The sequence below is a fragment of the Olea europaea genome, chromosome 13 (genome assembly GCF_002742605.1).
Source record: "Olea europaea var. sylvestris chromosome 13, O_europaea_v1, whole genome shotgun sequence".
Classification (NCBI taxonomy): Eukaryota; Viridiplantae; Streptophyta; class Magnoliopsida; order Lamiales; family Oleaceae; genus Olea; species Olea europaea.
Window position 1 is genome coordinate 8,826,283 of NC_036249.1, and position 72,089 is coordinate 8,898,371.

The 72,089-nt window shown below is 35.4% G+C and overlaps 4 protein-coding genes and 1 pseudogene across 10 annotated transcripts; 2 read left to right on the forward strand and 3 right to left on the reverse strand.

The window, feature by feature from the left end:
* The first annotated feature begins 20,013 nt into the window (after nucleotides 1-20,013).
* LOC111407513 (subtilisin-like protease SBT1.2) lies at nucleotides 20,014-22,483 on the forward strand. The gene has a single exon (XM_023037042.1). The coding sequence runs from the start codon at nucleotides 20,083-20,085 to the stop codon at nucleotides 22,321-22,323; it is 2,241 nt and encodes a 746-aa protein (XP_022892810.1). The 5' UTR covers nucleotides 20,014-20,082; the 3' UTR covers nucleotides 22,324-22,483.
* Nucleotides 22,484-23,729: 1,246 nt separating this feature from the next.
* Nucleotides 23,730-37,210, reverse strand: LOC111407514. 2 transcript variants are annotated; one of them, XM_023037045.1, is made up of 4 exons: nucleotides 36,902-37,210; nucleotides 24,770-24,885; nucleotides 24,378-24,547; nucleotides 23,730-24,287 (listed from the first exon to the last, which is right to left on the reverse strand). In XM_023037045.1, the coding sequence occupies exons 1-4, from the start codon at nucleotides 37,022-37,024 to the stop codon at nucleotides 24,031-24,033; spliced, it is 666 nt and encodes a 221-aa protein (XP_022892813.1). In that variant the 5' UTR covers nucleotides 37,025-37,210; the 3' UTR covers nucleotides 23,730-24,030. The 2 variants fall into 2 exon arrangements, with proteins under 2 accessions (XP_022892813.1, XP_022892812.1); XM_023037044.1 differs by having other exon boundaries at nucleotides 23,730-24,547.
* Nucleotides 37,211-41,032: 3,822 nt separating this feature from the next.
* LOC111407515 (YTH domain-containing protein 1-like) lies at nucleotides 41,033-50,362 on the reverse strand. 5 transcript variants are annotated; one of them, XM_023037049.1, is made up of 11 exons: nucleotides 50,207-50,362; nucleotides 49,266-49,917; nucleotides 48,585-48,676; nucleotides 46,486-46,557; nucleotides 45,011-45,225; nucleotides 44,668-44,919; nucleotides 44,451-44,527; nucleotides 44,121-44,361; nucleotides 42,053-42,109; nucleotides 41,360-41,421; nucleotides 41,033-41,269 (listed from the first exon to the last, which is right to left on the reverse strand). In XM_023037049.1, the coding sequence occupies exons 4-11, from the start codon at nucleotides 46,511-46,513 to the stop codon at nucleotides 41,230-41,232; spliced, it is 972 nt and encodes a 323-aa protein (XP_022892817.1). In that variant the 5' UTR covers nucleotides 46,514-46,557; nucleotides 48,585-48,676; nucleotides 49,266-49,917; nucleotides 50,207-50,362; the 3' UTR covers nucleotides 41,033-41,229. The 5 variants fall into 5 exon arrangements, with proteins under 5 accessions (XP_022892817.1, XP_022892815.1, XP_022892816.1 ...); XM_023037047.1 differs by having other exon boundaries at nucleotides 46,486-46,644; XM_023037048.1 differs by having other exon boundaries at nucleotides 46,486-48,671.
* Nucleotides 50,363-63,664: 13,302 nt separating this feature from the next.
* On the reverse strand, nucleotides 63,665-65,335 carry LOC111408414 (annotated as a pseudogene).
* A 2,468-nt stretch (nucleotides 65,336-67,803) lies between these two features.
* On the forward strand, nucleotides 67,804-71,408 carry LOC111407517 (protein FIZZY-RELATED 2-like). 2 transcript variants are annotated; one of them, XM_023037051.1, is made up of 6 exons: nucleotides 67,804-68,417; nucleotides 68,919-69,041; nucleotides 69,197-69,301; nucleotides 70,428-70,607; nucleotides 70,753-70,815; nucleotides 71,163-71,408. In XM_023037051.1, the coding sequence occupies exons 1-6, from the start codon at nucleotides 67,812-67,814 to the stop codon at nucleotides 71,391-71,393; spliced, it is 1,308 nt and encodes a 435-aa protein (XP_022892819.1). In that variant the 5' UTR covers nucleotides 67,804-67,811; the 3' UTR covers nucleotides 71,394-71,408. The 2 variants fall into 2 exon arrangements, with proteins under 2 accessions (XP_022892819.1, XP_022892820.1); XM_023037052.1 differs by having other exon boundaries at nucleotides 71,137-71,354.
* Nucleotides 71,409-72,089: the final 681 nt, after the last annotated feature.

The following is a 72,089-nucleotide window of genomic DNA, read 5'->3' on the forward strand; positions in this document are numbered from 1 at the left end:
TGAAAACAATAATATGAAGTCAAAGGTCTACTATACTACTTGTTACGATATCATACACTAACGATAGAAATCGCAACAATTTGCAAATTTTTGAAAGTGAGATCTTTGTGGTAAGCTATCTAGCTAAATGAGTTTTTGTTTTCTTTTTGATAGGGTGTTAGAGTAGTTGATTGGATAGTTATGCATGGGACTAGCGGAAGTGTATGTTTGAAGTTATTCAATAAGTGTATTTTATACACTTATATATAATCCTAAAATGACATTTATTTTGAATTAATTGAGCAAATTTTCTACCCTTTTGCTAAAAGAAGGAAGTTTGAGTATAGAAAAGATCAAAAGAAGAAAAAAACAAGGAGCTTACGTGCGAGGCATGTGAGGAAATTAGAGCACAAAGTTTGATACAAAGATTTACGTCGAGCAATAATATACCATTCAAAAGATAATTGAATTTGAAATTTAATGCAAAAATCGTATTGTAATTGGACTTGGGGTAAAAAAGTTTATGCATATTTGAAGTTTGGTCATCAGGCAAATAAAAGCCCACAGTTATATGTTTAGGCTTCGTGACTGTGGCTCAAGGTTGCAAGGAATGCATGAGCAATGCTATTCATATTCAACGATTGCTTAGTCATCTTATGTAATAGTTTGTTATTTGAGGCAAAAGAATTAAAGAAAATTAATGCCTTAAATAGCAAACTAACCCATACGATAACTATTGTAGTGCTAACTATGAATAACATTGCTCCGGAGCACATTATCCCCCTACAAGTTGTGGCCAGTTGTAGTTATGGAACCTGCAACCTCGGCTAGTCCGTCCCAATCCGGGAAATTTTTATTTTTGACCTAAAATAAAGATGTTTTGCATATTTTAAGGCACACATGTCAAGGCTATAAATAGAGGCTGCTTATGTCAAGAAAACATGTACACAATACCACATCCTAGATATCAAAATCACAAACGCAAATTCATAATGTTGGGAGAAATCAAAGATAAGAAATTATTGAAAATCAAGACTCGATGATTTTCGGGTCTCTTGGGATTAAAAATAAAGATTGAAGAGATTCTTTCAATCTTCTTTTCATAGAATAAACAGATGACATCTATGTCAACTTTTTCTTCTTTCAAATTTTCACCACGCTTCCTGGCTAGACTCGTTTTAGGACTAATGATGTAATTAATTGACTTGAATTCATGTTTTAATTCATTATTTTGGATATTTCTATATTAAATTGCGTTGAATAGCTGCAATTGATTTATTTTCATGTTTGTTAATATTTGTCGTATCTAAAACTAGAGACTGCATGTTAGAACATCAAGCCGTACTTTTCATGAATTTGTCGTTAAATTGATAGATTTCTACATATTCACGCAGTTATTCTATATTCTTATGGACCACTTTCATCAAAACTACAAACCGGGATAAAAATGTTGGATAATTAGGGATAGATTAACTAGTATTCAATAGTTTCTCGTTAATATTTAATCTTGGATCCAGTGATCAATAATATAATAATTGAATCAAAATATGAATTGAACATGAGTAAGGTTAATAGTAAAATTGGGACTTCAAACAATTTCTTAGTTGTTAACTAAAAAATCGAAATCAAATTTCGATTATTAATTGTGTGTTCGTTAGGATTAATTTCAATTAAAGTAGATCAATAATCAATTCTCGTAAGATAATGCTCTACTTATCTATATTTCTTGTATATAGATACCTTTACTTATAGGATAAAATTCGCAACACTTTCCATGAGAATATTCATAACATTGTGTTTAGCTATTACCTATTTTAAGTTTTGCCTTGTGTATATATACGTTAAATTTTAATTCACCGGAAGTAATTGAAGGAAATACAATTTATTTTCCATTTACATTCTTCATATCTGTCAGAACATCTAGAAACACGTGTAGTTTTCCTTTCATGTTATTATTAATTTATTATTACTTGAAAACTCAATTAATTAATTACTTATTGCCAAACAATTCCAAATGGGCATCTTGCAAGAATACCCTTAAAATTATAGATTTTTTGAAAAATCATATGAAAAGTTTTTTTGAAAGTAAAAAATACTGTGTAAAATTAAAAAGTAACACAATGTGACTTTTTAAAAAAAGAAAAAAAAGAAAAAGTGACACAATATCACTTCTAAAAGTTTAGTATCATTTTTTTAAATTAAAAATTACATATAATGCCACGTTATTAAAAAGTGATGTTTTTCACTAAAAAAAAAGGGATATAAATTTAAAAAAACGATTGAAATAAGTGATAAATACTTAAAAAAGTGACAAAAATTCAAATAAAAAGTGACAATTACTAGAAAATGTGACAAAAATTCAAAAAAAATGACAAAAATTTAAAAAAAAGTGACGAATTTAAAAAAGTGACAGAATTCAAAAAAAGTGACACAAACTAAAAAGGTGACAAATGCACAAAAAGTAACGAAATTGAAAAAAGTGACTAACACTAAAAAAAGTGACAAACACTCGTTGAATAATTAGTATTTACTTTATTCTGTTAAGACTGTAGGTAGAAATTTAGAAATAACAACAGTTTTGCAGTCTATATGTTTAATTTAAGATCAGATAGCAGTAAAATTATTCAATTTCACACATTGATAACATTCATGTATTCAATATAGTAATGATCGATCTCATATGTAAATAATCACATGATATACACACACGCACGCGCACACACATACACTCAATACATAGACAAATTAGTCAGAAGCTTAATTCAATACGGAGTCATTAACACAATACAATTTAATCAAAAGCTGCAACAAGGGGTTCCAAAAGTGCAACCGCTTTAGCTATGAGAATTACTGAAACTGCACGCAAGGTCAGTCTTTGAGAGTCTAAAGAGAGGGACCAAATAAATAGTCTGTTGAAAATTTGTTCAAAATTAATGGAATGATAATGGACTTATTATTGGGCTCAATTGTGGAATCGGTATAATCAAAAGAAATTGAAAAATGCAAAATTTGATTTTTTTGCCTATGCGTAATTTTGTGCGTACGCGAGATGTGTTTTGGCAAAATCAGAATTAAATTTTGCTTTTACTATGCGTACGCACGGTTTATACTATGCATACGCATATTGTTAAAAAATAGCCGTTGGCTGATTTTTCAATTTGAAATTTGGGAGCCGTTTTGGACTAAAAGTTGCCACTTTTCATCTTGTTTTGGCACCATTTCGTGATGCATTGATTGAGACCTATAAATAGGTGATGAATGATCAATACAAATATTATTAGAATCATTGAAAATATCTTGAGATCCATATATCATTCCATATTGAATCAAACTATTGATTTACATTCATATTCAAGATTTTCCTTTGTGTTCTTAAAGTTTTGGAGGATTGCACTTGTGCTTTGGTGTTAAATCCTTTACAATGCTTGATATAATCCTACAAACTGTTTGCCAAAACCCTTAAGCATCTCATTCAATCCCGAGAGGAGGCAAATATAGTTTGAGAACAACGATCCCGTGTTCAAGCTTCAAATTCGTTCTTCATGTATTTCATGATTTCTATTCATTTTGTTTCTATAATTTTATTGTTGTTTCTTCTCAAATCCCTTATTTTTCAACAATCTCAAACTATATCCTGCGATGGAACTTTAACAAGTCCAAGAAGAAGACAAAAGGAGGTTGTTTTGTGTGTGGAAAATTTGGTCACTATGCCAAGGATTGTAGGCACCGAAAACAAAACAACTTCGAGGTCAAAGTGAATTCCATCCAAGATGACAAAATTGTGGCCACTATAAGTGAAGTAAACTTGCAATCAAAGGAAATGTTCCCGGGTGATGGTATAATACTTGTGCCACGGTACATGTATCATATGATAAATCTTTGTTCAAAACTTATCAAGAAGTGGATGGAGAACAAGAGATTCAAATGGGTAACAAGATGCAGTCCAAGGTGTTTGGAAAAGGAAGTGTAGACATTATCTTCACTTCCCGAAAAATTGTTACTCTAACTAATGTACTACATGTTCCGGATATGAATAAGAACCTAGTTAGTGGAAATCTCTTGGGAAAATCGGGCATCAAATGTGTTTATGAGTCCGGCAAACTTGTACTATCCTTTAATGAGAAATTTCTTGGAAAAGGCTATTCGTGTGAAGCAATGATCAAATTATGTACCATTGACAATGAAATGAATAAAAGTATTTTTGCTTATGTTATGAATTTATTTTCATTATGACATGCTAGATAAGTTCATGTTGGTAGAAATATAATGAAACGCATGAAAAAATATGACTTGATCTCATATGTTGAAAATGATGAACATAAATGCAAAATATGTGTAGAATCTAAAATGATTAAAAAACCATATCAAAGTATTAAAAGAACCTCTAGTATTTTAGAATTAATTCATACTGATATATGTGAACTTAATGGTATGTTAACTAGAGGTGGAAATAAATATTTCATAACTTTTATAGATGATTTTTCTAGATATACATATGTTTATTTGATAAAACATAAAAGTGACTTTTGACATGTTTAAGACATACAAGAATGAGGTTGAAAATTATTTAGGAAAGAAAATTAAAATTTTAAGGAGTGATAGAGGTGGTGAATACTTTTCCAATGATCTTAATTTGTTTTGTGAACAACATGGAATTATTCATCAATGTTTTGCACCTAGGACACCCGAACAAACGGCTTGACTGAAAGAAAAAATAGAACATTTGTAGAAATGATAAATGCCATGCTTATTCATGCTAAGTTGTCATTTAACTTGTGGGGTGAAGCTTTATTAAGTGCATGTAGAATACTTAATAGGATTCCTTCAAACTATACTAAGGTTTCTCCTTATGAATTGTGGAAAGGAAAAAAATCGAACATTGGATACTTCAAAGTGTGGAGGTGTCTTGCCTATTGCAAGAACACGAATCCTAATAGAACCAAATTGGGTCCAAGAGGCACTAAATGTACCTTTGTTGAATATGCAAACAATAGCGAATCTTATAGATTATTAAATTTGGAGTCCAATGTGATTATCGAATCCAACGATGTGGAGTTCTTTGAGGATTTGTTATATTCGGATAATGAATTGAGGGAAAATCTTGAAAATATCCCTAGCTCAAGTGGAACACATGATGAAATATCTTCTAAAGATGTTGATGAATCTAGTGAACCACAAAGAAGCAAGAGAATTCGAGTTGAGAAGTCTTTGAGATCGAATGAAATCGATTCTCAACTTATCTCCTTTTACTTAGTAGAGGGAAATGAGTTGAATGTTGTGAGAACAATTCCTTTTGTTCTACAAGTAGAAACCGACCCTAAGACTTATAAAGAAGCTATGACTTCTCGTGATAGCACCTTTTGGAAAGATGTAATTAAGGACGAAATGGATTCGATAATGTCCAATAATACTTGGGAACTTGTTGATTTACCACTGGGATCCAAGCCTATTGGATGCAAATGGGTATTTAGGAGAAAATGCAATGTTGATGGATCCTTAAATACCTTCAAGGCTAGATTAGTAGCCAAAGGATATCGACAAAAGGAAGGAATCGACTATTTTGATATTTATACACCGGTAGCTAGAATGACATCGATTAGGATATTATTCGCTTTGGTTTCAATATATAACTTGCATGTTCATCAAATGAATGTCAAGACGGCATTCCTAAATGGAGATCTCGACGAGGAGGTCTATATGGAACAACCTAAAGGGTTTGCCCTACTTGAAAATGAACATAAAGTGTGCAAGTTGGTGAAATCTTTATATGGTCTGAAGCAAGCACCAAAGAAATGGCATGAGAAGTTTGACTTAGCAATAATATCATTCGAGTTTAAACATAATAACGTTGATAAATGTTTATATTCTAAAATTTGTGATGATTATGTGACATTTATATGCTTGTATATTGACGACATGCTGATTATGAGTAATCACATGGACGGAATAGAAGAAACAAAGAGGATTCTTTCTTCCACATTCAAGATAAAGGATCTTGGACAAGTGATACCATTTTAGGTATCAGTCACAAAGACTAGTGGGGGTTACTATCTAAGTCAATCACATTATATTGAGAATGTGATAAATAAGTTCAAATATTTGAATATAAAGGAATGTAGTACCCCGATTGATCCAAGTTTAAACTAATAAAGAATTATGGAAGGGCGGTTGCTCAATTGGAATATGCAAGTGCTATAGTAACTCTTATGTATGTTGTTCAATGCATAAGACCGAATATAGCTTATGCAATAAATAAATTTAGTAGATTTACTAGCAATCCGAGTAATGATCATTGGAAGACTATTGTGAGAGTTCTTGGATACTTAAAGAAAACCAAGAACTTGGGCCTACAATATACTAAATTCCCAACGATATTGGAAGAATTTACCGATGCTAGTTGAATATCTAGCACGGGTGAAAATAAATCCACTTTGGGTTGGGTATTCACTCTTGGAGGAGGTGCTGTTTTTTGAAAATCAAAGAAACAAACATGTATAACACACTCGACCATGAAATCTAAATTTGTAGCTTTATCAGATACTGGAAAAGAGGCTGAGTGGCTTAAGGATCTCTTATATGAGATACCTTAGGAATTGAAGAATATCTCTTCAATACCTATCATGTATGATAGTCAAGCCACGTTAGCAAAAGCATATAACGAGGTATACAATGGAAAGTCTAGACATATGAGTCTGAGACATGACTACATAAGGAATTAATCAAAGATGGAAATTTTCCCTAAATTATGTAAGGTCAATTGAGAATTTAGCAGATCCTTTAACTAAAGCACTAAATAGAGATTTAGTGGTATCTACTTCGAGTAGGATGGGGTTGAAACTCCTTAATTAAAAAGGTCCACCAATGACGGTAACCCTACCTGTCATTATTCAAAAGGTGATCCACGGGTTTAAAGGGTAACAACAAGTCATTCGACATGTGGATAGTTGCAGCATTATTTAAATCCGCAATGACTCTATCCTAATTAAATAATGCTGGTTGTTACTGAAGTGAGAGTTGAGCATTAAAACTCTTAATGAAGTTCAGTACTAAAATACAAGTATCTCTAAAAGTAACAAAGATACTAGAAAAACTTCACCTAAATGAACTTCAAGGTGGTGCCGCCTCAATAGAGAGTTGGAGTTTCTCTCTTAAAAGTTCATTGAATAGGATGAGCGCAAGGCCATAAAAACGCTAAACGAGTTGAGGAACTTGAGAACACATGATACTTATGTGTGTGTTCTTACCGGTATTGTCATAAGGAATAATTGGTTCAAAGCTTCCATGCTACCTCTAATTCTGACTTTACTTTGTTTGAATTACACTATGGTTAGATTCAAATCGAAAGATATCTAATCCTTATACATAAGTATCGTCTTTTTTAATATGTAATCGTATTGATTTTGAACCAGTGGGAGATTGTTGAAAATTTGTTCAAAATCAATGGAATGATAATGAACTTATTGTTGGGCTCAATTGTGGAATTGGTAGAATCAAAAAAAATTGAAAAATGCAAAATTTGATTTTTTACCTATGCGTACGCACATGCTTAATTTTATGTGTACGCGAGATGTGTTTTGATAAAATCAGAATTAAATTTTGCTTCTATTATGCGTACGCACGGTTTACACTATGCGTATGCATAGTGTTAAAAAATAATAGCCCCATTTTTCCACCAAAATACATTCTTCAACAGTAATTTGACACCATTTCAACCACACATTTTTCAATAAAATAATATTATATGCAAATCAAAAACTTTTTCTTATTTTTTAACTGCACATTTCCCATCAATACACTATTCAAAAACTCATTTTCTCCTCTAAAATGGGGTTCAAACAAGGCCTAAAAGTTGTCACTTTTCATCTTGTTTTGGCACCATTTCATGATGTATTGATTGAGACCTATAATTAGGTGATGAATGATCAATACAAACATTATAGAATCGTTGAAAATATCTTGAGATCCATATATCATTCCATATTGAATCAAATCATTGATTTACATTCATATTCAAGATCTTCCTTTGTGTTCTTAAAGTTTTGGAGGATTGCACTTGTACTTTGGTGTTAAATCCTTTACAAGACTTGATATAATCCTACAAACCATTTGCCAAAACACTTAAGCATCTCATTCAATCCCGAGAGGGGGCAAATATAGTTTGAGAACAACGATTCTGTGTTCAAGCCTCAAATTCGTTCTTGACGTATTTCGTGATTTCTATTCATTTTTTTCTATAATTTTGTTATTGTTTCTTCTCCAATCCCTTATTTTTCAACATAGTCTGGTTACCTCGTGAGCCCAAGTGCTATGAATTTTGTCCTAAACCCTCCTCACAAGAACAGTAGTAAAACAAGCACATATTTATAGTTGTTTACAGTTAAGTCCCAGTTTAATTTGGTTAAAAATCAAAATTTTAATAAATTTGGATAAAAGTCTCGAAGGAAAAAGAGATTACAGAAAAGAATTGGGCAAATAAATAGGTTATTAGAAAGATGGTGGACAGCTCAAGACAGAAGGAATTCTTATGCATTTGGGGATGGCCCCTCATGGCCATTATGGATGACAAAGCGACTAGCAAATTCAAAACAGGCTGTTTTTGATAGCAAGGACGAATGTTTTGTTAAAATTGTTTGTTTACTTTGATTTAGATTTTGGACAACTTTTTTTTTAAAATCAAACTGGGGTTAAATTTTCACAATAATAGAGAATAAGAGCACAATTTTTCTCGCGTGACACACTCGAAATTGTCCCGCTGAAATCTTTTATATAGTCAGCTTGTTGAAAGGTAATTTGCAATTTTTAAGAGCCCTTGGAATTTATTCAAGAAATATTGCAGCACTAAAGATTGCTTTGGAATTAGAGTTGGCGTTTAAGATGGATCCTGAGTTCCGACAAGCAATTATGTCCAACTGAGAGCGCAAAGTGTTTGAGTTACTCCCGTTAATAATGTTGACATTTTAAGATTGAACTTCAAATCTTAATATATTATCAGAATTCTTTAAGTTTCAACGAACAATTCTGTCAGAATAAAACTTGAAAGAGCACACAGATACTAAGTTTAATGTTCTCAAACAAGCTTCATGCACAAAAAGAAGAAGCCGTATAAGATGAAAATCTCATGTATGATTTTAAAAGATAAACCAGAAATTAATTAAACATAAAAATATTAACCAACATATAAGGGATTGATTTTGACATTTTAACATGGAACCCTCAGTTTCTATAAATATGTATAGGATAACTTAACTTTCTCTTGGCGAAATGATTAACTAACTTATTTTTTAGTTTGATTAACAAATTTTTTTATTTATTTTAAAACTTACTTCTTTACCTATGAATTGCTGGAAATTTACTTAAATATGCACAGCGAAAATAAAAAGCAATTTCAATTCCCACTAGGATTCATCTTTGTATTTAGATAGGAACTATGATAAAAGTTATACATTTTCTTGAAGTTGCAAACTCTTTTGCATTATCTTTGTTCCAGCAACTTGGATCTGCCTCCCACAGCTGTCCAACTTGTCCAGCCTCCGATAAATTTCACACAGAAAACAGATTGCAGCCACCAGGGTTTTCTCCTCTTGTACTAGCAAGAATTATGAAAACTGTATGGATCTAAAATCCTAGCCATGTATTTATATAAGCCCAAACGAGCTCGGCCTAATCCGGTCCAATATTTAATTAATCCATTTAATTAAATTCGATCTGTGAATTAATTAATCAAATTAAATAATTCGGGGCTATAAATAACCAATCCAATTAATTAATTTATCCAAGATTGTTAAATTAATTAATTGGCAAATTGCAATCTTCCAATTCTCTTTTGTGTGCAATCCATCAAGTTCCCGACCACGATACCTAACGACGTGAAATATTATTTTGATCTAATCAAAACTGATAAATTAAAACACCCTTTTAATTTATTACAAATTTACACTCGCCGTCCCAGATTGATATCTAGCAATATATCAGGGCAATACATGTGACGGAAAATGTCACATGGTATAACAAAACCAAACCTGTTTGTTTACCATGAAACTATAATCCCTTCGTCAATATGATTCGATCAATTACGAGATATAGAAGTGTGTCAATCTCGATTATCGATCATATCTTTCATTCTACTATTAAGTCAATATGAGTCGAAAACTCCTTTTCGACTTATGTGTATACCTTGGCCAAGGATTTCTTTATTGACTTAACTAAACGAAATGCAGATCACAATCTCTTACTATCTAAGAGTGACGAATCCTCTATTGGTCATTCATAACCTTCATATGGTTCTTGACATACCCGAACGATGCCGTATTAGCGGCCCTTGGTAGAGCAACATCCAACACTGTCAAAGTAAGACCGTCCTCATACAAGGCACTATGATGACCTCAAGTCAAAGGACCAATTCCACTACCGAACGTTAGAGATTAACCACTGACACTCAGATAATTATCCATGTGGAATCTCTTAGCGGGTCTCCAATGTTTTGTTCTATAACAAAATATTCAAGTGTTCATTTAAGTGTCACTACACTTTAACTTGTGAGATCAACTACTTACTTCACAAGTAGGAAATGTCACATGTGATGGTCTATCTTTAATAACCATATCCGTATCTCATTATTACTTACGATCACGGATTATTCAAGATCCAATCATACGTAATTTGTATCTCACAATCACAACTCCTTGTGATTAACAAATCACTCAAACTTGAATTTTCGGACTCTATTTAATATTATTTATCAAAAAATTAATTTAAATAAATAATAGATCTTGCCAAAATTAAATATATTAAACATATTAAAAGTGTTTACAACCTAAATCGATTGGATCTAGGGCATAACACTTACAAACTCCCACTTGCACTAGATCCAATCACTCATGTATCTAATACCATAAGTGTCCACATAACGATCATGTTTCTTTTGTGACAATGGCTTTATCAATGGATTTGCAATTTTGTCATCTGGGGGAACTCGCTCTATCTTTACGTCATTTCTTTGTATAATCTCCCTGATGAGATGATATCGCCTTAGCACGTGTTTGGATCGTTGATGAGACCTCGGTTCCTTCGCTTGTGCGATGGCTCCATTGTTATCACAATACAAAGGTATGGGATCAACAATGCTCGGAACGACTCTCAATTCATTAATGAACTTCTTGATCCAGACAGCTTCCTTTGCTGCTTCAGAAGCAGCAATGTACTCCGGCTTCTGTTGTTGTATCAGCGGTTGTCTCCTGTTTGGAACTTTTCCAACTAACCGCTCCATTGTTAAAAGTAAACATATATCCCGATTGAGACTTGCTATCATCTTTGTCAGATTGAAAGCTGGCATCAGTGTACCCATGAATCTTTAGTTCATTTCCTCCATAGATCAAGAACACATCTTTAATCTTTTTCAAGCACTTAAAAATGTTCTTAACCGCTATCCAGTGTTTCTCACCAGGGTTTGCTTGAAACCTGCTCGTAACACTTAGAGCATATGAAACATCTGGTCTCGTACATAGCATCGCATACAAGATAGATCCTATCACGAAAGCATAAGGAATCTTATCCATGCGATTCCTTTCATCATGTGTTTTAGGACACATATCTTTTGAGAGGTAAATCCCATGTGACATGGGACATAAACCTCTCTTAGACTCTTCTATATTAAATCTTCTTAAGATTTTACTTATGTACGAAGATTGGGATAAGCCTAGTAATCTTTTAGATCTATCTCTATAGATCTTGATTCCCAAAATATACGCTGCTTCTCTCATATCTTTCATGGAGAAATTCTTTGACAACCATAATTTTACAGATTGAAGCATTGTGATGTCGTTTCCCATTAATAATATGTCATCGACATATAATATTAGGAATACGACTGCCCTCCCACTTGTCTTCTTGTAAACACACGGTTCATCTTCATTTTTGATAAAATCAAACCTTTTGATTGTCTCATCAAAATGAAGATTCCAACTCCTTGAGGCTTGCTTTAATCCATAAATAGATCGATTTAGTTTAGATAATTTGTTGGCTTCTTTGGATTCAAAACCTTCAGGATGTGTCATATACACCTTCTCTTGTAAGTTTCAATTAAGGAAAGCAATTTTGACATTCATTTGCCATATCTCATAATCATGGTACGTAACTATTGCAAGCAAAATCCGAATGGATTTTAGCATGGCTACAGGCGAAAAGGTTTCATCAAAGTCAACGCCTTGTCTTTGTGTGTAACCTTTCGCTACTAGCCTTGCTTTGTATGTATAGACGTTCCCATCCACATCGACCTTTTTCTTGTAAACCCATTTACAACCTATCGGTTTTATTCCACCTGGAAGGTCGACCAAGGTCCAAACCTTATTCTCATAGATTGAGTTCATTTTGGATTCCATGGCTTCTTACCATCTCTTCGAGCCAACGCTTGACTTCGCTTCTGCGTAATTTGTAGGTTCATCATCCTCGACTAATAATACTTGATTAGTAATCATGAATTCGTACCTTTTGGGAGGTCGGATGATCCTACTAGATCTACGTTGAGCTGGAGTGTCCTCAGGGTTTTCTACATCCTGATCAAGAGTCTGTCCGTCAACAGGTGTAGGATCAAATTCAGGTTCATCTAATTGGTCAATAGTATCTGTGGATTCTTGACCTTCTTCAAGTTCTATTTTGCTCACACTACCCTCTTCTAGAATAAAATCTTTCTCTAGGAATATGGCATGTCTTGAGATGAACATCTTATTCTCAACGAGATTATAAAACTGATATCTAATTGTCTCTTTTGGATATCCCACAAATACACATTTATCAGATTTAGTTTCAAGTTTATCTGATTCATTTCACTTTACATAAGCGTCACAGCCCCAAACTTTCATGTGAGATAAGTTTGGTCTTTTTCCTCTCCATAACTCGTATGGAGTTTTGTCAACCGATTTAGATGGGACATGATTAAGTGTGTAGCACGCAGCAATTAGTGCATGACCCCAAAATGATTTTGGGATGTTTGCATGGCTCATCATTGATCGCACCATGTCTAACAATGTGTGATTCCTCTGTTCAGATACACCATTATGTTGCGATGTATATGGCGGAGTCCACTGCGAGATAATCCCATTCTTTTTTAGATAATCTAAAAATTCTCTCTTTCAATATTCTCCACCTCGATTTGATCTTAGCGTGAGAATATTTTTACCGGTCTGTTTCTCTACTTCAAGTTTGAATTCCTTGACCTTTTCAAGTGCTTAATACTTGAATTTCATCAGATACACATAACCATATCTAGAATGATCATCAGTAAATGTGATGAAGTAAGAGAAACCATCTCTGACGGTGATTGACATGGGTCCACATACATCAGTATGTATTAGTCCCAGCAATTTTGTGGCTCTTTCTCCTTTTCCAATAAAAGGGAATTTGGTCATTTTTCCTAACAGGCTCAACTCCATTTGTCAAATGATTCAAAATCAATTGACCCCAAGTATCCATTTTTATGTAACTTGGAAATGCGTTTGTCGTTACTATGACACAGTCTGCAATGCTAGAGGTATGTATTATTTAGATTATCACTTTTATGCCTTTTAATTTCTATACTCATAATAGATAACTCAGTATCAAGAATATAAATTCCATTTTGCAACATACCACAACCATAAAAGATCTCATCTTTATAAAACGAACAACGATTGTTCTTAACATTAATTGAAAAATTATTCATGTCCAAACATGAAATAGAAATAATGTTTTTAGTAATTGCGGGAACAAAATAGTAATTTTCTAATTCAATACTAAGCCCGAAGGCAGTAGTAAGAAGTATGTCCCTACAGCTAATGCAGCAACTCTTGTTCCATTCCCCACGCGCAGGTCAACTTCTCTTTTCTGCAGTAGCCTGTTTTTCTTTAGTCCCTACATATTTATACAAATATGAAATCCACATCCTGTATCTAATACCCAAGAAGCTAATGAAGTAGACATATTAACCTCAATAACAAACATACCTGAAGTAGAAGCTTTTCTTTCCCTTCAAGCTAGCGAGGTAAGCCTTGCTGTTCCCCTTCCAATGACCTTTCACTCCACAGTGATAGCATGAGTCATCATATTTGATATTGTCCTTGTCTGCTTTGACTGCTTCTTTATTGCCCTTAGCTTTTTTAGATGTTTTCTTAAAACTTCCTTTGATTTTCCTCTTAGTGTCCTTAGAGGAATGAATAGCTTAGACATGCCCAGTGCTAGCTTTGATATTGGGCTCCACAGTTTTAAGCATATTAAGCAACTCAGGGAGTGTGCATTCGATCTTATTCATATTGAAGTTCATAATGAACTGTGAATAACTATCTGGCGGAGATTGCAGAACTAAATCAATACTTAGTTCATGATCCATGATAAAACCCAATTGACCCAGTTTCTCAATGAAACTAATCATCTTCAGTACATGAGCATTGACTGAAGATCCCTCTGCCATTTTGCACCGGTATAGTTGTTTGGAGGTCTCATACCTTTCTACACGAGATTGTTCATCGTACAACTCCTTGAGATGAAAAATCATAGTGTAAGCTTCCATACCCTCATGTTGCTTCTGCAACTCAGGTGACATAGCTGCAAGCATCACACATGCTGCAGTGTTATCGTCATCACTGTGTTTGTTGTAAGCAGTCACCTCTTCCTCAGTAGAATTTTCAGTAGGCACCTCAGTAGAATTTTCACTATGTTTGGAGACCCACTATGATGACCTCAAGTCAAAGGACCAATTCCACTACCTAATGTTAGAGATTAACCACTGACACTTAGATAGTTATCCATGTGAAATCTCTTAGCGGGTCTCCAATATTTTGTTCTATAACAAAACATCCATGTATTCATTTAAGTGTCACCACACTTTAACTTGTGAGATCAGTTACTTACTTCACAAGTAGGAAATGTCACACGTGATGGTCTATCTTTAATAACGATATCCGTATCTCGTTATTACTTACGACCACAGATTATTCAAGATCCAATCATACGTAATTTGTATCTCATAATCACAACTCCTTGTGATTAACAAATCACTCAAACTTGAATTTTCGGACTCTATTATTTAATATTATTTATCAAAAAATTAATTTAAATAAATAATAGATCTTGCCAAAATTAAATATATTAAACATATTAAAAGTGTTTACAACCTAAATTGATTGGATTCAGGGCATATCACTTACATGAATGATTTTCCTTATTTATGAATAAGCAAATTTACTTTTTGTGAACAACATCTTTGAATAACATTTTTCCTTTATTTTAATTCAAAAGTATTTTTTTTAAAGTAACTCGTGTATTACTGTTGAAATAAGTAACTTAATTTTCATTTTAGTGAACTTCGCAATATTACAAGAACTAATCGATTCCTTCATAAGTAGCAATGAATAAAGGGAAGGGAAGAGGAAACGGAAAATCAGTTTTTAATCTAAAATACGTAGAGTGGCTGAAGTACAAACAGTTTGTCTTATCTCACCTAAAGGCAAGGTTATCATGAGTACAAATGCACATGTTCTCTAGGAGTAGCTGCTTTGAACCAAATAAGCCGTGCCTAATGAACCTTGCGGAGTTTATTCCTAATAAATTCCCTGGCAGTTTTATTTTTATTTTTTTGGTGGAGAACTTTCCACAACAGATGGCAACCCAAATAATTCAGCCATAAAGTTCATCCCATATTTCTTGAAGAGTCTGCAACATAGAGAGAATAAAGTATACTTGTCACCCCTCTTGTCACTTAAAATTAAAGAAGAGATGCATGCTTTGGAATTCAAATTTTGGGGGACTGATGATGGAATCGAATAGCAAATGTAATTGATCGAGCAACCATCTCATTCCTTCAATTATGTCTTCGCTTCACTTCAGAATGCTATTTATCAATAAAAATAAGTAAAACTACCTTTACAAACTTATGTGCTTATAAGTAAACTTCTATATTTTAATTTAACTATTTTTATCTATTATGTGATATGGCCAACCAATAATCCGAGAGAAAGGATTTCATAAAGCATATTATTTTCACAAAAATCATATGTACAGAAATGCTATTACTAGAATTCGTACAAATTCTCACAAGGGGGTGGACCCCATGCGGAATTGTGGATAAATTATTGTCAAAAATAATCACCCACCCTACAACTGTGAGTGTTTTGTAGGATTTCTGCATGTGTTTTTTCTATACATTTAGTGTGTTTGTATTATTTTAGTGAGGGCGAATCCGAGGCGGGCAAATTAGTTTTTTATTTTTATTTTTTTGGTGGAGAACTTTCCACAACAGATGGCAACCCAAATAATTCAGCCATTAAGTTCATCCCATATTTCTTGAAGAGTCTGTGACATAGAGAGAATAACGTATACCTGTCACCCCTCTTGAAACTTAAAATTAAAGAAGAGATGCATACTTTGGAATTCAAATTTTGGGGGACCGATGATGGAATCGAATAGCAAATGTAATTGATCCAGCAACCATCTCATTCCTTCAATTATGTATTCGCTTCACTTCAGAATGCTATTTATCAATAAAAATAAGTAAAACTACCTTTACAAACTTATGTGCTTATAAGTAAACTTCTATATTTTAATTTAACTATTTTTATCTATTATGTGATATGGCCAACCAATAATCCGAGAGAAAGGATTTCATAAAGCATAATATTTTCACAAAAATCATATATACAGAAATGCTATTACTAGAATTCATACAAATTCTCACATGGGGGTGGACCTGGCACCCCCATGTGGATAAATTATTGCACAAAAAAAAAAAAAAAGGGAATAAACCACCCACCCTACAACTGTGAGTGTTCTGTAGGATTTCTGTATGTGTTTTTTCTATACATTTAGTGTTTGTATTATTTTAGTGAGGGCGAATTCGAGGCAGGCAAATTAGTTTTTTATTTTATTTTATGTAGATCGGTTACCTAAGGAAGGATAGGTTTAGTAGATTAATTTAGCTTGGGATTTATTTGCACCAAATACCGAATAAAATTAGTTTAATCTATATTTAATCTAACATGATATGTCAAACATGCCCATATGATAATTTATTACTATTATACACCGACCTCGATACAAAAGACTAAAACCAACAAAATTTCCTCGTAAGGCAATCCTACATATACAATCATAGGTAAAGTAAAATTCCACAATGCTTGATACAAGATAATAATCATATTAAAATATATATATTGACTTTGAACTCCTCTAAATAAAGTTCACATTTTAAGATGAAAATCATATCTAAAAGTGATATAAAAAAAAGTTCAAACAAATAATTCAATTCATTCTAGGCTCAAACGAGCTGTCCGTATCTAATATTAGGGCTTGATTGATTTGAGGAAATTTTCATGGAAAATGGGGGGGGGGGGGGGGGGGGGGAACTTTATTTTTTTTTATGTGGATTGGTTACCTAAGGAAGGGTAGGTTTAGTAGATTAATTTAGCTTGGGATTTATTTGCACCAAATACCGAATAAAATTAGTTTAATCTATATTTAATCTAGCATGATATGCCAAACATGCCCATATGATAATATATTACTACTATACACCTACCTCGATACAAAAGACTAAAACCAACAAAATTTCCTCGTAAGGCAATCCTACATATACAAACATACGTAAAGTAAAATTCCACAATGCTTGATACAAGATAATAATCATATTAAAATATATATTGACTTTGAACTCCTCTAAATAAAGTTCACATTTTAAGATGAAAATCATATTTAAAAGTGATATAAAAAAAAGTTCAAACAAATAATTCAATTCATTCTAAGCTCAAACGAGCTTTCCATATCTAATATTGGGGCTTGATTGATTTGAGGAAATTTTCATGGAAAATGGGGGGAAAAATAATAATTTTTTGACCTTTTTCCTAGTTTGATTACAAGTATTTTCTTGGCAATTGATTTTCCATCTCCCCATGTGATCCCTCTTTCCTTGGTTTTGTAGAATTTCAATTTCCATGGATTTGGTGGGAAATTAGTTTTCCATTAAAAAATTCAAAATTTCAACATTTTTCAAGTGAAAAATTATATCAATCAAATACATTTAAGGCCTGCTTGTAGGGGTGGGAATTCCATGGAAAATGGAATTTAAATTCCATTTCCCACTTTGCCATGTTTGATTCCTATTTTTTTTCTTTTTTTTTTTTTCCCATGGAATTGGTTTTCCACCCACCTATGCCCCATCAGCATTTTCCTTGTTTTCCTTAAATTTTAATTCCCACTGTCTAGGCTATTCGGCGATTTTATTTATTTATTTATTTATCTTTATTTTTTGTGTAATGGAAACAAATCTTATCTCTAATTATAAAAAAATATTTTTCTTTAATTGACAATTCTTAGTAAAACAAGTTCTAGACAATTCAATTCACTGAAATTCATTTTCTTTCTATCCAAATTTCATTGTTGCAATCAAACGGATCCTTAATATTGTTAAATGAATCACCTTGTTGTAGGATGTGTTAAGAATAAAGTTTTCTATCATTCAAATATAAAAAATAACAATCAATGAACTCCAAAATTCAATAGTCATCACATGCTATGTCTAAAATTTATACCAATTGTCACTCCATGACAGTGAAACCAAGTCAATCATTTTAGGAGTGTGGGGGTATATAACGGTGTCCCCCCTCACATGTGCCGGGTAATTTAAGTGGGCCCGACACATGTCAGGGGGAGACACCATTATGTACCACAAGGGTTTTTCATCATTTTAAATAGTCGTCTTCTAACGTCGATTCAATTTTGTTTTGTTTTTTGTTTTTTGTTTTTTTCGTTTTTGTTTTTGCTTCCTTTGGAAAATAAGAAATTTCTAAAGACAAAGTAGGAGACTTGATGAGTCAACAGTCTTCAACCCTCCTTTTTCTAAACGAAAGCTGTCTAATTTGGACCATCATCGGAGGAAATTTCTCCAAAAATTTAATCAGTTTGTAGTTGTAATTGGATGCTGACACAATTAATAACAATAATTTTTGATTTGGACTAATCTTAGCTTTGAACTGATTCAATTGCTCCTTTTAACTTTTCCTTCATTTTTTAGTTTTTATTTATTTATTTATTTTTTGGCACTCTGGTACATCATTGAAGTTTATTATTTAAAGTTCAAAGCCTATACATATCAATTATTATTTTTCATATTTAAACAATTGAGATTTTACTTTAAATAATGATAGTATCTCTTGGATGGCCTTAGAGTACACTTGTCGATGCAGTCTTTTGTACATCAAAAAAGCCACAAGGCCAGGGTCAAAATCAGGCAAAAAAACGGGGCGCCATGTCCATTGGCCAAAAAGCAGGGTTGTTTGTACATAGATGTGATTTATGATTCTACTTTCACTAAAAGTAAAAATCCTACACAAATGATCAAATCCTACAGTTTCATAACTTTTCATTCACGCACACTCAATAAGGGTTTTCTCCGGTTTTGAGTCCCATACTCCTCAGTCCTCCTCTTTCAAGCAGAAGCAATTGCGTGATAGTCGAAAATTCAATTATTATTGTAGGGGACGGCATTCGGGGTTGTAAATTGTTGTATACAATCGATTTACGCACTAATGAAAATATTTATATTGGAACTCTTTTTCTATTATTTCTTTATGCCATATAAATGGGTTACACCGACGGAGCTCTTGCCTTTTCATCTCATCCAATGCTCAAAGCCTTTGACCTCATCATCGTGAGTAGCTCAATGTGTAAGTTAAAAGCTGCCAATTTTGAGGCCTTCTTTAGGAAAGCGGGATAAGGTCGTACTAAGCCAAGACACCCGATACATATGCAAATCTTAATATCGTTAGATACCACGGGAATGCAATAGATACATGTGTTACACAAGACGATCTAAAATTGCTCGATTTAAAAAGTAACCAACCAACACGATAACGTCAAGTGCATATTGACAAAAAGGATTTAGAAAAATAAAAATATCATCCAATTTTTTGACAAAAGTCTTCTCAAAGGATGTACAGTATAGGCGTTCCCGCGTGGATGACCAAGTTTTCTTTCTAGATGAGAGAGACAGTAAATACAAAATAACGAAGGGAAATCACTTATAAATAGCTGTATTTTGAAACCCCCGTAAATATTCACAATAGTTCTTGCTGATTAGCAAATATGGATTTCAATTTCATGTTCATTCTCTGTTTCATTTTCATACTAAGTTTTCATCTTCTTGAAACATTTGCAAATAAAACCCCAGAAAAAAACAAATTAGAAACATACATTGTTCAAGTTGTGGCACCTGATACACAAATTTTCACTCAATCAGAAGATCTGAGAAGTTGGTACGATTCATTTTTGCCAACGACTACAGCATCTGTAAGGGAAAATCCGCGCATGATTTTTCCATATACCAATGTACTGAAAGGTTTTGCTGCAAGATTATCTGCTGATGAAGTAAAGGAGATGGAAAAAAAGGCGGGATTCGTGTCTGCTCAGCCCGATAAAGTGTTGCCTCTGCATACAACTCATTCTCCCAAATTCTTGGGGTTAAACCAAAACCCGGGTTTTTGGAAAGATTCAAACTATGGTAAAGGTGTGATCATTGGAGTTATAGATTCCGGAATAGTCCCGGATCATCCATCATTCAATGATGAGGGAGTGCCACCTCCACCGGCTAAATGGAAAGGCAAATGTCAATTCAACGTTTCGGCGTGTAACAACAAACTCATTGGAGCAAGGTTTTTCTTGAGAGGAGATGACACGCCACTAGACATGGATGGCCATGGGACCCACACGGCAAGCACGGCTGCTGGAAACTTCGTAAAAGGGGCGAATGTGTATGGCAATGCTAATGGCACTGCAGCTGGGATTGCCCCACTTGCTCATTTGGCTATTTACAAAGCATGTTCCTTATATTGTTCTGAGAGTGCCGTGTTGGCAGCAATGGATACGGCCATTGATGATGGTGTAGATGTTCTTTCCATTTCTCTCGGAAGACTTACCAACGATTTGTATTCGGACAACATTGTAGTTGGTGCATTTAGTGCAATGGAAAAGGGGATTTTTGTTAGCTGCTCAGCGGGAAACGGTGGCCCATATAATCTCTCTATAGCCCACGAGGCCCCATGGGTTCTCTCTGTCGGTGCTAGCACTATAGACCGAAAGATCAGGGCAACTGCGGTGCTCGGAAATAATAAATCGCACGACGGAGAATCAGCTTTTCAGCCTTTGGATTTTAAATCAGATTTCTTACCTCTTGTTTATGCCGGGATGTTGAATTTGAGTGATCAATATGCACCATATTGTCTCCCAGAAATTTTGAACAAAACCGATATCATCAGAGGGAAGATTGTGGTGTGTGAATTGAGTGAAATTGAAGCAATTGAAATAGGACAAGCGGTAAAGGATTCTGGTGGTGCTGCCATGATTCTCTTGAACAATGAGCGATATGGAAATACTACTATTGCTGAAGCTCATGTCCTTCCAGCGACACGAATCAGTTATGTCGATGGACTAAAAGTCAAAGCTTACATAAACTCGACGTCAAATCCTGTAGCTAAGATTTTGTTCAAAGGAACCTTGATTGGTGATGATCGTGCCCCGGTGGTGGCTGCATTTTCTTCCAGGGGGCCCAACTTCGCCAGCCCCGGAATTCTAAAGCCTGACATTTTAGGTCCAGGTGTAAACATCCTCGCAGCATGGCCCGTCTCTGTGGAAAACAATACCAACACAAAATCTACATTTAACATGTTATCAGGTACCTCAATGTCTTGTCCTCATCTCAGCGGTGTCGTGGCTTTGCTGAAAAGCTCGCACCCTAGTTGGTCTCCAGCCGCCATTAAGTCGGCAATCATGACTACTGCTGACATTGTAAACCTAGCTAGGCGGCCAATTGAAGACGAAAAATTCCTACCTGCCGACATTTTCACCACTGGTTCTGGCCATGTCAACCCGTCAAAGGCCAATGATCCGGGCCTTGTTTACGACATCCGAGCCGAAGAATACATACCATATTTGTGTGGTTTGAATTACACAAACAGACAAGTTGGGACCTTCCTGCAGCGTAGGGTGAATTGCTCGGACGTATCAAGTATACCAGATGGGCAATTAAACTATCCAGCATTTGTTATTATTTTTACAGTTCTATCGAATACTCAAAACTATAGTAGGACAGTAACAAATGTCGGTGAATCTAATTCCTCTTACACCGTCAAAATTTTTCGCCCACTTGGCGTTGATGTGCGCGTTGAGCCCACAACACTGAATTTCTCGGAGCTGAACCAGAAGATGGTATATCGAGTGACATTCAATCGATTGGCTTCTGCCGGAAACAATACTGTTGTTCAAGGTTCTCTGATATGGAATTCAGACAAGCATGCTGTGAGAAGTCCAATAGCAGTTATATTGTCCTAAGATATGTGTTGAGACTATAAATCTGGAATTCTTAATAGACGCCCTGGAATAAGTAAATGCAGTTTCTTTCTCAATTTGAAGTGCTTCCTTGAAATTTACTGTAATGAAGTGGATTTATCATTGCAATATAAGATGCAGATCTAAAAATCTCTAGTCAAAACTTCTGTTATATAACAATCCAATACTCTTGTTTTTTAATTATGAAATGCACATAAATTGTTAATCCAGCAATCCAATACTATTTGCAGTCACTCATTGTCGCAGTCGCCCTACGTGACATGCATGTGGCTGTTAGTGATTTGATATACGAGGTAAGAAAAAGCTATCACATTAATACATTAAATCACAAAACGCCATGTAGGATATCGCGTAGGACAACTATCGTAGTGAACGACTATGAATACCATTACTCTTTTTTTAATCTTATTTTCATTTAGTAAGGCCCAAATTTTCGAATATTACGAATATCCAACAAATGTGAATAGTTAATAGGCTTGTTTTCCAATGAAGATATTTAGAATAGTTGTTGTATGTTAGAAACTGAAATATTTATCCACTTGTGAAGTCAATATGCTCATTCATTCTTCCTTTTAGCGTACTGTAACTGGAGCAAGTGTCAGTATCTACACTATAACTAACAAAATTTTAGTTTCGTTTTCTTCTTTTATTAGGGTTTAGTATTATCTTCTAAACCACTTTTAAACACAATCTAACGTGCTCTTAGATTGTGGCCCATTGAGTTTCTAAACAAAACAAAGTTTTTGAACAATTTTTAGTAAGTGTTGTCGGGATAAGTGTTCCGATGATGCTATGACATGACTTCAATTTATAACGGAATACATGAGATCCAACAAATCCTCATTAGCTAATAACGACACAGCTAACCCATTGCCGACATATTGCTGTTTCTTATTAGCAAAAGTTAACATAAACTATTCTTTGCAAAATTTAAATAATGTCGTTGACAATACTAAAGAGATACAAAATTTAACAAGATACTGAATTTGTTATACCAATATTTCGTGAGGTACCGGTGGTAAAATTGCGACTCGACAACGATGATTAAACATTTATGCGTACTACTTGGGGGAAGTCGGGACCGACGAAGACACCTTAAGCAGTCCAATATAAAAACAGCAAGCTTTTCCTGAAATATACTTGCTTACCTGAATTCATTGCAGCAAATCACTTGGTAGTTAGTACAAGCATTGTATCTTTGCCTTGTGCATTCCAAGCCAATATATCCTAAGACATGACAAGAACAATGATTTTTCTATGGAACGAATCCATGGATGACATAATAAAATAAGACTTCTGTGACATGTACGGTAAGTAACATTGAACAACATTGTCCATGTTTGGTAGAAATTAAAATCAAGATTTTAATCTAAATCAAAGTCAAAAAATAATTTTAACCACGCATTTCATAGTATCCACAACTTTTCAATTATAATTTTATCAACTTTTATCAAAATCTACTAAAGAAATGCATCCAATTTTATACAGAATTTTGATGACAAGATGATTTCTCAGATTACATCATAAACTTATCCCCGAACCTTCCTTCATAGTTGATGCAAAAATCCCATTCCGACTTTTGGAATAAAAAATTGATCCGGCCTCATATCAGGAACGTTCACCCACATACCATCAGGTAGGCAATGGGCTTCTATTCAACTACGGAAACTGGAGCTGCATGTTGACTCCTCAACCAAATCCTGGAGGTACATCAGGATCTTCATCGTTAGGATAACCTGACTGCTTATGCTCCAGAATAGAAGAAAATCCAGGTGGAGGACCAGACTCCAAATTGCCGGGCTCCGATTTAGCCGGTGAGCAAGAGTTTCCTTCTTTTACTTCTTTTATTTCTTTTCCTTTATGAATCGTTGGAATCCCCAGCTTATCATTTGGTTTCTGCACATTGTCGATCTTCTTACTCTGATCTTGATCACTTAACGAAAACCCTGGTGGTTCATTTTGCTCACCATTGGTCACTGTAGCATCAATATCATTGATTGAAACAATAGCATGCACATTATTCTCAAGTGTCTTACCAACAGGCTGCAAATCAACGTGAGAAGATGTCTCCCAATGGTCATTTCCTCCTGGGTTTGATAATTTATTGTAAACTGATTGCACTGTTTCAACTATCTCTGTTTTCATGCCATGCCCAGATCTAATTATGTTCCAGACACCATCGGAAATTTGGCTCATGACTTTTTCCCTAGAATAGAGAAATACAATGAAATAAAACTCTACATATAACCGAATCCCTGCTAACTCGCATAATAAATCAGAAACTTCAATGTTACCATGCTCTTTCCAACAAAAAATACTCATGAAATTTTATAATTACTATAAAAACTTTTATCAGAAATCTAAAGGCTGAGTAGAGAAAAGATAGCTTATTTCCTTTTTAAGTCCATTAATTAGAGAACAACCTTACCCAATCTCTTTATGTATGGCATCAGAAAGTTGCCGTGGTTTCATATTTTCGGCACCTGGATGGTTAAGTGCCGCTGATTTCTTTACCATTGATATGATATTGTTTCGCAACTCTTCCTGGAAAAATCATGTTCAGAAAATCTGAATGGTAAGTACAGAATGAAGAATCAAACAAGAGAGAGAGGAAACCGGTAAAAGGAAAGAAGAAAAAAATTATAGCTCATCCTGCAAAATTCACCAAGTTCAGAGGGGGAAGAAGAATTGAAGAGAGAAGAAAAAGGGGGTTTTATATTATCAATATCAATATATCCATGCTCTAACATAATCAAATCGCATATCATAATTGAGTAAGAAGTAAGAACAAAGATGACCTAGAACATACAAATAAATCATTGAACATGCTCCAAAGGACAAAAGAAAGTATAAGCAAAACTGTCTAAAGCTGCCCTCTGAATTTCTTCTTGCTTGAGCAATAAATCATGAAAATCATAGTTTAAAACAAACAAACTCTATATTCCCAGTCATGCAAGACAATATACAGTCTACTCAAATACCTAAAATCAAGAACCTACGAAAATAAGATAGAAAAACCAGTGTAGTACAAAATTAAGTATTTTATAGTCCCAGAACAGGTCCCCAATAACGGGCTTTTGGTTCACAGTTATGGCTTCTCTTTTTTCCTATTCATTTTTACTCTTTAATGAATTCTTCAACAAAAAGACTGCAGAAGAAGTTTTTTCCAGTGGTATACAAAAGTTTCATTAAAAAAATAAAATAAAATAAAATAAATCATTAACCCTTCCCCAGCATTATAATTTACATTTATAACTTGGCCATAATTATTTGAATATAATATATATAACCATCTGGTAAAAATATGAAAGGTTCTCTCTCTCTATGGGAATATCGTTGTAATAGTTGTGCAATGACATGTAGTCAAATTATAGCTTCCAAATGTAACTAAAACCAGCTGTTAAAAAAATAACTCTGATTGGATAGTGATACACATTATTGTTATCAATATTATTGAAAAAGCAAAAATAAAAAATTGTTTAAGAGATGATTTTCATATACATGTGACCGATAACCATGCATGAAACTCCCAGATTGAATAGATGGGTATTGCTTTCAATGATAACGCCTTCGTTGCTATTAAAAAGGAAGAAACTTACAGTCCTTGACATGCACAGTCAACCTGCTGAAATTTGAGAATAAATATATACAAATCTTTTCATGTCTTTGAGGGGGGTAGAATCTTCAAGTTAAAAAGAATCTGGATGGCATAAATATATACAAATCTTTTCATGTCTTTGAGGGGGTAGAATCTTCAAGTTAAAAAGAATCTGGATGGCAGCCGTCACAAGCATAAGTCATTATAATGGCAAATATTTACAAAGTTTCCTGTATTACGTCTTATGCCAAAGAGGTTGACTTATATAGATAGTGAACTTATTTAATCAACCAAAGATGGTCATTTTCTGATTCATTTCCTTCCGATGGTGATTCCTTTTTTTTTTTTATTATTGTTATTGTTATTGTTATTGTTATTGTTATTGTTATTGTTATTGTTTTTTTCCCCTTTTCTAGTAGTTCCTCTCTGATTGGCTACACGATTGAATATTGACGCATGAAAAAGCAAATATTTGTATACATCAGAATCTAAAATTTCCCTATTGTCAGGAGAAAAATTCTGCAACTCAACAAAGCGATTCCTCCATTAGTAGTCACATTTTCATTGCTATCAATGCCATTAAAATACAAACAAAATGCAAATATCATTTAATTTTGTATAGAAGCCAGATATAGCAATATGGATAGCGAGTAGATTGGAACAAACAACAGCTATGAATTACCACTGAAGAATAGAATATCTTTTGAATGAAAAAATTCTCAGTGACAAAACACAAGCCGCCAAGTTTAAATCCAAGTGCATCTAGTCAAACATCTAGCTTTTAAAGCCTATTGAAGTCAAAATCCATCAAAAGGATAAGAGAAAAATGAAGAAAGGAAAGATTTTCGTTTCTTTATTCAACCCAAGGTCCCAAACAATACAAGAACAAACAAACCACAGTAATGAAATCTTAGGTAGTGTTTGATTGGAGGTGGAATTCCATGGAAAATGGAATTGGAATTCCACCTTCCAATTTAACCTTGTTTGGTAGCCATTTTTTCCCCTAGAATTGAATTTCCATCTTTGATGCCACATAAGTCAATTTCCATGAATTCAAGGACAAGTTCTCACCAAAATGGTGAGAATTGGAATTCCCGGTTTCTGTAGCATTTTTTATTTTTTTCGATTTTCTTTTTTAAATTTTTTTGGCAATGGAAACAAATTCTAAGAATTATTGTAAAAAAATATTTTCCTTTAATTGACAATTTCCATGTAAAATAAAGTCAAACGAATATCAAAAGATAGATTTTTTTTTTTTATTATTTTTTATTTTTTTTGGAAATGAGAACAAATTTCATCCCCAACACCAGTAAATTCTATCCCTTTAATTGACAAACACTTTTATTTCAACATTTTCCACGTGGAAAATTATACCATTCAAACACAATAATTTACAATTCTCAGGAAAATAATTTCTAGGCAATTCAATTCTCTAGAATTCGTTTTCTAAGTAATTCAATTCCATTTTTGCAATCAAACGGACCCTTAGAGAAAGCAATGTAGTTGATAACTACTAGCCATAGAATTCTTCCCACAGTTTCTACTCTCCTCTCCATCTGGGCTTTGCAGTCATATGTTGCAAAATGATGAGGCATACAAAAGAAAAGAGTAAAGGACCACATGATTTCATCCCTTCCCCATGTGCAAAGTCATTGTGTAACACTACAGTTAGGAGGATGAATTTGTGAGATAAGTCACATCTATTCCCCAAATATTCCTTGCTTCTGTCCACTGTTGTTATCCAACTCAACACTGTCGACAAGAAAAATAAAAATTCTGAAAATCTTTCCTAGAAGTAAAATCCATACCCATATTCTTTTTATGCCATAACTTATGGTATGGCAGAAGAGAGACGTGGGAGTGTTTTAGGAGTGAAGAGCAGATACAAAGGTCCAGCAAGCATTGCTTATTGCTATGTGAAATAAGATGCCATTATAGAGAGTCCCTGAGCATACAACCCTGACATACTTGCTAAGTGCTATCAGACATGAATGACAGCTTTAGCCTCAAAACAATTTTAGTAGTTTACAAGAACTACACGTGAAGTATAGCTGTTTCCTTCCTATGCAAGAAAGTAGAAACTATCAATGCCCTGTGAGATAAGATGCCAACCTTGTAAGTTGTAAGAGTCCCTAACGGTGCACCCGTACAAGTACTCCAAATTTTACAACACAGTATGAGAAAAGATAGCCTTAGCCTCAAAACAGTTATAGTAGCTTGTCACAATATCTATATGCATGTGCAGTATTTTTCTTCCTAAGCTGCACAATTTACATTAATCATGCTCACAAAATGTAGTCACTCTAACAAGGAAGACATTGATTCTTATTTTTTTTCCAAATTTCAAGTCATGGTTCATCTGCATTAGTAAGTCCATAATCTTTTCTACCACGTCAATGAACACAAATAATTATTTTGTGTGCCTGAAAAGGAAGGATCTTTTCTCCTTTAGATTGCAGAACAATTCCAGACCCTAACTAACACATTGGCAACTCACATTAGTTCCACTCATTAAGAATAAGCTGGAAAGTAACGACGAAATTGAACATAACAACCCTCAAAGCTTATCACCACCTTATCAAAGCCCATCACCAACTGATAGGAATCGATCACCTCAAAATTTAGCTTAGAATCTCTATTAACTTGTATTGTTATCTTTATCACTTTTTCCAGTTATCTTTATCGTTGTATAGTTATCCTCTCATTTCCAACTATAAATATGTACCATGAAACTGATAAGCCCCCGATCACATTCACCTACACTAGACGCAAGGAGAGAAACAATTGCACCAAGGAGTGACCTAAAATATCAAACGGGCACGAAATCTTCCAGAAGTTCATTTGGGCCCACTTATTCTGTTATAGTGAGTTGTTTCGAATTTGTTAGCAAATTAGTTAGATTAGTTACGGGAAGGGCTATATGTAAGGGTGGGGAAGAATGGTAGAGGAATCGAGAATTTACTAAGTTCTATAGTGGAGAATTTCCAGCTTCTCGAAGTGCTAGTTTATCACGTCTCATTTGTAATTTCCGGCTTACCTTTCATATTGAATAAATCAGAGAAAATCCCCAAATGACTTCTGTTCATCACCTTCTTTGCACAATCCCAATCACCCCTATCAAATTGGTATTAGAGCATCATGACTCTCACCGTTCGAGTTGTAGTGCTGGAACAAGTGGTGAACAATCATCTTGAAATTTAGACAAGAATGGCGACTATGAGGACTGAAATTCATCAGCTACGCTCCGAGTTGATGGAAAAACTTGATTTCGTGCTCCGGTCTTGGGACAGCCAGGAACGGGACAGGAAGGAAAAGGGGATTGCCACCAACCAACTGACCTTTTCACCATGTACTGGGGAGACTCAGGCAAGTTCGGAGAAAATTCAGAGCAGCGGGGGAGCGATCGAAACTGGGTGGCGTTGGGATCCGCGGGTACGTCGACTGGACATGCCTGTATTTGATGGTCAAGACCCAGATGGATGGGTCTTTTGTGTGGAACGCTACTTTGCCATTAACCGGATGACAGAGGAAGAGAAGAAAGAGGCAGCTACGGTTTGCCTGGAGGGAGAAGCTTTGGCCTGGTACCAATGGGAAGATTAACGCAGAATCGCTGAGAATTGGGAGGAGTTGAAACTCCAACTGCTACGACGGTTCCGTTCATCACAGGACGGGACCCTCTGCGCCCAATTTTTGGCCCTCTGACAAACCACTACTGGTCACACCACCGTTCAGGACTACCGTCGGCAATTTGAGCAGCTAGCATCGCCGTTACGAAGCGTCTCAGAGGAGGTCCTGGAGAGTGCTTTCATTAACGGGTTGAAGGTTGAAGTCCAGTTGCTTAATCCGGTGGGCCTGGAGTAGATTATGGAGGTGGCTTTCCAGGTTGAAGAGAGGAATAATGTGATTCGGTACGGCCCAACCAGTCTCGGCCCATTTAAATCCAAAACTACTCAACTGGGCTATAATCCCTATCCAGCCCAACCCCCAAACTCATATGTAAAGGCAGCAACACCAGTGAGCCCCAATTTTCATCGCTCCACTTCCGTTCCCAGGAACTCTCCATCCTGTCCCTTCAAACGGCTTACTGATGCAAAGATACAGTCCAAAAGGGAAAGGGGATTGTGCTACCGTTGTGATGAGAAATTCATTGTGGGTCATCGATGTAAGAACAAGGAGCTCCATGTGATGGTGATAAGGGAGCTTGAGGAAGAGCAACCAGCTGACACCGAAATTTCGACCGCACAGGAGGTGTTGGACGGCGACACACAGGAAGTGGTCGGGAAAGCGTGGGCCGAAGTGGGTAATGATGTGGAATTGTCCCTTAATTCAGTGGTGGGTCTCACTACTCCAGAAACTATGAAGTTAAAGGGCTCGATGGGAACAAAGGAAGTAGTGGTACTCATTGACTGTGGGGCCTCTCACAACTTTATTTCAGCAGAATTGGTCCAACAACTGGGTCTTCCACTGTCCAGAACCATGGGATATGGCGTCATCATGGGGACTGGGTTAACAGTTAAAGGAGAAGGCATATGCAAGGGGTACGACTGCAGATACAAAATTTCGCTGTAGAAGAGGATTTTCTCCCATTAGAGTTGGGAAGTTCAAATGTTATTCTGGGGATGCAATGGCTGCGATCAATGGGGGAAATGAGTGTAAACTAGAGAGAGCTGACTATGACGTTTAGTGTAGTTGGCATTAAGGTTACATTAATCGGGGACCCCAGTTTGAGCAAGACATTGGTCTCCCTTAAATCAATGCTGAAGGCATTCAGAGCACAAGGAGAGGGTGTGGTATTAGAACTGGGGAACATTTATGTCCAGGCTGAGATGACTCTTTCGGACCCCCCGGAAGTAATTAGCAAAGTATTGCGTGGTTTTGCTGAGGTGTTTGAATGTCCCAACCATCTTCCCCCTTCGAGAACCCGGGATCATGCCATTACTTTACACCCAGGATCTGCCTCAATCAACGTTCGACCATACCGTTATCCCCATTTCCAGAAAAACGAAATTGAAAAGCTTGTGCGGGAAATGTTGGCTGCAGGCCTTATCCAGCCAAGTATCAGTCCATCCTCAAGCCCGGTGTTATTGGTAAAGAAGAAAGACGAGAGATGGAGGTTTTGCGTCGACGAGTTGCTGGATGAGCTCGGAAGGGCGACTGTATTCTCCAAGATTGATCTAAAATCAGGGTACCACCAAATTCGGGTGAAGCTGGAGGATGTGCCGAAAACTGCTTTTCGGACCCACGAGGGGCACTATGAGTTCCTCGTTATGCCGTTCGGTCTAAAGAACGCCCTTGCCACATTCTAGTCTATCACGAATGACATTTTCAGAAACTACCTTGGGAAATTTGTTTTGGTATTCTTCGATGATATTCTAGTTTACAGTCGGACGATGGAGGAGCATGTAGTCCATTTGAAGGTAGTGTTGCAATTGCTTGTGGAAAATCAGCTCTATGCTAATAAGAAGAAATGCCTTTTCGGTAAGAAGGAATTGGATTACCTAGGTCACATCATTTCTGGAAATGGAGTAGCTGTTGATGAAGCCAAGGTGGAAGCCATGAGGGGATGGCCTAGGCCAAAGTCTACCAGGGAGTTAAGAGGATTTCTGGGGTTGACAGGTATTACCGTCGATTTGTCAAGGGATATGGAAGTATAGCGTGGCCTTTGACACAACAATTAAAAAAGGACAGTTTCGGGTGGAATGATGAAGCAGAGGTTGCCTTTGTCAAATTAAGACAATCAATGACAACGGTACCTCTATTGGGGATGCCAGACTTTTCACAGCCCTTTATCGTTGTAACTGATGCATCCGATTTTTGTTTAGGCGCTGTTCTTATGCAAAACAGGCGGCCAATTGTTTATTTCAGTCAGGTACTTCCACCACGGGTTCAAAGTAAGTCCATTTACGAACGGGAGCTCATGGCCATCGTGTTAGCTATGCAAAAATGGAGGCGTTATTTATTGGGGCGAAAATTTGTAGTTCGAACGGATCAGCGCAGCCTCAAATTTCTGTTGGAGCAACGGGAAGTGAATATGGAATATCAGAAGTGGCTGACCAAGCTCTTGGGATTCGACTTTAACATTGAATACAAATCGGGGCTGGAAAATAAGGCGGCTGATGCTCTCTCCCAAATGGATGCTGCCACTCTAATTTGCTATGAGTGTTTCCAGTGCAATTCATCTTCACGAGGTACTAAAGGCAGTCGAAGAGGATGCTGAATTGAGGACAATTGTGACCACCTTGCGTAGTGGTCACTCGGGCCCCCCAGACTACACCTTGGTCCAAGGAAACTTGCTTTACAATAACAGGTTAGTGCTGCCCAAAGATTATTCCTCGGTTAAGATAGCATTACATGAAGGCCATGATACGAAAACAGCAGGGCATGGCGGGTTTTTAAAAACATTCCGACGAATAGCTGAGAGTGTGTATTGGCAGGGGATGAAGGACATTAGGGCGTATGTGGCAGCTTCTGCGGTCTGTCAACAAACAAATATTCCACCCTGGCCCCAACTAGGTTGCTTCAACCCTTGCTGGTGCCTGATAAAGTATGGGAAGATATATCAATGGATTTCATAGAAGGATTGCAAAGATGAGAGGGGTTCGATTCCAATATGGTTGTGGTTGACCGCTTGAGTAAGTATGCACACTTCATTGGGTTGAAACACTCCTTCACAGCCCCAACCATGGCAGTTACTTTTATCAAGGAGGTAGCCCGGCTGCATGGGTTCCCTCGTTCCATTGTTTCCGACCGTAACAAGGTATTTGTGAGTCAATTCTGGAATGAACTCTTCAAGTTGCAGGGGACTAAACTAAAGTACAACTCTGCCTATCATCCCCAGACAGACGGGCAGTCGGAGGTCGTCAACAAGGGGGTGGAAACATATCTGAGGTTCTTTGCCTCAGTTCAGCCTCGCAAATGGTACCACTTCCTTCATTGGGCTAAATATTCCTATAATACCTCTTTCCATGTATCGGCGCAACTCACCCCATTTCGAATACTTTATGGGCATGATCCTCCCCCATTGATACGATTTGATAAGGGGACCACAGCCATCTCGTCCCTTGAACAGCAAATGTTGGAACGAGACCAAGTATTGGAGGAATTAAAAGTGCACCTACATAGAGCTCAACAACAGATGAAGTTATCAGCTGATAAACATCGCAGGGCCATGGTCTTTGATACGGGGGATTAGGTGTGTGTGAAAATGAGACCATATAGACGCCGATCGCTGGTTGCTCGATCCCATGAAAAGTTTGCCTCAAGGTACTTTGGTCCCTTTAAAGTATTGGCAAAAGTGGGTCAGGTAGCATATCGACTAGCATTACCAACACACACTCGCGTCCACCCGGTATTCCATGTGTCTCAACTGAGAAAGGTTGTTAGAGATGCACATATTGTCTCACCATTACCGCTACAACTGGGAGAAGACTGGGAAATGCTAGTGGAACTAGAATTTGTACTTGGATACAGGCCACATCATGAGAAGACATCAGCAGGAATGGAAGTCTTAATTCAATGGAAAGGTTTATCACCAATGGAAGCAACATGGGAACCATTTGACTTGATCAATAAGCAGTTTTTTACTTTCCACCTTGAGGACAAAGTGGCTGCAAAGGGGGGGGGGGTATTTGATAAGCCCCCGATCAGATTCACCTACACTAGACTCAAGGAGAGAAACAATTGCACCAAGGAGTGACCTAAAATATCAAACGGGCACAGAATCTTCCAGAAGTTCATTTGGGCCCACTTATTCTGTTATAATGAGTTGTTTCGAATTTGTTAGCAAATTAGTTAGATTAGTTACGGGAAGGGTTATATGTAAGGGTGGGGAAGAATGGTAGAGGTATCTAGAATTTACTAAGTTCCATAGTGGAGAATTTCCAGCTTCTCGAAGTGCTGGTTTACCACGTCTCATTTGTAATTTCCGGCTTACCTTTCATATTGAATAAATCAGAGAAAATCCCCAAAAGACTTCTGTTCATCACCTTCTTTGCACAATCCCAATCACTCCTATCAGAAACACAATCATTTCGTATCAATGAAATATTGAAATTTAGTATGCTTCTACTCTTTACATGGTATCTGAGATACTCACAAGTTCTTCTTCATAACAACTTTTATTTGATAGGTCTTCTTCATAACAACTTCTGGTCCTCCCATTTTCGGCCCACTTCCTCTATTTCTTCTCTTGTCATCCTCTCCAATATTCTCGTTAATAACCGAAACCACTGTTATCCAAAACATACTCCTCCTTTTATAATTTAGTGCAAATCAACGCTAACACTTAACTCCCTCTCTGCCTCACCTCTTCCAACTACTTTTCATAGAAGGTGCAATTCACCTCTCATTTCTATGATCTTAATCTCATGGGATTTTTCGATGGCACATCTTATCCTCCCAAACTATCACAACCAAAGATGTCCAAACCACAAATCATGCCTTCCCACGTCTGCTGTCTTAAAAAAGCTATATATAGCCTCAAATAGGCAACTCATGCCTGGTACACCGAGCTTAAAGGTTTTCTTCTATATTGCAGCTTCAAAAATTCTAGGAGTGGCTCATCCCTCTTCCTATTCTACTCTAAATTTATTAGTCTCTACTTCCTGATCTATATTGACACCTCCTTATCACCGAAAATGATAATGATGTTGTATCACATTTCATTGATGCCTTCTTTATGCGCTTTTGGGTATAAAATTTAGGTCTCTTAGCTACTTACTTGGCGACGAGTAGATTCAATCATCCTCTGGTATGTTCCTTTGTCAACATAAATAAATTAGGGATTTTTTTCTTGCTCCAAAATGGCAGGTGTCTAAAAATGTGACACACCTGTGTCTAGTACCTCTCTCACTCTTCATGATGGTTTCCCTCCAGCTAATGCCACTCTATATCGCCAAGTGGTTGGTGCCATCCAATACCTCTCTCTCACTCGTTCGCATGTTTCTTTTGAGGTAAATAAACTATCTCAATTCATGCACCGCACCTATACTAATCATTGGTCAGGTGTCAAAAGAATTCCTTGCTACCTCAAATATACCATTCACTAAGGCTTACTCCTTTCCAAACACTTCAACCTCAGCTTCACAACCTTTACCGATGTCTATTAGGCTAGTAATCATGATTACCTAACTCCAGTTCTGCTTACATTATATATCTTGGTGGGGGTGCTCTGAAAAGCAGAGTACAATTGCTAGATTCTCTTGTAAGGGTGAATATCGTACCCTTGTCTCTTGCTCAACTTAGGTTATTTGGATATAAAATATATCACGGGAGCTCAATTGCAATTACCTCATCGCCCTACCATATTTTATAAAAATATTAGAGCTACATCTTTCACAGTCCACATGAAGCACATTAGTATCGATTATTATTTTGTGTGTAATTATGCCACAAGTGGCTCATTTGCTGTCTCCTGTATTTTCTCTAATGTCATCTGGCTCATACAATTATCTACTGCCATGTTCACACATTATCCAAGATTGGAATCTCCAATGGGAACTCCATCTTGGGGGGCTTACTAAAAATATGCTGGAAAGTAACAAGAAGATTGAAGATAACAACTCTCAAAACTTATCACCAGCTTATCAAAGCTCATCACCAACTGAAAAGGATTGATCACCTCAACAACATCTATATTAGAGTCTTACCAGCTTGTATTTTTATCTTAATCACTTTGTATAGTTATCTTTATTGTTTGAATAGGCATCATCACATTGTCAACTATGAATATGTATCATCTACGAATATGGCGCACCGACATGTACACGTGTGTCCAACACAATACTTTTTCAAAAAAACATTGACACGACACACCATCGACACGTTGATTAAGTCATTTAAAATTCTTCATTTATATAGTATAAATTCAGTTTTACGCTTATTTTAAATTTTTCTTATTGAAATCTTTTAAATGTGGGTACCTATTGTTATTTCCTAAAAATTTTGAGTTAAAAATATATAATATTTCTAGTGAAAAAGGAAAAATGATTATAGTAAAGTATGCGAAGAGTGTCGATATCGACACGCCGGAAAAGAAAAATAATTATGGTAGAATGTTCGAAGAGTATCGGTATGGACAAATGTCAAACACGGATACGCTATCTTAGTTGAAGTATCCATGTTACAACTGAGTGTGCATTCATTTCACATTAATGAAATATTGAAATGTATTATCCTAACTAAAATTAAAAAGGCAAACAGATATTGTCATGACGAACTCCAATCACCATATCATTACCCACCAACAATCAGTGTATTCTAGAATATTCTGCAGCTATTCTATAAATTCAGCAAGGAGGATGAAAGGCATGTTGAAAATTGTTAGCCTTGGGCAAAACAGAATTTCACTCATTTTCTCTCTAAATCTCTATCTCAGTTCTATCTCTCTTTCTGAATCTGCTTCTCTTCTTCCCTTCTTCCCCCTCTGATTCTGTCCTTTCTCTGTTTTCAGTTATTCTTTGTTATTTCTGTGTAATTTTCAGTTCAATTAACAGATTTCCAGCTCGAGTTATCGATTCCCAGCTGAATTGATCCATTATTGTGTTGATTTGAATTGCATTTTATTTGGTTTTGCTTGAAATTGAGCTCCAACCATTACAGATATATACAAAAGAGGAAAGTAATGCTATTCATGGTAAGGGCCACCAGTAATCGCCCGACGTGACATAAATGTGACATTTTGTTATTTAATATAGGAGCCACGAGACAATAAAAAACTAGTACATTAATGCATCGAATAACAAAATATCACATGTTCACTATCGGTAGTCTTCAATGTAATAGCATTGTTCTGTACGAAATTATTCCTATGCATAGCGTGTAGCAGTCAATCAAAATTGAGGAGAACACTTCTTCCACATTTAGCTCAAAGTCGTTTCATCACTTTTCAAATAAACCCTAGGTACTTAAATTAATCAATTCAATTGCTTAAATATATACATACATACATAGACATATACTCACATTTTCTTTGAGTTTACGGACAATTTTAACACGGAGTCTATCAAAATCTCCGTCGTCTTTGAGCTTCGATATAACATCTTCCACTTTGATATTGCCTTCTCTCACATCACCATTGTTTTCCATTGAAAAGATATATAGATTGCATAGCAATACAAACAGTAACACGATTTGAGGGCAAAATCAACGAAATAAAAAGGTAGGTTGCTCTGTGATTATGGTGGGGCACTTGTCCAGAAAATTTAGGCTGGTTAGAGAGACTCGAGCAAATTAAAAGGTCGGGTCAGGGTAGAAAGATTTGGGGATACTCAAAGAAATATCCTTAATTTTGGAGTGCTTTTAAAAAATTATTATTATTATAAATATGAATTAAAATACAGATATTATAATTTCACCTAGTTATCATCATAAGAAATACAGTGGAAATAGCCGACAGAGGACACCAAAAAAAAACAAAAAAAAAATATATTTTATTCGATTACAAATTACATATTTCATAGTTATTCAATAAAAAAGAAAGCAATATGCTAATTTTTAACAATAGTTACTGTTTTAGCCTCTATTTGGACTCCATTAAAAATAGATTTTGAGAGAATTATATTTTGGAATAGTGATTTTTAGAAGAATGTATGGTTAAAATATAAGGAAAAATTTCATGTTTACGTGTAATATTATTTTATTGCAGAATGTGCGATTGAAAATAAAAAGGGAATTTTTTTTTTTTCAAAAATGGAGCACGTAGAGGGTTTAATTCCTTATTGAAATGTTGAAATCATAAAAATAATTTTCACCTTAATTTTGATGTTGTTGAGGTTTTTTGGTTATAGTGCATATGAAATTTCATCTTTAAATTAATTGTTTTAAATTAGTATATATTGAAGGGGAAAAATCACAACTCAGGTAATAAAATCACAATTATACAATTAATGGTCACATATACATACTTATATGTCACAACTTATTTATTGGTGACATATTATCCAATTAACCCTTTTTTATTTCTTTTCTTATTTTTTAAGTCTTGTAATTTTATTTTATTTTTTACATTTTAATATGGTGATTTCAAAATTACTAATTTACATGTATTAATTTGATCAAAATTGATTAAATTTGACTTCTTGGTCAAGTGGACAATTTTCATCTATTTGGACTCCAAATGCATATTTCTAAAAAGTTAGGGGCCTTCGTTGGCACAAATTGAACGTTATGATAATATTTGCAAAAATTGAAAAGGTGAGGAACCGCTACTGCAATTTTCTCCCTTTTCTTCAAATTCATTTTAGCTGTACATTTTTCCAATAAAGTAATTTTGTATGTGAACCTATAATTTTTTCCTATATTCTAGAAAAATCTACAATAGCATCTAAGCATTAATGTTATATATCAAGACTAAGCCATTAAGGTAAGGCTACGGCCTACAAGAACAAACAGCTAAAGTGAAAATTGAATCGGAATTGCATTTTAAAAATCGTCGATTTGAAGTCACAGGGCTATGAAAGGGTTTCGAAATAAGACACACCGTTCTAAAATGTTTTAATTTAGGTTTTGAAGTTTTGATGACATTTAGAAATCAAATGGATCGTTTTAAAATTAAAAAAAAAAAAATTTAAATTAATTTTTATTTTTTTGGCATAAATTAGACTAGTAAGTTACCATCTTATCATCCAAAATAAAGCATTGACTATAAAATCTAAACACAAAAATACGTAATTTGATCCATTATCCATTACCAAATGCCAACTCTTAGTTAATTACCCTAAATTCCTAACCTGACTTTTCTTTGATTTTATTGGTATTTTAATTTACAATTTGAAATATAATCTTTTTATTATCAATAAAGTAGGAAAATATTTTCTAATCATTGAACTATTGCAACAAAGTAAACATAAAGAAAACAAATATACGGCTGAAACGCATTTTAAAACTAGATTTGCTGTGCATGTAACTGCATTCCTATATTTCTCTGGTGCTTCCTGAAACTGACCTCCTTACATCGACTTTCTTCCAAAATACGGGAAAGAAAAAAAAAAAAAAAAAGGACTATATTGCGATTTAAAATTAGAACAAATCGTTGTGTTTAAATTTGAAAAAATCTCAACTGTCCTAAATAGTTTGATTATAGTTGAGATATTTCTCAAAACCATTAACGGTTAGTTTAAAAATCTGTCAAAAATCGAGCAAGTCAAACCGCTTACACCCTAGTAGAAGCACACCTTCTACGCATAAATAGAATGCAATGGCATTATAGCTCCTTTCCATTATGATTTTGACACTCCCATAATAATAATAATAATAAAATCATTTCCATCTTTTCAGCCATATCAACGTTCAATGTTAGCGTGTTCAATGGCGGACACTTTCATCTTTGTAAGGAAAACATATTCGACATCATAAGGAAAAAAAAATGATAAATATTACGAATTACTCAACTAAATAGGAAAATTAAATCCGGAAACAAAAAATATTTGGATTTTTCTTACCTGTGAATTCAACACAACTGTATCGACTGTAGTTTGAAGACATATGAAATTTCATCTTTAAATTAATGGTTTTAAGTTAGTATATATTGAAGGGGAAAAATCACAACTCAGGTAATAAGATCACAATTATACAATTAATAGTCACATATACATACTTATATATCACAACTTATTTATTAGTGACATATTATCCAATTAACCCTTTTTTATTTCTTTTCTTGTTTTTAAAGTCTTGTAATTTTATTTTATTTTACTTTTTAATATGGTGATTTCAAAATTACTAATTTACATGTATTAATTTGATCAGAATTGATTAAATTTGACTTCTTGGTCAAGTGGACGGTTTTCATCTATTTGGACTCCAAATGCATATTTCTGAAAAGTTAGGGGCATTCGTTAGCACAAATTGAACGTTATGATAATATCTGCAAAAATTGAAAAGGTGAGGAACCACTACTGCAATTTTCTCCCTTTTCTTCAAATTCATTTTAGCTATACATTTTTCCAATAATTTTGCATGTGAACCTATAATTTTTTCCTATATTCTAGAAAAATCTACAATAGCATCTAAGCATTAATGTTATATATCAAGACTAAGCCATTAAGGTAAGGCTACGGCCTACAAGAACAAACAGCTAAAGTGAAAATTGAATCGGAATTGCATTTTAAAAATTGTCGATTTGAAGTCATAGGGGCTATGAAAGGGTTTCGAAATAAGACACGCCGTTCTAAAATGTTTTAATTTAGGTTTTGAAGTTTTGATGACATTTAGAAATCAAATGGATCGTTTTAAAAAATTTTAAAAAAAAATTTAAAATTAATTTTTATTTTTTTGGCATAAATTAGACTAGTAAGTTACCATCTTATCATCCAAAATAAAGCATTGACTATAAAATCTAAACACAAAAATACGTAATTTGACCCATTATCCATTACCAAATGCCAACTCTTAGTTAATTACCCTAAATTCCTAACCTGACTTTTCTTTGATTTTATTGGTATTTTAATTTACAATTTGAAATATAATCTTTTTATTATCAATAAAGTACGAAAATATTTTCTAATCATTGAGCTATTGCAACAAAGTAAACATAAAGAAAACAAATATACGGCTGAAACGCATTTTAAAACCAGATTTGCTGTGCATGTAACTGCATTTCTATATTTCTCTGGTGCTTCCTGAAACTGACCTCCTTACATCGACTTTCTTCCAAAATACGGGATAAGGAAAAAAAAAAAAAAAAAAGGACTATATTGCAATTGAAAATTAGAACAAATCGTTGTGTTTAAATTTTAAAAAATCTCAGCCGTCCTAAATAGTTTGATTATAGTTCAGATATTTCTCAAAACCATTAACGGTTAATTTGAAAATCTGTCAAAAATCGAACAAGTCAAACCGCTTACGCCCTAGTAAAAGCACACCTTCTACGCATAAATAGAGTGCAATGGCATTATAGCTCCTTTCCATTATGATTTTGACACTCCCATAATAATAATAATAATAATAAAATCATTTCCATCTTTTCAGCCATATCAACGTTCAATGTTAGCGTGTTCAATGGCGGACACTTCCATCTTTGTAAGGAAATCATATTCGACATCATAAGGAAAAAAAAATGATAAATATTACGAATTACTCGACTAAAGAGGAAAATTAAATCCGGAAACAAAAAATATTTGGATTTTTCTTACCTGTGAATTCAACACAACTGTATCGACTGTAGTTTGAAGAACAATGAGTTCAATACACAATAGCATTGAAGAGAAATGAAACAACTGTAATTCACATCACAGTACATCATAAGCTGACTAGCAAATTACACATAGCCTAACTTCTTGATAGAATACCAATCAGTGGCGCTTCCTTTTCTTTGAACTGCAGCTCAACTGCCTGCGAAAGAAAGTAATCGAGTTAAAGAAATGGTCCTTCCATAGCTATGCTACTTTCTGGGCATCAATAAAGGAACAAGATTTGACTTACGAATCATCAGAAATTTTTTTACTGGATGAAGATTTCTGCACGCTTTCAGAAGTTCCAGCAGCCTGTCAAATAAATAATAGTTCAATATGCTTGGCTTCTAACAAACCTTAACCTAAAACACCACATCATTCCAGGTGATAATATTCATAGGTTCTTTGTTGAACAGTAGGGATCGACACAATACGACCATAACTACACATTGTCTCTGAGAAAGCCTGTTGGAAAGGAGTATGTAAATTGTACTTGAGATTTTGAAGTGAAAATACCATGCTATTTTGGGTCGAAAAGAAGAAAGCAACACTAGGACAAACAAGTCCCTCAAAGATGGGGTGAATTAATGAATGCACAAACATTCAGTCAAGACCTTAGCTATTAAATACTCATCCAAGATTGATACCTTAACCTATGTTCGTCCAAATCTAATTCCGGTATGAATTCGTACTAGAACAAAATCATACAATTCCTACCCATTACCCCACTAGATTCCTGTCAAGTAAGCTGCTATCATTTTTCTTTTTTTTTCTTTTTTTTCCTTTTTTGTGTGTGCGTGCGCACGTGTGTGGAGATATTCATGAATAAACAGATCCTATTTCGTGATCATATAGGATAGTAACAACTGCAGAAGTCAAAAGACTTAAAGTTGTGCATTAATTTAACGACAAACAATAAAGAGCTACTGATCCTAATACTAACAGGGTCAGGTGGCCATCTGTAGCCTCTGCTATGAGCTTCAAGGTACTCTTCATATGTCTGCGTCACAAGATAAACATAAACATTAGGAATGAGAACATCAAGGCCCAAGTCTTTCTCTCTCACCAATAACGAATCAATTCAAAAAAGTTCATATTATGTAGATACAAATAAATATATTTACCAAAAAAAAAAAAAAAAAGTGATGGAAATAGAATCTAGATAACATTTACAATCAGTCCACAAACTGCTATTGAGAAAGTTTGGAAAGTGATAATAATTTAATTACTTGTGGTCAAACATATTTTTTATCCAAATGTTCGTTGGACCAACAACTGCTACCCACTTATTATCCACACATTCCGTATAACCAACATCTTATAATCACTTAAATTTTAATTTAATTACTTCCGAAACATGGTCCATATTCACCTCCTCATAATTTTTCCCAAGATCTCTCCATAGCTATAAGAATTGTTAAAGGAAATAAATAAGTCAGAATAACGTAGATCAGGCAAGAGGCAATTAGGTTTATTTCGTTTCCATATTTGTACCGTGTCTTTCCATGTATGTACTTTTAGCATCTCTATAGAGTAGAAGGAAATGAGAGGAAAAATAATAATCTTCTCTTCTCCAAAATTTCAAATTTAACATACCTGTTTATCAACAAAAATCACCTTTTTCCTCATTTCAATGAAGTTCATCTATGCGACGCTACAAATCTGAAACATTCTGTTCAAGTGGCAAAGCGCACCCGCAACATGTAGCATTGTAGTCACACCACATGTAGTGAGGCTCACATACATGTCAAGTGTATATTTTGTAAAATGAAAATGAAACCAAGGATCATCCTACTGAAAGTGAAACCTTTAAGTAGAGCTCCAAACAGCCATAATCCATAGCATAGGAGTGGCAATCTGTCGAGCTAACTTACAACCACGAGCTCAGCTAGGCCCTCGTTTGGGCACGAACTGCGAGCTCAAGCTGAGCTTGTGCCTCGGCTTGGCCCTAAGCTTGTGAACATCTTGAGCTGAGCCACTTTTGAGCCCAAACGAGCCGAGCCTTTCACGAGTTGGCTCTATTAAATTAACAAAATAAGCCTAAAAATGAGAAATTTTTTTAAAAAATTAATAAAATAAATCTAAAAATGAGGCAAAAAAAAATGAGCCGGTTCACGAGCCCAAACTATCCGGCTCGCTAGCTCGTACCAACGAGCCGACCCGCTCAGCTCATGAAAAATAATTTGAGCTCAGCTCGACCCTTGACTCTTTTCAAAATGGGCTCGAGCCGTTCACGGGCCGAGCTAGGACAATCATTTGCCACCCCTAGCAAAACTTATTCACTCACACGACAATTATACATGTTATACCAAATGGCATAATGCAATGCTGCACATTTACAAAATGGAGAAGTAAACAATATTCACTCGACCGATTGACAACGTTTTCTAAGGAATACTAAACTGCAGTCATTCAGGCAACCTATGCAAGGCCGTTGTAGTTTAAATATACACACAGTCCCCACAACGAGGATAAGAAAGAAAGGTACATAATTGAAATAGCTAACAGACTGGGGGTAAAATTCAAGTCTCTATAAATAAACCATGGAACCATATTGTTGTCTCACTGGTTAAAAAACAAAGAAAATAACGTACATAATTGAAGTAGCTAATGGATTGACAAACACCAGCTTCTTTTTAAAATCTAAACAAGTATAAGTTGTATGGTAGGAAAAGGAAAAACCAAAAAGAACAGAAGCAAACACCAACACCACAGAACATCTGCAATCACTGGTAAGATTGCAGGCACACTGAGCAGCACATAATGCATAATGGAAGAGTCCGTTCAAAAAAAAAAAAATAAATAAATAAAAAATAAGGTGTATAAAGGAAAACGAGCTTGAAAGATATTTGGCTGAAAACATGAGTAAATGTATAAAAACTTCTGTGTACAACACACAGGAAAAAATTCAGTAAGTGGAATATAATCTCTAAGAAAGATAAAGTCCAAGAAACATTTAGGAGCATGAATATATCAATGAACTTATAAAACTTAAGATGAGACACCTATACCATTTTCAGAATATCATCTTCAGTCAGAGTGAAAGCATGGGGGCTTCTCTCTGCTGACAGGCCATTTTTTCTAATGTGTGCTAAATGGTATCTATTTACTTCAGCTTGATGTTGATAGAGGAAAAAGGGATCCAGCGCCGGTTCCATGTGCAACGGAGGCACATTACAGTCTTCATTTTGAAAAGAATGTAATTGCTCTTTGTAAAGACATTGTGAATAAAGATCATCCCTTGCTTCATCTCTGAATACAATTAGAAAGTTACATGAACAAGGGATTTCCAGAAGAATCATATTTTAAATTTGATTAAAAAAGAAAGAAGAAAATGAAACCTTGTCAAATTAATTTCCACATCATCTCTCCCATCAAGAAGCTCACAAAGAGCTTCACCAATCTCCTGAGGTAACTCCTGCAAAAGGTTTATATATTTCATGTGCAAGTAATATAATCAAAGGCTCCCAATTTGCGAAGAGACATACATGCATAAACCGTTAATGAAAAAAGCAGTCTATAAAAAAACATATTGTAAAAATTAAGAATAGTTGATACCTGGCAGTCTCTACTAATTTTCACAGGTCTGTAATAATTCCAAGGGTTTTTCAGATGAAGAGTCTTTCGGAAAGGCAAATCATGCAAACACAGCCATTTGACTTTAAAACTCCGCCCCCAAGGTTTATTTTTACCACTTTCTTGACTCCAAATGTCCTCCCGTCTCCCACCAATTGAAGACATCATTTGAGCATACCCCTGGAAGAAACCACTCGTGTTGACGCTGAAAATGAGAATTACCTTGCCAGAATTCTGCACCAAAAGTGCACGCTTCTCTATAACTTAAAAGAGGATAACAACATTTCTAAAATATGCGCTATACTTAACAAAAATGGGATCTTACTTGGAAGGCTTCTTCAAGAATAGGCTCGTTCATGATTTGAGTTGCCCAAAGTCCCTTCTCTATTGACAGTTGAATATTTTCATGGCTCAAACTCTTGATAATGAAATATCTCACTTTATACAGACTATCTTTGATTGGCACCTGGTCACCAGAATGCACTTGCTCTTCTGCCCCCAGGCAACAGGCTTCTTCATTTATTTTGTCAGTTGAGCTCCCTGACAATGGTATCCATATTCTTCATTAAGCACAAACTAGGATTGCAAAACGAAGTGAATGTTTTAGCATTAATCAGAAGTACAAAACTAGTATCATCCTACTATGCTCGCAAATTGTAAGTTGTTGATACACTCATGAGAGCAATGTATCAATTAACAGAGTACTACTATTCTTAAACTCATGCAACACTATGCCAGAAAACTATAGAGCAACTTCTCACTTAATCTGCATGGTGTGCAATCTATTAAGTACATTCTACATGCCCAGATATTTCTTTCATCTCTCCTCAAAAAATAAGGCAATCTGCAAGAGCATTACTGCACACCATAAACGGTACTGATAGGTAAGCCTGAAATTAATGAATCCTAATCTTAATGCTGCGCTTTACACCAATTTTTGCAGCGATGCATAAAATGCATGATTATATCATCCAATATTTGAAGCATAGACTTCCTATTAACTATTTTCATACTTTATGAACTCAATAAGAGAATCCTAACACAGTAAATTCTTCTGAGCTTCATATCTCTGTCCTCCAATTATGGATAGATGAAACTAAGGTCTCCATCAGCATGCATCTCAAAGCAAATCCTAATACTCAACAAACGAAAACAAGATTCTGAAATGCCATCACTTCGTTTTCATCAACTAAGCAGTAGCAACAAGTCCAAATTCATGTTTTATGAGATTGCCGCTTTCTATAAGAAAACGAAAAAAATTATACACCAATAAGAAATAAAAACAAACTGAAACAAAATCAAGCAAAATATTGTCTCAAACTGTGCTTCAAAATCATTAATGCATCCAACCAATATGCTTATGACTATTGGCTGTGCTTTTGTTTTCTCCTCTTCTTTCTTTCCTATAAAATTAAAACTGCTTGCTCCTAAAATCAAAATCATTAATGCATCCAACCAATATGCTTATGACTATTGGCTGTGCTTTTGTTTTCTCCTCTTCTTTCTTTCCTATAAAATTAAAACTGCTTGCTCCTAAAATCAAAATCATTAATGCATCCAACCAATATGCTTATGACATTATGAGAGGCACGTCTGATGAGTTTAAAAGGCGAACACTTAAAACTGAGGTAAAACAGAAAGTGGCATAAAATAACAGAGACAACACAGCTTTTCAAGACTGATGGTAAACAAATTAAACAGAGAACATTCAGCTTCCTTGCTTGAACTCTCAACAATTTAAGCAATGATTCATATCTAGTAAATTAAATTAATAAATCAAGAGAACTACGATACTGTTACCTGGATCGTTCAAGTTTGCCATGCCCATTTTCAATTCAGTCACAGATGAATCGACTGCTGAAGTGTCTTTACCTAATCGGATGATATGCCTATTTAGATGTACAAAGCTTTATGCGGACCAGTCAAACTCAGGGGAAACCAAGTAAATGTAAGACAGATCTGTGAGTGCATAAGAGACAAATGACATATTATAAAATTCTAAGTGAACAAATCTTCAGACTTGTAGAACCATGCATAAGTACCCAAAGAATTGGGAGAACAAAAGAACAGACCTTATAATGCTTTCTCCATTATTATATCATGTATCATAACTTTCAGTTTAAATTTAAATGTAATAAAGGATGTGGCACAATTCAATATGATTCTTATACAATCTGTGGCTCATGACTCACTGTCTTGAAGCAACCACAGGATCAGAAACTGCAGTTAGATAGTTCATAATGAAGATGATGATTTAACTAAATCAAAGACATGTCATTACATTATAACTACTAAACTATAGTTCATATTGCAGCATAAATTAAAAGAAGATGTGGCTTTAACGGGGAACTAGATGAGCAATTGTATCTAAACAAATTTTGATGAAACTAAATTAAATTTTATGAACAGAAAAGGGTGTGTATCTACAGTTAATATAAGATGCGAAGGAAACAGAGTTAGAAATCATAATTGAATATTGAGGTACTTTTACACCTTAAAGCCAGGGGTAAGCCTCGAGGTATTTTGAGGAGTATATCTTGAGACAAACAATAAAATGACTCAAAAGAATATTAAAATACAAAAATATGCTCATAGCAAAACATAAACCATCTAAAAAACCGCAATATTAAACAAAAATGTTCGTATAATTAAGTACTTAGACATACAAAACAAATTGAAGATAGAAATAAAAGATCACAAAATCCTGGTCCACGGATAACATTTAAAAACTCCCAACAAATTCACTCTCACGTCGGTAATGCTCAGAAAGTACTTGGGGCTTTGGATTATGGCCACTAATCTAAACGTAAATTTTTACAATGTCATTGTCCCCCATCACTATGCATATAGTCAAGGCTCTTGAAACAAGAATCACATGCATGATTGCCACTATTTCTGCAGAACCTTTAATGAATTCAAGATGAAGCCTGTGAGAATTATGCCAAACCTAAATCTTTATTTTCGTTTTGTTATTTCAACAAGAAGAAGATCCAATTTTATCATCTAAATCCTAATCAAATATAGGCAATAAATTTCAACTGTCTTCTTAGTATTGGAAAAATGGATCTCTCTCCAAATCTGATAAGCTCGAATGTGGGCAAATAATTTCAAACAACAAACCTATATTACATTTACTTCAACAGAAAAGAATGACACCACTTGCATGTGTAAATATATCTTGGAAAAAGCTCATATATCATTAAAATGGACATCAACGTCATACGTAGAGACAGACTTGCACATTGAAATTGAAACCCTAGAGTTCCCAACTTTCATTGTCATAATCTTTATAGAAGATCTAAGCCTGATATATTGTGTTTGTAACATGAAATGGGGCCATGAAACTAAAATTCACATTAAATAAACTCCAGTTTCATTAAAAAAACATTCTAATTCCGACACCAAGGATCTAATTGTGTGCTCTCAATACATTTCCTTATCCTAAACCAAACCATTCTTTCAATCAATATAAACCTTTTCACTTTCAAAACTTAGCTATGGTATTCATTCATTCAATTTCTTTTCCAGTTTCCATTTTTCCATCTAAGAAAAAAAAAGTAAGTATTGCGGTGTGTTCCATGTGTATAGATAACTGCATTTGTGATAAAACATGTACTTCGTTCATAGATGTAAAAAACCCCAATACTTTGATTAAAACAAAATCTAAATAACAATACGTGGACCAAATTCCCATTTTGAGCAAATAGATAATTGTCATGAAATTGAGGGGAAACCCCCACATCACCATATATTCCAGAAAAAAAGGAAAGGAAGACTTAAAAGCAGAAAAAAATTCAATTAGACACATTTGCATACATAGATGCAGTGTCCACATGTTTCAATAAACAAGTGATGATAATTAGAAATTCAGAATTAAACTACAAAGTAACATAACATACCTTCTTGTGGAGAGGAGGAGGACAGAGAGACCGGGAGGAGCGGCGGACTTTGGAGTTTTTATGTGGATGCTATGCCCTAGCTTTCTTCTTTTCTATTCAAAAAAATTTATTTTGTGAAGTGCTTTTTGAAATTTATCTTTTAATATATGGGAAAGGGCGCTTTTGCCTTGGACAAATAGCAGTAACCTCTCAAAATTTGAATAAAATTGTGGAATCCTTAAATTACACAGATCTCCCCCAAGATTTATTTCCATGAGTTTTTGACATTATTATAACAGGCTAAATTTTATTTTTAACAAATTTAAAAGAAAGAGATGCAACTTTTCTTGGGATCTCAAGCTCGTTGCATAACAGACTAAAATTCTTGGGCACATATCTTTCAACCAAAATATTTGAAAATGCACGATTTATAACTAATATTAAACAAAATTGATATTGGAAAAGAATAATCATATTAATATATCAATCAATGGGACAAGTGTCCACGTTCTCACTTGCAGAGAGAAAAAGAGAGGTAACAAATCTGAAGGCAAATGGGTAAATAATAACGGAGTAAACTTATACTAAAATAAATGTAGCATGTCCAGAAACACCATTTTTAGATGATCTAAATATATCTATATAAAATTGCGAAGACAAGATGACTTCTCAGAATAAGTCAATAAACACGAAGCATCTAACCTTAGTTCAAAGTCGATACAAAAATCACAGTCAGGCTTTTGAAATTCAATTGATCCGGCCTCATATCAGAACTTCACCCACATATTCAGTCAAATGTAATGGGCATATATATGACCAAAAGATAACTCAGCCAAATCCCAGAGGCCCATCAGGAACTTCATAGCTAGGATCACACAACCGCTTATGCTCCAGAATGGAAGAAAAGACAGGTGGAGCACCAAAATCCAAACTGCTGGGCTCTGACATCTGGTGAGCACACGTTTCCTTCTTTTTATTCTTCCATCGCTTTTCCCTTGTGAAGCATAGGCATCCGAAGCTTATCATTTGGTTTCTGCACATTGATCTCATTCTTACTCCAATCTTAATTACAGAAGAAGCAAACCCTGGCGGTTCATCTAGCTCAATATCGGATCAATTCCAGTAGCTGAAACCGTAATTTGCTAATTTTCAAGTCTGTTACCAACTAGAAGCAGATCCATGTGAGAACATCTCGCAGTGGTTGTGAGAACATGTCTCGCAATGGTCAAATCCATCTAAATTTGACGTTTCTTTATACTGATTGCACAATTAATTCAGTTATCTCAATTTTCATGCTTTCCCTGAACCTAATCACGCTCCAGACATAGTCAGAAATTGGCTCACGACTTTTTCCCTACAATTCAGAAATACAATGAAATGAAAATCTCTTCTAACTCACATCAAAAGAAAGTAACTTCAGCATTGCATACTATTTTTCGAACGTGACTACTTATGCAAGTATAAAATTATTATGTTTGCCACTAAATCAAATACCTAAAGAACAAACATACCCACAAGAATTTCCTTAAAATTAGTTCAAGTTTTTTACCTTTCTCTTCAATTTTCTGAATAAATCCTAGGTATTCAGATTAATAACATCATTGCTTAAAAATAAATAATTTACTTGTACATATTATACTCACAATTTCTTTGAGCTCTCTTATAAATCTTCAGCTGTGATATTGCCGTCCTCGCGCCGCCATGGTTTTCAATGGCAATCCATATATTGCATACCATACCAACAATTACGTACATACACATACACACACACACACACACACATACACATACACACACTAAACAGTAATTCAGACGGTAAATAAAAGGATGAGTTCAGATACTCATTACCCAGGAGTCCCAGTATGTCAATGTAAAATAGTGAAAATCAAAACTATTTTACTTTCTAGCAGAAAGCAGTGAGTCAAACCCTTACAGGAGTAGTACCACAAAGATATAAGTCTTTGACCGTTAAGAAGAGCACCAGAAGCCAAGAATCGAATTATGTATCAGATCGACAATGCTCTGATACCACTGTTGGTATTAACAGTCCCAATAATCCAAAGAAAGTAAAGAAATATAAAAGAACACGAAGATTTTTTCGCCCGAAGGCCCGAATGTTCACCCAAAAGGGATACGTCACCACGTTGAGCTTCCACCGAAGTGGTTAACTCTCTAATTCATTAGAAACTAGCAATAGAGATCAATGCAAGGTTTACAAACTACGATCTAAAAAGATCAACCCTCAGATCCTATTTTTCCCTCACAGATCGAACAGACAGATCACACCAAGTAATCGACCCTCACTGTTAAACCAAGAACAGATACAATCTCTACACCAAGTACATAAACCAGATCTCACCAAGAACATCTAATGATTTAGAGATTAAAACAAAAAATCAGAGGTTTTTCGAGAGAGAATTACAGAGAGCAAAAATGAAAAGCTAAACCCTAGAAGTCTCTCGAATGAATGGTAAGTGAAAAGTCTAGGGCCAAGTATAGTGGAACGTCATTTGCATCCAACGATTTAGCCGACTCCACCTGGCACCATTTGATTCATCCAATTAAAACAAACTAAAATCGTATTTGGAGGAAACACGACTTTGCACAAGTGGGGGCAAAAAACCGGGTCACAAAACTTGGGCTTAAGTGTTGGGTTCCATCATTGGGCCTGAAAGGTGTTAAGCATTTTATTTAACAATTTAAGATTTATATTCTTCTAAAACAGTTCATGCTGATTAAATCTTAAAAACAAAATTAATTATTTTTGCCTAATATCCCAAACCTGTTCTAAAATATTAATGTGTGTTACATTTTTCCAACTGTATTTTACAATCAATACAAAAACCAACAAAAATGGGGGGAAATGAAAATAGGATTTCTGTAAGAAATATAAAAAGAATATTCCTATTGTTTTCTGTACAGAAGGTAATATTTTGAAGTGAAGGAGAAATATACACAATCTTCAAATCCATGACCACCCATGGAGAAACACAAATAAGACCAAACATAATGGATCATCAAATTAAAATATAACTTAAAATACAACATGACTTAAATGTTAATTCTTTTTTTTTTTTATCACCACGAGTGTCCGGGCCAGCTCACGCTTACCTTGACTAATCCCACGAGACCTTGAAGTTTACAACTGAGTACTTACCTCAATGGTCCTGAAAGGACTGAATCTGGTGACCAATGAATGTTAATTCTAGTTCGAAGAACAATGAGTTCAAAGCTCAATGGTGCTTTGAAGAGAAATGGAACAACTGTCATTCACAGTAAATTATAAGCAAACTGAATATAAGCCTAACTTCTTGGCAAAATCAATCAGTCAAGCCATTGGTGGCGCGTCCTTTTCTTTGAACTGCAGCCCGACTGCCTGAAAAATAAAGTTATCAAGTAAATGCGTATGGTCCTTTCGTTGAAGTGATGCCTTGTGTGTACATGTTTGCCATTGCTTAACAGAAAAACTCTGTAATTTTGCTGAACATGATTTTCGAAGTTACACTTTCTACTAATAAAATTTACTATTTTTAGAAAGTAAGTCAAATTTAACTTTCTAAAATAGTAACTACTAAGCGCAGCTAAACATGCTCTAAGAAAGGAAGAAGATATGACTTATGAATCATCAGTATATTCTTTACTGGATGAAGACTTCTGCAAGCTTCGAGATGCTCCAGCAGCCTGTTAAACAAACAACAGTTTATTTGACGTGAAATCTGTAGTGGGTGCTTTAACTTGAACAGTGTAGAAACAAAATATGATCACAATTAAACAATGTCAATGTCTTTTGGAAAAGAGTGCGTACATTGCACTTATTAATGATTTCACAGAAATTCAATTGAGATCTTCATACATTAATTCCCTTCCCATATCCAAAAATTTCACCTATGTTGGGCAACATTCATTCTGTACCTATCATCCTATCATTATCTATGTTATCCACAAAAGTAAAAGTATAATTGCCAACTATCAGTTTCCTTGTATTCTTCTCTATTTTCTGCACAGAACCTTCTCTATCCATGTCAAAAAAGTTTCTTTAACGCTTAGCCAAACATCTTATAGCAAGAAAGATCACACAATCCCTTCCCTATCACACCACCAATATATGTGAATGCACTCATTTAAAGAACATTTCCACTTGCACGATCATATGGGGCTATTGCAACTTCAGAAGTCAAAAATGCCTAAACTACAAGTTCAGTGGCAAACAAATAAAGCTATTAATGTCCAAAGTTGGAGCCAAACCACACGAAGGGCAGATAGTGAACTGATATGCTCTACATAATAATGCCAATGGTCCATCTGGGATGAACTTGAAAACAGACACAAAAGCAGCCATTTTAATTTCCAATATAGTGGTTCAAGTAAAAGAACCTTAAAAGTTAAGAAAAGCTAAAACAATTTACAGTCATCATCAAAAACCTGGAGTAACTAATTGAATAGCACACATAGAAAGAAGCATACTAACGGGGAGGTTGAGTCTTCTGCCTCTACTATGAGCTTCCAGGTACTCTTCATATGTCTGCATCATGAGATAAATAAAGTAATTGTTGGCTTTTTGATACCTAATAAATCCTGGACTATGATGTTAACGTGGGTTAATATTATTTCATAGGCATAAGCCGATGAATGAAATAAGTCCAACAACCAAGTCCATGAGCTACACCCGGCCCAAATGTATTTCCGTATGGATGGCTTGAATTTTGGCCCGTTTACCCCTTTAATGGTCCAACTTAAAGCCTAACTCTAGAGTATATATATGGCTATAACCCTAGCCATTTTCTCATGCTGTATTGTGTGATTTTGAGAGAAGAAAAAGAGAATCCCGGCTGCCTCCTTTTATGTGAGAAAAAAGGTCTCCAAAAGTGTCCAAAACACTTGTATAACGTGTGCAATTGGTAGTTCCTTCATAGTATATCTTTGTGATGTCTTCTTCTAGCCTTTGTGGTCACAAATCATCATCATTTCTTGTCCTACGTGGGTAAAATTGAATAGCAACCAAGGTGAATCAATTAGTTGAGGTTTGGAGCAGATTGAACTGGTTGTTGGTTGAGAAAGGTGCGTTGGACTGAACTCGAAAATCACCGATTCGAAGATCTTTCAAGAGAGCTTCCGTAGCAGTAATCATCAAGAACAAGAACTATAAGTTCTGAGTTTTTTACTTCAATAATAAATTTTCAATTCAAGTAAGTAAAATACTTATATCTATAAAAGAGGGAAAATGCAAAAGAAACATGGTTCAGATAACGTTGAAATTCAATAATAAAAAATAAAGAAGTCTTCAGAATAAGAGAATTTACATTAAAGAAAGACTATAAGCTATTTAAACAATTATACTACTAGGTCAATGTAAGGCAATATTTTATAGTACTACCAGTGATACTCTTATCTTGATTTTGTACGTAACTTGATTCACTCCATAAAAACAAGAAAAAAGAAGATGGGATATGTGGTTATACAATTGTGAATGATCCAACAAACATTCAAAAAATTGTTATCATTCCTGTCCTACAACCATGAGCACGCATTCAAACTTGAATTATAAAGATCACACCAGTCTCTTGCGGGCAACAGGAGTGGAAAAATTGATAGCAAGTGAGGACCAGGAAAATCCCAAGCTTGTCTGCTATCCTACCCATAAACCGTAAATCATGGTGCATTTAAAATATCAGTATTCGATCCAATAGTTTTTCAAAGATAAAATCCAAAGAATCTTCACTGTTTAATTTTCAAATTTTCTTAGGACCTTATCTAATTCACCTGATTAACTAAGATTCAAGATTTATGTTCAAAAAAATTATTGAGAACAATACTCCAGCTGATTTAAGTTATCATGTTCACTTTGGATTAAAATTTACAGCAAATATTGATTGGACTCGTCTCGATAAAAATATAAAATTTAAGCATACTGTCATGAGCTTAAAAGCTTTGAACGCAGTGGATTAAAAGCAAATGGAACAAGAAGCAATAGCAACTTTAGATTACTACACAAATTCCTAAGACACCAGTAACATTCCAATAGCATCTTGGATTCAAAGGATAAAAGAAAACGAAAATGCAATAAAAACTTTTATATTTTCTCACCCTAATGAGACAACTAATAACTTGCAATCGCAGTAATTTATTTGCTCTAAAGACAGACATGTATAGGTGATACTGTGGATACAAATTCACAAGTAGAAGAAACGGTAGGTTATTCAACAAAGAAAACGTTAAATATGTATATCTGACCACATCATTCAATCTTAGGAATCAAATTAAGCAAGACTATACCAAGCAGCAATGAAAACACAACGATAAAGTACACGTTAATTTCAGCCTAATTACGAGTGTCCCTTAGCTATACTTGAGCTTCTCAAGGAATGCATCCCCAATAGCACCCGATACAAGACAAAGTAATTTTTCCTCCTCAAAAACATTTCCAAATTCATTACCATCTTACACGGTTCAGAAATTGACTCATCAAGTTTTCATGCTAACCAAAGATCAAATGTCTCTATGACAATACCCAAATTGACAATCATATAGGATTCCTTCCACCTCTCTCATAGGTAACCATAATCACTATCACATAGGGTTGCTTCCAGCTCTCTTATAGGCAACTTTTGAAATTGATAACCGGGTAATGTACTTGATAATAAATTCTTGTAGTGCAAACCACATCAAATTTATAAAACGGTGAAATATCAAGATGTCTCATACCAAAAGTCATGAAACATGTTTCTTTACTGTCATGCTTATAAAAATAATAAATATTCCACAATTCTCTTTTATATTTTATATTGGAGGTCAAAATAATAGAGCATTTCTACTTTACTCCATCCTACCACCTGTACATAAAAATCTCGTAAACTCGTAATTTTTAAAGCCAAAGGCATTGTCACAAAAACAAGAAGAAGAAACAACAAAATACATAAGAGCTACACATCTATTAGTAATATGCCCAACATAAGGATGGAATTAGCAATAGTTTTGGGGATCATCTTTGTTGCACGAACACTTAAATTAGGGTATTGTGTCCGTGTCCAACACGTGTCGGGCAATCATCACATCGACACTTCTCGAATACTTTATAATGGTCATTTTTTCTTCTTTATTAGAAATATTATTTATTTTCAACTCAAAGTTATTATTAAATAAAATAAGTACTCGTATATAAAAAAAATTCAATAAAATAAAGTTAATAACAAGTAATACTAAATTTAGACTATATAAATGAAGAATTTTAAAGAATTTAATCAACGTGTTGATGATGTGTCGTGTTAGTACTTTTTTTAAAAATCACGTATCGACAGGTCCGTGCATCATAGGAGGTCATAGTCTAGAGAGGACAGAATATGACTACATGTATATAGCTATTAATCTATATGACAATATGCATATGACAAATCCTGATCTCCTTAATGCTTATATATCAAGAACGGAAGATATATTAATAAATCAAAATATTTGAGTGCTGTATGGAAAGAATTTAGAATTTAGCACATTTTATAAAATTCTACCTCCATTTTAGTGTTCATATTATATGCCACCATTTCATAGGTTATCAAAATAATCTTTCTTAGCTAGAGAATGATAGGATTCAAACTATAGAAGAATTGAGTGAGATATTAAAATAGATCTTTTATTGAAGAAGAACTGAAGAGAATTACATAAACGGGACTAATACTCGACCTCTTTCCTCACCTGTCAATTGCCTGCCTTCTCTACTAGGTTCTACCTCTATTTATAGCTAATTTCCTAACTGTTTCTCCTCCAACACATGCTTTCCAATAGATTCTATTTTCTCTCCCTTTTTGATCCTTCTAGAATAGGTGAAGTGTATCGGTAGCTTATCAATATTCCCAGGCTTCCAAGACACCTTGTCCTCAAGGTGGAAACTTGGAAAGTGTTGAGGATAGCTTCTGCTGATTCCCAGGTTGCGTCGGTCGTAGGTAGACCCTTTCATTTTATCAGAACTTCTCAACCAGGACGTTCTTCCAGGACTTGGTCAGGCTCCACAACCCATTCAAGGTTCGCCTCAAGCTGAGATGGAAATAGTTAACTTCCCTCAGTTGCCCCCACTGCCTTTTTCAGCTGTGACACGTGGAAGACAGGATGTATTGTAGCTTCAACAGGCAATTTCATAAGATATGCAACTGGCCCTATACGCTTTTCTACCTCAAACGGACCAAAATACTTAGGCCCCAATTTTTTATTCTCCTTCCTGGCCAATGAATGAAGGTGGTAAGGCCGCAGCTTAACATAAACCAAGTCCCCAACCACCAGCTGAACATCACGTCTGTGCTTGTCCGCCTCTCTTTTCATCCTTTCTTGAGTATGGAGGAGATGAGATTTTAACTCTTCTAGCATAATATCCCGGTCTTTTAACTGCTATTCCATTGTTGTATTTGCTGAAGAGTGAAATGTTGTATTATACCAATACTCAGCCCATGGGAGCCATGAGTACTACCGTTTGGGCTGATCATACGTGAAGCAGCGAAGATAAGTTTCCAGGCATCTATTAATTACTTCAGTCTACCCATCGGTTTGAGGGTGATAGGTCATGCTTCGTCGAAGGAAGGTCCCTTACATCCGGAAGAGTTCTGTCCAAAAATGGCTTAAGAACACCTTGTCCCTGTCTGCAATAATGGAACTGGGAATTCTGTGGAGGTGTACATTTTCCTTGACTAAAACTGTTGCAACCTAACTACTGTAAATGGGTGTTTAAGGGGGTACAAAATGTGCGTACTTGCTTAAACGATCCACCACGACTATAACGGTATTGTACCCTCCTGATTTCGGTAGACCTTCCACAAAATCCATTGAAATGTCATCCCAAATGAGGTGGGGAATTAGTAGAGGCTATAATAACCCTGCCAGAGATAGAGCCATGAACTTATTTTGCTAGCACACTGGACATTTCACAACAAACTTCTTGATATTCGCCTTCATCCCCATCCAGTACAAGTCGTCGATCAGTCGTTTGTAAGTGCGAAAAAACCTGGAATGGCCTCCCAATGTGCTACCGTGGAACTCGTATAGCAGGAAGGGAATTAAGGCTGAAGTTCGAGAGATTACCAGTCACCCTTTGTATAGCAACTTCCCCTGAAGGATTGAGTAACCTGGGTGTGCATCTGGATCCCCCTGCAAGTCCTTCTTCATTTTGGATAACACTGGATTATTTTCCACCTCAGTCTCAATCAATTGTGCATCCAACAGCTTGGAGAAGGTGAGTGTCCTCAGTTCAATAGGAGTGGGAATGCGTGATAGCGCATCAGCTGCCTTATTTTCCAATCCCCACCGGTATTAGATCTCGAAATCAAATCCCAACAGCTTGGTCACCCAACGCTGGAAGTCCCCTGATATCACTTTTTGTTCCAAGAGGTATTTTGAGGCTGCGTTGGTCTATGCAAACGACAAACTTCCTTCCCAATACATAGTGCCTCCATTTCTGAATTGCTAATACAACGACCATCAACTCCCTCTCGTAGATGGACTTCTGCCGAGACTATGCTGACAGTACTTGGCTATAAAATGCAATAGACCGATGGTCCTACATGAGTACTGCACCTACTCCACAACCTGAGGCATCTGTCTCAATGATGAAGGGTTTCGAGAAATCGGAGAGAGCTAAAACTGGGATCGTGATCATGTCCTGCTTTAACCGTTCAAATGCTTCCTCGGCTTCATTGTTCCAGCTAAAGGAATCTTTCTTTAACTGTTGGGTGAGAGGCCAAGAAATGGTGCCATAACCTTCCACAAATCTCCTATAATAGCCTATTAATCCCAAGAAACCCCGAAGTTTCCGCAGATTTCGAGGAGTTGGCTAATTAACCATGGCTGTGATTTTGCTGGGATGAGCTGCCACTCCCCCAGCCGAAACCAAGTGCCCAAGTATGCTATATGTGGTTGAGTAAAGAGGCATTTCTTTTTGTTTGCGCCCAACTGATGCCTTTCTAAAACGGTGAACACCTCCTCCAGATGATGCTCATGTGACGTCACATCCTTACTATGCACTAAGATGTCATTAAAAAAACCAAAACGAACTTTCTCAAATAACTTCTGAATACGTGGTTCATCGAAGACTCAAATGTAGCCGAGTTATTGGTGAGGTCGAACGACATAACTAGAAATTCATAGTGCCCTTCGTGAGTTCTGAAAGCCGTTTTATGCACATCTTCCTTCCGAACCCTTATCTGGTGATAGCCAGACCTCAAGTCAATTTTGAGAATATAGTTGCACCCTGGAGCTCATCTAACAATTCGTCAATTACTGGCATTGGAAATTTGTCTGGCACAGTTACCTTGTTCAACGCCCTGTAGTCGACACAAAATCGCCAACTTCCATCTTTTTTCTTTACGAGTAGCACTGGGTTGGGGAAGGGACTGACGCTGGGTTGAATGATCCCAGCCTTCAACATTTTTTTAACCATCCTCTCAATCTCATTTTTTTTGGAAGTGCGGGTACTGAAAAAGCCGAACACTGACTGGGTTCAGAGCCTTCTTTCAAAGGAATGGCATGGTCGATTTCCCGAGCTGGAGGCAACTCTCCCGTCTCTTCGAATACTTTCGCATAATGTTGTAACAGCCTCAGCACCCCTGCAGGTGGTTCTACCGCCAATTTCCTTAATTTCCCTTCTTCTCGTCCGTCGCTTATTTTCACCAATACCCCTTGCCTCTCGTTCTATAGTGTTTTCATCATCGTTTTCAAGGAAATCCTTGATTTGGTTAGCCCCTTATCACCTTTTAAAGTCAACCAATCATTCCCCATTCAGAATTTCATGGTTAACAGCTTCTAGTTGACCTCTATGCTCCCTAACGTGCCTAACCGTTGCATGCCCAAAACAACGTCTGTGCTGCCCAAATCCAGTGGCAAAAAGTCTTCTATAATTGTCAGCTCTTGCAATTCCAGTACTATCCCTTTACACATCCTTTTCCTTAAATCCTTGATTTGGTTAGCCCCTTATCACCTTTTAAAGTCAACCAATCATTCCCCATTCAGAATTTCATGGTTAACAGCTTCTAGTTGACCTCTATGCTCCCTAACGTGCCTAACCGTTGCATGCCCAAAACAACGTCTATGCTGCCCAAATCCAGTGGCAAAAAGTCTTCTATAATTGTCAGCTCTTGCAATTCCAGTACTATCCCTTTACACATCCTTTTCCCGTCATTGACTCACCCGTTCCTATGATGACCCCATAATTGTTGTTCACTGTGGTTGGAAGTCCTATTTTTCGAACCACTTCCAGAGAAATAAAGTTATGGGTCGCCCTTTGCCTCTTAATTTCATGGTGCCCTGGAGTGGTTAGCCCTATCATAGAGTTGAGCAATAGTTCTACCGTCTTCGTTACCCCTAGTGGCGGCAGCTCCACAGGATTTTCGAAGTTAGCAGCTCCTTCTTCTTCGCAATCTTGCACCAACAGTACACGAAGCTCCCGGTTCTTACACCTGTGGCCGATCGTATATTTCTCTTCACAATGGAAGCAAAGACCCTTCTCTCGCCTCGACCTCCACTCCGCATCAGTCATGCGTTCTATGGGTGCTTCTCTTCTACCGTTTGCAGGTCGGTCCTCCATCGTCACTATCTTCATACGGAATGTTCTTGCCTTGATTGGGTTTGGGAAAATTTTGAGACTTTTCTGGGTGAAGGCTTCTTTAACGTTTCTAATTACTAAGTTTCGGTCATCAACTTTTTGGGCCACCTCCATTATCTGGCACAATCCTTTAGGGCCCAATAAGCACACTTCAGCTCTGATTTCGGGTAGTAGCCCATTCACAAACGTGTTTTCCATTACTTTATTGGGGAGATCTTTCAACAGGGCGGCCAAAACCTCAAACGCTCTCCTAAATTCCACCATCTATCCTTCCTGTCTCACCGCCAAAAACTTCTCACAAAGGCTGCCTTCCTGGGTTGGCCGGAAACACAGTAAGAGTTGTTTCCGAAACTCCTGCCAGTCCTGGAATGCCCTCCTTGCCTCTGTCCATTGGAGCCACGAGAGAGCGTCGCCTTCCAAACTTACTCCAATTGCTCCCATTTTCTCTTGCTTCGTTAGTCCATTGACCTCAAAGTACCTTTTCGCACTGAAGAGCCACCCATCCGGATCTTCCCCATTGAAAATGGGCATTTCAAGCTTCCTCACTCGATGCCAACTGTCCCCTCCTTCCTGGTCTGTGGTGATGGATATTTCCCCTTGGCTGGCTTCCCCAGAGCCTTCCGGCCATTTTTCCCGCTCCATCGTTCGTTGATTGCTTACATCTCCCAGAGGTATGTCTCGAGGTATCTACCCTCTGGTAATACTTCCTAACCCATTGCCTTCCGATCTCTCATTTGACCCCGACTTCGGATTTGAGAGGGTTGTTACTGTCCTTACTAATTACTTCCAAGGCCTGCATCATTTTGTCTATGTTTTGAGCCAAGTGTTCCATCAACCGCTCCAAGCCTGGTAGCCTTTGCAGCTCGGTCTTTACTTCTTCCAACTTTTTTTCCATGGTTTCTATCCTGCCTTCTGTTCTTTTTCTAAGCCATCGAGATGCACGTGCTCTGATACCAATATAATAGTAGTCAAACTATAAAAGAATTGAGTGAGATATTAAAATAGGCCCTTGTTTGAGCTACATTATTTTTCTTAAAATACATTTTTGAATAGTGTATTGATGGAAAATATGTGGTTAAAAAATAAAGAAAAATTTTGGATTTACGTGTAATAGTATTTTATTAAAAACTGTGTGGTTGAAATGATGTTAAATCACTATTTAAAAATGTATTTTTTTGAAAAATGTGGCTCAAACATAGCCTAGATCTTTTATTGAAGAAGAACTTAAGAGAATTACATAAATGGGACTAATACTCGACCTCTTTCCTCACTTGTTAATTGCCTGCCTTCTCTACTAGCTTCTACCTCTATTTATAGCTAATTTCCTAACTGTTTCTCCCTCAGTACATGCTTTCCAATAGATTCTGTTTTCCCTCCCTTCTTGATCCTTCTAGAATAGGTGAAATGTATCGGTGGCTTATTAGAGAACTCCCCAATTTTCCTCTCAATTAAGGTGATCTATGTTACCGATACGCATTTGTAAGTTGTAACGTTCTTAGATAAGATAGTTGGACTTACTTAGCCTTGACCCATTATCTACATAATAGTTCCATTTTGTATGTGACGGTAGGCATGTGCATTTTGTCATTGCAAATGTTCCCATCATTTGGGAAGCCATATCTACACCAAGGGGTGTGTTCAATTGGGACTTTTATAAAAAAAATTATAGATTTTTTTTAAATGGGTGACTTTTGTGGATTTTGTGGACTTTTAAGTAACTTTTGTCGATTTATTAAGAATTAATAAAAGTCAACCAACAACCATGGACTTATATGAATTTCTGTAGACTTTCCCTAAAGACTTTTTGAAAGAAAAATGTTGAACATATGTAACATAATATTTTAAAAACATTTCATATGTCAAAATCAGACACAACATATGTAATTAACCTTGTGGATTGAGCCATCGGTTCAAGTCAACGATGTTTGGATGGCCTAACCCGTTCCATTTCAATCCATTGGAACAACTATAAAACCAACCAAGCCATTAATAACACATACCATAATCAAAATCACCTTTTGATTTAGTTGTACAACTCTATGTTTAATGCCATTAATTTCTGTCTCCAATGTTCTTGCATAAATGTCGTCCCCTAATGCAATTGAGTGTAACCTAAGTTTTTTCAATTTCAATCTTTTTTTTTTTTTTTTAAAGATAGGAAAGTATATGATCTTCTATCGTTGTCTTGCTCAACACACCAGTACTATCGCATCATCCACAAGTGGTAGAATCAACCGTAAGTTTTATTAGTTCATTGTTTTCTTTTGACGTCCATTTTTCAAATTTTTTCATACCTCTCTTCTGAACTATCTTTTCCTAGTACTAATTCTCCCATTAATGCTTGCCAGATTGTACATGCAATGTATTAAATATTTGATAAAAACATAAAAAAGTTAATCTACAAACAGTATATGCACATACATATAAGAGAGAAAACACCTAATTAAAAGTTAATGTATTCAATTAATAGAAAATTAAAGGTTAAATATTTGAAAGAAGCAAGGTATATTTGACAACAAGGTTATATACTTAAGGTAGGAAGGTTAACATTTAACTATAAATAATTAATAAAAAGAACCTAATAAAAGTATATGCAATTTTAGATGGAAAATTGCACAAACATCATAATGAAATCTGGCATATGCAATTCACTCGGCATATGAAATTGGGCATGCAATCTGCTATTTAATTCATTTAAAACAGCAAATTCAATTTAATATTGAATAAAGTTCAAAAGTTCAATTTAAGTCTAGTTGTTGGCCTTGAGATGTAGTGGTGGTGGTTTTGATTTTTAGAGGTGATGTAGATGTGGTGGTGGAAATCGACTCATGACTGTGGAAAGATGGTGGTCCGATGGTTGTAGTCTGCGATTCCATGTGGCAGCAGGTGAATGTGGTGTTAATAGTTGTGGATTGGGGCATTTGTTCAAAAATTGTTGCATCTCCGTGGCCGGAGTTGGTGGCGTCGTGCCTCTGTTGGCGTCGCTCGGGGTGGAGGTGCTGGTGGTGGTGTGGTAGGTGAAGATGGGGTGTTGCGAAGCAATGTTTTTGAGGTGATGGTGTTTGTGGTGGTGTTGCAAGGTGGGTGGAGGGTATGGTACGGTGGTGATGGGTTTTCTGAGGTGCTAGGTATTATTGGAGGTTTGTGATGGTGTTTGTTGGTGGTGGAGGTGGGTGGAGGTGCTGTCTGGAGCGGTGGATATGGCAGTGGTGATTTTGGTGGTCGTGGTTGGGTCGGTGGTTGTGGTCACAAGTGTTGGTCACAAATTATTTGATTAACTGTGACCAATTAAATTGGTTAATTTGTGATCAATAAACAATATGTGATCAATAAGTAATATACACAGTGACTAATAAATAATCTGTGACCTAAAAATTATTAATCTATGACGATAATTTGTGACTGTATAATAAACTGTGACTTATAATATTCATGATTTGTGACCAATGAATAAATAGTGACTCATAAATTTTTTGATTTGTGACTGATGAATAAACTGTGACTTATAAAAATTTTGAATTGTGACCGTAAAATAATTTGTAACATAAAATTTCTGATTTGTGAACGAAAATTAATAAGTGACTAATTAAATCATTAATTTGTTACCCAATTGTATAAATCTATGACATAAATATAATTAATTAATTAAATCATAAATAAATTTAAATAAAAATCTTATTTTTGAAATTTGAAACTTGTTTTCTTAATTTTGAAATGTGTGATGTTTAAAATCTTATTTCTGAAATTTTCCCTGTATTTTGGCCTTTTCTCCTCTCAATCTTAAACAATCGTCTCCTTCGACAGCTCACAAAAACTGCCCAAGAAATCATCACATTCTCCTTAATCACTATCCCTCTATGCAGAATACTTTTATACTTCCCACTGGATCAAATCTTAATGGTATCTCCAAAGTGCGTGATAACGGAATTAGCTACACATTTTGCAGTTATCCATTTGCCCTAATGGAAGAGTTGTGCCTGGCACCACGTTGTGGAGGATGAAAGTGAGAGCACCGACGTTGATGTGGGCTTCGACGCCAAGGACGAGTTCTGTGTAAAGGCATTCTGGGTAATAGTTTATCTTCAATTGAAGAAGGTCTTCCATGCCACCAACTTCTTTATCTAGTCTTTCTTGTTCTAAGCATCTCAGTTTCTTTGCATAGTAACTTGTTGCTGAACTGGAAAACGACATGTTATGATTGGTTAGTAAATGTGCTTTTAAGTTAATTAAGTCTGCTATTTTTGTGACTCAAAATAAGCAAATTGTGGGTTCTAAATTATAATTGTGTCTCCTATTTTATTGAAAAATAGCTTTTGAATGTGATCATGCAAGCACTAAAAATTTAACTTTTAAACACAAAACAACGTGAGACTTACGTGTAATCAGTTGGAGTATTAGGCCAAATGGGCATGTCCTTCTTCTTCTCAGGAAAAATACAATGGAAGAAATAGTCCTGCCACTCAAAGTTGACCACTGGCATTGTTGACTAACTTGCTACCATACCCTTAAACATCGCCGCAGGCTTGATCATTAGCATATTTCTCCTTCTCCTTTACTGGCTAGTTGAAAACCACTTTTCCAGCCGTCTTAACACCCCACTGCTTAGCAGCCTTGATTATTTCTTCTTGACATTTTTGGCGAACTTGTTAATCACACGAATCGAGTCCCTGCAAATCTATTGTTGGCAACTGTGGCCCTTTGTGGCTTTCCTCGTAAACATCTCCAATGCATTTTAGCTCTTCTTTGGCCTCACATGCATATTCTTAGGGATTGATTGAACTCACGGTTTCACAACCTTTGCCATTTGTTTTAAAACTTTTAAAACAATTAAGGATTTTAATTATGGTGTCTTGTCACTGCTTAGTCTTGGTCTAAATTCATATAGGGGATTTATGTATGAATAAATGAATTAATGTTGTAGCAAAATGTCAAATAAGGTAGATAAAAAAAAGGTTGAACCCCAACTTTGAGGGTCCCACCGTCCTGTCCCTGGAGTATCGTGAGGGAGGTAAATCGTGGGATGTAGCAAAATGACAGATAAGGTCGATGGCTTGAACGGAGAGTGAGGCATGAACAAGGACGTATTTTGTGAAAATCAATGTTCCCTACTGGATTTGCACACCAACCATGCACGTCGTAGCTAACCCAGTTTAGACACTAGCCAGTACACAGATTAACCAGCCTCTTCTTTCTCCATGATTCTTTAATGGGTGGTTTATGATTGGTCCTTTTCGATGGCATGATCTAATCAAATTTACTGACTCTCATTGGATCTAAATGTCTCGTCCGACAAGCCCACATCTTTTTCATAGTTGACGGGGAATAATTTGACTTAAATTATCATCAGCCCCACTCTACAAAGTTTTCATCTTGATTATTCATGGTTAATATATCTGCTTTTAGAAAGTGAAGAGGGTAAAAGTGGGTTCATTCATTTTTTCAATTGAACCGGTCAGTTCTTACACTTCTATGGTGCTTAACTTTTTAGTTTTTAATATTCAATTAGACTGAATTTTGATCCATTCTCATTTTTCTATTGATCGGTCAATTTGATTCTGTTCTCGTGCTTGTTTGATAAAGCTATTTGGCTAAAATAAATTGGTCAAATTTCATTTTTAATCAGACGTTTCATTCTATCCACAACTTTCATTATTATTATTTTTTTTTTGACCAAACATTTCATGGGATCTATCAACTTTATTTGCTAAAACTCTATCTCAAACGGACTCCTTATAACATTTATCTCACCCTCATTTCGAATGCCATTAATTTATTTTTTTATTTTTATACCAGATATTTATATTTTATAGAGCAATTAAGCTAGACTCAAATAGATAACTCAAAATGGATGATTTGCAAATGAAGAACTAAATATTTAGCTTTGCTTTGGATAAAATTCTACATTTTCAATTAATTTGTATGTTTTATAATAAGCACAAAATGAAAAGTTCATATACCATGCAAATCTCTATATTTTATTTGTAAGTTTTGTCAGTGACTTCTCTAGTAGATGAATTGATTTTTGACTTAGAGTTATTACATTGTATCAAAAGACGGGTAAGTTACGTGCCATCGACTTACCTACATGTCTCTTAGGTATAAAAGTTGAGATGGTAAGATTCGTGAATGGCAGCCTCCAAAGATACGGCGTAAAAGTTAAGGAATTCCGTTTAGGTATCGGTGTATTTTTGCATTCTTGTGTTGAAAGAGTCATTGTTGTTAGATTAAATCTTGGATCCAAATGGTCTTCAATTTATTTTGATAATTATAAAATTTTTGGTAGTTATCCACTTATTTCGTCAGTTTTAGGCCTACCAGCTTACAAATTTTAGTACTCGTCTGAGGTTGAAATTTGAGCAGAGAAGATTCTTATACAAATTTCAGCAGGACAACTAGAATCAATAGCACATCACGGATCATACCATTATGTGCAAGCTTTAATTTTGTTTAAAATAGACATAATATAAATGGTTTATTTACAATGATAATCGCCCAACTTTCATTCATCTTATCGAGATTACTAATATTCAATTTAGTGTGATTAATAATAAAACCCTCAATTATAATTTTGTTTCAAATTTCACGGTTAAGCAAATTAATTACTAGCCTACTTGGTGTCAAAGTGGAACGGATTTGTGAATGTGTCTTCAACAATCATGCAACATAATTTTCTCCAGAAGCTCTTCTACATAAAGTGGAAGCCCTGCCATATAGTTCCTTTACGTGTAGATATAGTTTAAATCCGTTTCATCATAAGTCATAAAACAAGTTCCTTAACATTTCAATTTGCATAATATTGGTAGAGGTGAATATCATTTTAAGACAAGTTTGAAATTTTACATGTCCCAAAATAAAATTCAAACTTTTGTACCTATCATTTGTAATATAGATATCATGGTTCAATATTAGAGTTGAGATATGTTCTCCCTATTTGATTGTCCTGTCATTAAATTAATTTGACACCTTACAAAATTAACTCTTATTAGCAAATAGCAAAATACAATTTTGAAAATGATGAAAGTTGTAACGTCTAGTTTAATTTAGCATAGGAGAATCGAAAACAAAAACTAAGAAGCTTGAAGTTTGGGGCATTATGATCATGGATAAATCCCTAATGATAAAGACGAAAAGGACTAAGTAGCGAGTAAAAGTCTCAATTTTTTCATAATACTAGACATAACAAACGTAACCATGATGAAAATAAGATCACGGTAGGGATGTTATTGCTTTAAACACTAGGAGAGTACCCTACACTTCAGCACAAGTTAGGTCGAAGTATCGAACGAATTTTTACAATCGGTATAGGTTTTGGGAAAGAAATTTTTTTGGACTCGTCCTAAATGAAAGGATGAGCATATCGAAAGATCACCCTATCCAACAAATAATTTATACAGATTTTATTTTATTGAGAGAATGTGTTATTGAAAATAAATTTAAGAAAAATTAATTTTCAAATAAAGTACATCAGCCCTAAATAATCAAAATTTAATTAAGTTTCAATGATACCTTCCATTTCCAGTGTCTCTCAATTAAATTACTATTATGTTAATTCCCATGAATTTGTACAATTATTTTATGTCAAAATAATTGAATTTTTAACCTCTTGAAATAAAAAATATGGGAGAAAATTTACGCTGTTAAAATGGGTCGGGCTGTATGTGAAAACGGGCCGCATGCTCATCTCTAATTTTGCCGCAGGCCCGCAGTATTCCCCATTCCTGTTAATATTCCCGGGAAAACTGCACAGCAAAGCAAACGCCACCCATCCACCTCCGCTGTGGCCCCAATTTTCCTTCATGGAAGCTCCCTCCACATCTTCCATAGAACCCAAAACTCCCAGAATCCAACCACCCCTCAATCTCCACACCCCACACAACCCTTCACCTCGCACAATCTACAGTGATAGATTCATCCCCAGCCGTTCATCTTCCAATTTCGCCCTCTTCAACATCACAAACAATCCTTCTTCTAACTCTTCCGATGACTCTACCTCTGCCTACAATTCTCTTTTAAAGGCTGCCCTTTTTGGTCCCGAATTCGGTGGTACATTCTCCCCATTGACCCCAGAAAAATCGTACCTTTATGGAAAAATTGGTGGGAGCAGTAGTAATAATGGTGTTATGCAGAGTACTCCGACTAATTGTAATATCTTTAAGTATAAAACTGAGACCCGAAAATCTTTGCATTCTTTAACGCCTTTCGGGTTCGATTACCAGCTCCCTGGAGTGTCTCATAGCCCTGTTAATACTCGCAGGAAAGTTCCCAGATCCCCTTATAAGGTAGGATTTTTATTTTATTGTCATTTGATCCCCTTATAAGTTGGGGTTTTTATTTTATTGTGGTTTAGTATTTTTGTAATTTGGATTTTGGGATTTTTAAGTTGGTTTGCTAAGTTACGATGTAGGTTTCTAGAATTTTTATTTTATTTTATTTTATTTTTTGTGTGAATTATTCTGGGTTTTATTTGTTATTATTGTTCAGTCCGTGAATTTATGGATTTTGTTTATGACTTTGTCATTTCTAAGCTTCTGTGAGGTAAATTTTTTGTGGTCTTTTCTTCCTGATTCGCTGATTGAGTTTCTTGAAAATATGGTGTTCAGTTGTTTCTAGATAGATTAATCTGCTAATTGTGTTCACTGCTTTAATTCAGGATGGTGTTAATTTTCTGAGTTTCACCATAAATTTGTGATTATGCAATTTAGGATCATTGGCTATTTTTCTGAAGTGTTTTTGTTATTTGGACTGTTTGAATTCATGAGGCTGGTGGTGATTTTCAATAGGTTTTGGATGCACCTGCATTGCAAGATGATTTCTACCTAAACCTTGTAGACTGGTCTTCACATAATGTATTAGCTGTAGGGTTGAGCCATTGTGTTTATTTATGGCATGCTTCCAGTAGCAAGGTGAGACTTTGTCATTTTACCGATTCTCTGTTCTGTTTGCTGAAATCCTAGTATCAAATTATACAGGTTCATTGTTGTTTTCATTTACATAAATGTGTTTCAAGACTTTAAGTAAACATAGTCACTCTCGTGTTTTAACGGTATGCTATATGTAGGTGGTGAAGCTGTGTGACTTGGGTATCGATGACACTGTCTGTTCAGTCGGCTGGGCACAGCGTGGTACACACCTTGCTGTTGGAACTGGCAATGGCAAGCTGCAGGTGTGAGATAGTTCTCTTTTGGAACCTCTTTTTTTCTGTTAAGTGCATAGTTGCATTAACATTTACCTGTGTAACTTACAAAGTATTTTGAAACTGCCCATTTGGAGTATAAAAGACACTTGGTAGAAGATTGATTTGCCCAAGAGCACTTGAAAATATGCTGACAAGTTTTAGTTATTACTATTTCATTACGTGGCTCTTCACATAGATGTTATCAATTATGGCACATTTATATATAAACAAACTAGCTCAAAAGCTATGAAAATGAAAATTTTTGGGGTCTGTCATTCTATTTGCAGTAAAATGTGAATTGGATCTGAAAGAAAAGTTGCAGTTAACAAACACTCTGTACACCTAAAACTGATATGAATACCAGTCTTAACAGAGTGATTCATTTTTAGAGAGGTGTCAATCAGGAAAGCATAATAAGAACAAAGAATCAATGTTAATATTATAGAAAACTAGTGAGTAATAATTGAAATGCTGTTACATTTGAACGAGTGTGTTTGCTTGTAAGACTTTATTGTCACATGACATTCTCTCGTGAAAGTGCTTCTGAATTATACACACATGATACAAATTCTCAATTGTGAGTAGTATAGGATCCATCTGTGCATGCATCAAAAAGGCCATTTGCTTCATTGTTGGGTAGATTTTTTTCTCTCACTAGTGGTTGGCATTGTAAGCCCACTAGGATGAGAAAACACCAATTTATGTATTCAGCTTTACATATAAAGCCATGTAAAATGTGTTAGGGATAGGGTTTGAAATGTATTTGTTATGACAAGATGCTTGGAATAAAAACAACTTGAAAGTCCATTGGACTTTGATTTATTTATTTATTTATTTATTTTTTGTTGCAAAGCAGTAGACAATTAAGCGTCTCCTTGACTGGTACTTTTTATTTTTATTTTTTTGCTTCTGGGTCTTTCAATATGTCAGTAGATTTGACAAATTTCGGAGTAATTTTGGGTGACATTTATTGCAAATTGGATTGCTTTAAAGTCAAACAGGATTGTGCTCTTCTAAAGGCTGAAATAAATTTCAGAGAGCATATACTTTTTGTACTTCAATGTAGTTTGTCTCCTCGGTTAGTTGACTGCTTCTTTGACTTTGTTCCATGAAGATATGGGATGCTTCTCGATGTAAGAAAGTAAGAACCATGGAGGGACATCGGCTTCGAGTGGGCGCACTAGCCTGGAGCTCATCTATGTTATCTTCAGGAAGCCGAGACAAGAGTATTCTTCAGCGTGATATACGAGCTCAAGAAGATTTTGTTACTAAGCTATGTGGACACAAGTCAGAGGTCAGTAACCCTTCTTGGTTCTGCTTAGTTAAACATTGTAGTGTATAATAGATTATGTTTCTTTTAATATTATATTAGTAGCATTGTACCTATAATCATCTTTTAGGTATCTTTCTTGACTGAACATGAGCTACCTGTGTTTTAGGTTTGTGGACTGAAGTGGTCTTATGACAACCGTGAATTAGCATCTGGTGGAAATGATAACCGAGTATGTGGTTCATCTTCAATCTGATGCTCGCTCGTTTGGTTTGCCAAAGATATAATTTACAGCATGCTTGCTTAAGCTTAAAAAGTTCACTTTTATGTAAATTTACTTATGAGTAAGTAAAGTTTTAAGATAAATATTATTGGTTAAAATAAAAAATAAGTAGGTTGTTTTAATAGGAAGTCAAGAGTTACTTTTTTTAAAAAAGTAACTTTATTGACGTACAGGTAAGAAAACTGCAAAATATCCCCAAAACACGTTGAAAATAAAAGGCTACTAAACTTTTATTTATGTTTAAACTCAGCTAAACATGATCTTATTCAGATTGGACGTGCCTTATCTTGTTGCAGTTATTCGTGTGGAACCAACATTCAACTCAACCAGTGCTTAAATATTGTGAACACACTGCTGCTGTAAAAGCAATTGCATGGTCACCGCATCTTCATGGGCTCCTCGCTTCTGGCGGTGGTACTGCTGACCGGTGCATTCGTTTCTGGAACACAACCACCAATTCACACCTGAGTTGCATGGATACTGGAAGTCAGGTAATCTGCTTAATGTTTTTTCCAGCTTTGCTTTAAAATTAGAAGTTCTATCAAGTTTGAATTATGTTATGGTATTCAAAGGGAAATCCTATCATTAAGATCCCATTTTTTCATATCACGCTCTTTCAAAACGAATAGCTATAACTTCATTTGATCGGATATCTATCTGAAAGGTTAGCAATGTTCCCCACCAAGCTAGGAGATATAAAACTTCCTATGTAGTGTATTTTTATGATATTGTGTATTCCATTTCATTGCTGGTTGGAGAATTATGTTTTGTTTCCATGGAGAAGAGACGAGAACGTAAATCAACAGTTTAGAGGTATTGAAACAGAGAAGACCATTAAATTTGTGCAAGTGAAACGTTATTCAAACTGGTTGAGATCCTTTATCACTTCAGTCATGTGAAGGCTAATCTCTTACAGTCTGCAAAATTATATTACTAAATATTGGATTTGTCCGAAAAGGTAGAAGTATGTTGCTATATGAAGAAAAATTTCACAATTAACTTTATTTTTTCTCATATAGTGATAAAATGTTGGATTTTTTCAGGGGTTCGTAAAAAGGTAGAAGTACGGTGCTATTTAAAGCAAAATGTTGCAATTAACTTTATTTTATCACGCCAATTGACAAAGTATTTATCGGTTTGAATTGACTGACCCAACTGTTGTCAGATATCTTATCCTTTTTAATTTTGCATCACCTCCAAATTTTGCTAAATATTGCTTGGAT

Coding starts and splice junctions, on each gene's coding strand:
- LOC111407513 (XM_023037042.1), top strand. CDS start 20,083: ATGGATTTCAATTTCATGTTCATTCTCTGTTTCATTTTCATACTAAGT.
- LOC111407515 (XM_023037048.1), bottom strand. CDS start 46,513: ATGGGCATGGCAAACTTGAACGATCCAG. Junction 45,226..46,485: donor GGCAAACTTGAACGATCCAG/GTAACAGTATCG, acceptor TACCATTGTCAG/GGAGCTCAACTGACAAAATA. Junction 41,422..42,052: donor ACAGATGGCCACCTGACCCT/GTTAGTATTAGG, acceptor TTTATTTGACAG/GCTGCTGGAACTTCTGAAAG.
- LOC111407517 (XM_023037051.1), top strand. CDS start 67,812: ATGCTCATCTCTAATTTTGCCGCAGGCCCGCAGTATTCCCCATTCCTG. Junction 69,042..69,196: donor GGCATGCTTCCAGTAGCAAG/GTGAGACTTTGT, acceptor TGCTATATGTAG/GTGGTGAAGCTGTGTGACTT. Junction 69,302..70,427: donor CTGGCAATGGCAAGCTGCAG/GTGTGAGATAGT, acceptor TGTTCCATGAAG/ATATGGGATGCTTCTCGATG.
- LOC111407514 (XM_023037044.1), bottom strand. CDS start 37,024: ATGGAAAACAATGGTGATGTGAGAGAAGGCAATATCAAAGTGGAAGAT. Junction 24,886..36,901: donor TCCGTAAACTCAAAGAAAAT/GTGAGTATATGT, acceptor TGATTTTTCCAG/GAAGAGTTGCGAAACAATAT. Junction 24,548..24,769: donor GCCATACATAAAGAGATTGG/GTAAGGTTGTTC, acceptor TCTCTATTCTAG/GGAAAAAGTCATGAGCCAAA.